The sequence below is a fragment of the Canis lupus genome, chromosome 9 (assembly GCF_003254725.2).
Source record: "Canis lupus dingo isolate Sandy chromosome 9, ASM325472v2, whole genome shotgun sequence".
NCBI classification, from domain to species: domain Eukaryota; kingdom Metazoa; phylum Chordata; class Mammalia; order Carnivora; family Canidae; genus Canis; species Canis lupus.
In genome coordinates this window covers 22,478,209-22,548,450 of record NC_064251.1, presented here as the reverse complement: position 1 = coordinate 22,548,450, position 70,242 = coordinate 22,478,209, and the positions used below count along the sequence as shown (strand labels likewise).

Sequence of the window (70,242 nt, the reverse complement as noted above, 5' to 3'; positions counted from 1 at the left end):
AGAGACATAGGCAGAGGGAGAAGCAGACTCCCTGCGAAGAGCCTGATGTGGGATCCAATCCCAGGACCCTAGGATCACCACCTGAGCCAAAGCCAGACACTCAACAATTGAGCCACCTAGGTGCTTCTCCCAAGAAAGTTTTTAATACCCAGCCACACTTTTTAAAAACATCTGCCTTGGAAGCAATATACAAACCAAAAGATATAAGTGTCTTTGGCATCCAGCACCATGATTCTCTACCTGCTATGTTTCCATACAGTGTGCAGTTTCTGCTTGAGACCCAAAAGCATCCCTCATGTTCCCTTCCAGCACTGCCTGAAACCACCTCTCCTGTGTGCACCCCAAGTGTGACTACTCTGTGATTCCTATGAACCCTGATTCCTTCTGCTAGGCTCACTCTTGTGTGCTTCTGTATATTTACTCAATTCATCCTCCTCAACATCCTGTAAAACACACTATTATTGTCACCCTACTAAAGATGAGAACATGGAGAAGTATGGTGTTTGTTATTTGCAAGGTTATACCACTCTTAAAGAGCAGAACCAAGATCCAACCACACACAGACTTGTTCCAGAGTTACTTTCATCAGCTGAATATCATAGCTACTGACCAATAGTCCAAACCAGTGGAGTTGGATGTGTCAAAGAATAACCATTTAAAAAAAAAAAAAGAATAACCATTTGCCTCTACATAGCATTTTGCAGATGGTTTTGCATTTGCTCTAAGGGTTTGCATTTTCTAAATTGCATCTGGGAGCCCCATAAGGAGGCATGAAGCTTGGAGAAGGGGAGGGACTTGCCCAAGGGCCAGAGCTGACAAGGAAGAGAGTCAAATTTGAGTACAGCATAGACTAGGAGCCATTACTGATTTCTTCTGGTCACAAAGGACAGGAGAAACCTGAGGCCAGGAGGGTCACATGAGCTCCCTCTGACCAAGTGATGCTGAGCTTAAGTAGAGTCCCAGCCATTCTGCATCTCAAAGACTCATTGCCTCTCTTACTGGGGCCAGGACATTTGCCCAGGACCTAGACAGCCTCTGTAGGGAAAGAAGACAATTAACAAGAAGAATGAGGCCCAGGTGAGCAGGGCTCACGCTGTCTATGAATCCAGGACTCCAGTGGAATGGCTTGTAGGCAACTGCTCTGTCCTGACAGCCCAGAACAACCTTGGGAGAGGGGACCATGGTATCCATTCGGTGCTTCAGACACACAATTTCACACAATGTAGATATCTTTGGTTAATTAATAAGCCAAAAAATTGTACATGTGTAAAGATCATGCTGTTCCCTCAATGCAGAAAGGAAGGGTCTTTTTGATGGAAACAAAATGGTCTTACTTCCAACTCTTTATTCACGCATGAGTCATTCCAAAGAATTTCCAACCCCAGCTTTATGTCAGATTGAAATGACATATCTCAATCTGTACAGAGCGCAGGGGGTTCAGGAGGTTCAGGGCTCACTAATTTGCTGGGTTTCACAATATTTCATCTTATCTTCCTATCAGAAGAAATGTTGAGCATATGTTTATTTATCTTTATGCTCTATTATATGCACTTATAATGTGTATATATGCCACCACTGTAAAATTTATGTGATATAAAATATACAGTGTAAGCTACTAATAAAAATTTTTAAAGGAATAAGTAATCTAGGATAAAACTTTTTCAATTATATTTGCTGTTCTTTTTACATAAGCATAAACACTTGCCCTCCCCAAAATATCATGATTGAATGAAATGAAAGGTAATACCAACATTAATAATACTTTAGTGAGAGGAATGTAATTTATAATACACTGATTTGATAGTCTGGACCTGAGTTGATTTAATTCTTTTTTTTCCAAGCTCTGTGATGAAGTATATTATGAAATTTGTAAGCACAAACATCATTACTTGATTTGGATGGTGAAGAAAACCTCTCCAATATACAAAGATAGAAGTCGAGGAAGATAGTTGTTGGCTGAGTGCGTTTTTTCCAGTTCTTGCTAGGTTACAGTATTTTCATGTTGTCAAGAGGTATGGCCTTACTTTCAAGATTCATTTGCCCCTGATGAGGTCCCATTTCTGTAGTTCTCTTGCCTATTCCCTCTGAAGAGCTAGACAGAAAATTTTTGTAGATACTGTCATGTGGATTTGCCATTTGTTTCACTACCAACTTCCCCACGCACAAGAAATCCACATCAACAGGTGGGTGATGTCTGACGGAGACTCCTTTTGAAGGAAGTCACATGATCCCTTCATCTGGTAAAAGAACACCACTTACATTTTATTGATACAAGACATCCAGTTTGGGGATGAATGAACAAAGAAGGACAAATGATATTTGTGCAAGAATAAGAGTTTATTAGGAAGTTAACAAGGGATCCTTACTGTATCTCTAAAGACCAAAAGAGTGACAAGGAAGATTTTTTTTCCCAATTATGTTCAGTTTTATAGCCTGCCTTTTGGCTCCATTACACTTTCATGTGATTATTTTGAAATCACATTTAAATAAGTATTTGTTCAAGCAGAACATGTTATGCAAGTGTGTAATTGTGATAATAGATATTGCCCAATCCTGCTGTAGATTTCTCTATGTGCTCAGAAGACAGAAGAAGCTGATAAGTAGACTTTGCATTCTAAAGGATCCAGCCAGGAAATTCAGTGAAAGGCAGAGTTGACACTTAGAAGCTGGTACTGGTAGAAATTCTTCCTTTGTCCAAAGTGTGGTCACCTTAGGAGATGCTTGTATTAAGTAGAGTTGAGATGTGACTTTGGAACCCTTCTCCTCCTCCTGGCACCAGGGCCACTACCGCACAAAGGTGTTGCAAGGTCCACACCAAGCACGTTGGGCACAAGGATTGGAGACACAAGGCCCTATGGGCTTGTCACATGCATTGGTTGTGGCACATGGGTTGCAGGGAAGCCTGCAGACAGAAGACCATTGGTGCAAGTTAGAGGAAAATGAACTGAACAGATAGGAAAATATTAAGTGTACTTTGTGTAAGAATATAACACTTCCCCAGACTACCTCCGACCAAAAGCTCGAAATTATTGATTTGTTTCCATTGAGATGACTTTTCATTCCCACAGCAACCTCATGCACCCCCAAGGGGAACAGTACTAGCTTCCCACTCACTTGCAGTCCTCACTCTCCAGCAGACCCCGGTATGTGTTGATCTCACACTCCAGCCGGGCCTTGACATCCAGCAGCACCTGGTACTCCTGGTTCTGCCGCTCCAGGTCACACCTGATCTCAGCAAGCTGGGACTCCACGTTGGTGATCATGCACTGCACCTGGTTCAGCTGAGAGCTGTAGCGTGCCTCAGTCTCTGTCAGCGTGTTCTCCAGGGAGTCCCTCTGTGTGGGGAAGACAAAGAATATCACAGAGTCACTCCCCAGAGGGCTTCTCCATGGGGTTTCAGAGAAGTCACAGGCTTCACGGGTTCAGGAAATCATGGGCGTTACCCTGAACAACACCCACCAGGTTGTGCTGGGCCTGGAGCTCGATCTCCAAGGCGTTGACCGTGCGTCTCAGCTCGATGATCTCTGCCTGGCAGGACTGCAGCTGCTCCGAGCTGGACACCACCTGCTTGTTCAGCTCCTCAGTCTGAAATAGCACAGGGGAGAAGACAGGGTCAGACCTTGCCTCAAGGGTCCCGAGGGGCCAAGGGTCCTGAGTGGCCACGTGCTGAGATGCCCACCTGGGTGGTGAACCATTCCTCCACGTCCCTGCGGTTGGTCTCCACCAGGGCCTCATACTGACTCCTGGTCTCGTTGAGCACACGGTTCAGGTCCACGGTTGGGGCTGCATCCACCTCCACGTTGAGGCGGTCTCCAATCTGGCAGCGCAAGATGTTGACTTCCTGAGGGAGGAAGGGGAAGATGCGAAGTATCACAGAGTGTTCGGATGCTCTCTTATAAAAGCACAGATCAGCTTGTAATCATTCTTAAGCTTTCAAAGCTCTGTTCCATCAGATCCTCTTATAACTGTGTTCTATAATCAGTGACCAACCTGTGTATTTCACTTTGCAAAGTGCTTTCACACCCATGAACTCTTTCCACCCCTGTGGAAAAGTACCCCTGGAGTACTCCTCCTCATTTAAGGCAGCGATTTGGCCTCCATGCTGAAATGTGATAGAACACTGTGAGCCCCAAGCACCTAGTTCAGTGTTTTTGCTCATATACCACAGAGGTTCTTAGGTTTGATTCTTAACCACAGCTAATAAAAAGGTTAGAGTCTGGCTAAAGAGGAAATAAAGTATGCTTACTTCGGAACCTACCATCTGGGATGAAATAGACCTAACTGGTGACTTGTCAATTCTATCAACCTAGATTTTGCTGAAGGAAATAAGTATCTGTTCACTTCCCTGCTATTCTCTTAACAGAGCCAGCATAACTTGATACTTGGACTTAGGTAACATCAGGCTTAAATTGAGAACCATCTCTACCACTTACTATATGGCTTCTAGAAGCTTCTAGAAACCTCAAGTTCTTCATCTGTAAAATGAGAACTACCTTTGGAGTTCCAAAGCACTTAGCATAGCGTTTGGCACACAGTAAGCTCTTAACTAATATTAACTATCACTATTTACATTTGGTATTTAAAGTTTGCACAAAATGTCCGTCTTCTTTGTCAACTGACAAAACAGTGACAGTGAACATTTTGCTCAACATTTCCTCTAGGCAACACTGGAGGAGAAGGAAGAGAGTTGATTTTGTTTCCAGCTGAGCCCTCTCTGCTGGGTGGCTGTCCTGGCCTCTCCAGTTGCTAAATGGCGTATTGGGATACAAGATCTCTACAGCCTGGTATGCTCTGACCTGGGAGTGGAAGAAGCTGTGGGCACTGCCTGGTTGCTGGCCTTTCCTCATTACAGGCCTTGCCAATTTCCTTTACTCTCATTCCTACCTCTGGCAGAAACATCCTAATCTCATATCACAGGCTTTAGATTGCTCATTCTCTACAAATCCCTTTTTGTTTAGAGGACAGATTCCTCAGTTAGTTGAGTCCCTCCCACAGCCCATGGCAGTTGGAAACAGGCCTTGGCGAGTTTGAGCCTGTTGTTCTTTGGGGAACTTCACCTGCTCATGGTTCTGCTTGAGACTCAGCAGCTCCTCCTTCAGGGACTCCACCTGGGCCTCCAGGTCGGACTTGCACAGGGTCAGCTCATCCAGGATCCTGCGCAGGCCATTGATGTCCGACTCCACCAGCTGCCGCAAGCCCACCTCTGTCTCGTACCTGCGATACAGGGGCATCAGGGACCCACCAGACAGGAATGGGCCTGGCCCTGACTCTGGTTTGGTTTGGTTTGTCACATAACTGGAAGTTGGAGCTTGCAGTCTCTACAGCCTTCTCTTACATTTAGATTTTTAACACTGAGCAGTAATTCCTAGAGGAAAATGCTCTGGTAATTATTTTTTGATAAATAAGGAACCAGTAGATTTAGAGAATAAAAGTCCATAAACTGTGAGATTTCCAAAATTAATAAACTTCTCACATTCACCTGACTGCATTATGTGCATAGCAGAGCACGGTGGTGGGGGTGGGAGTGGGGCATGACTTCTACACTAGTTTGGGGATCTCATCTTACAGAGAAGCAGCAGTAGAGGAGGAGGGGTCTGAATCTGGAGAAGAGATCTCTGAGCTCTACTGAGCAGTGACTCTGTGGATCCTGGGGGAAAAATCTAAGGAAAAGCTTTTTCAATGTTTTGTCAGTGTTGAGGACACACTAAAGGGAAAGAAAGAAGAGAGAGGACACCCCACTTGCCCACTCACTTGGTCCTGAAGTCATCTGAGGCCAACTTGGCATTGTCGATCTGCACCACCAGCCTGGCATTCTCTGACTTGTTACACAAGATCTAGAACCCAAAACGATCTGGAATGAGCTTGGTTACTTTTAACCAACAGCAATTCCTACTAATTTTCTTACCTGGAAGGAACAGAATGAGAAATCACAGTGGATCTTATATGAGATTATTAAATGCTATCTATGCAAAATGTACTCAATAAATATTTGAAAAATCAAATTTGGATAAAAAGAATACTGAAATGTGCAACCAAAAGTATCAGGAAATACATAATCTTTTTCTTTCCTAATAAGCAATACTAAAAGGCTGATAATAATAACATCTATTTTTAAAACCCTACCATAGCTCCGCACTGAGCATGGACCTTGCTTAAGATTCTCTCTCTCCCTCTCCCTCTGCCTCACCACCGCCCCCCAGCCCTGCTAGCCTACACATGCTCACTCTTTCTCCCTAAAAACAAAACAAAACAGAACTACCATAAATCTGGCCTGGTTCTAGGAGCTGAAGATACAAAAAAATGAGTAAATGCTCCCCTCAAGAAACTTCTAGTCCAGGGAGGAAGATAAATATGTAACTGGCTTTTGGAGGGGCTGGGTCAGGGAAGCAGCCATGCCTTCCTAGCCATCCTGGGTGGCTTGGTACCATTTCCTCCTATGTGGTTTCTACTCTTTCTGATTTTTGTCAACCATTTTTATGCCCTCACTAGACACTGAACACCAAGAGAAGTTCAGAGGTATCCAGGTCAGGTAAATTAGGAACCCAGAAGAAACGACAACAAGAAGTCAGAATAGTCAAAAGTCCAGATGGGAGACAGAGAAATTTGTCCAATTCTTACAAAAGATTCTGCTTCCTCAGCTTCTTTCTGGGGCTCAGTCCTTTTCTCTTACCTCAGGGTAATAAATCTGGAGCTTGGCAATGCATGGAAACATTTGGAGGCAGCTTTTAATTACAGCTTATTTATGCAAAGTGCTGCTACCTGCACATAGACTAGCAGTATGCAAATATTCAGGCGTAACAGTCCTGAGCCTCATACACAATGGGCACTCAAGAAAAATGGAAAAGCCAGGCTCTTTAACTGAGAATTTGTACTGTTTCTTAATCAGATCTCAGATTCTCTCCCTACAACTTCCTGCTGGAGGCAGTGGGGTGCCCACCCCCTCACCTTCTGCTGGAGCTCCTCGATGGTCCGGAAATAGGACTGGTAGCTGGGACACACGAAAGGCACCTGCTGCTGGCACCACTCCCGGATGCGGCTCTCCAGCTCCGCGTTCTCCCGCTCCAGCTGACGCACCTTCTCCAGGTAGCTGGCCAGGCGGTCGTTCAGGAACTGCATGGTCTCCTTCTCGCTGCCATTGAAGGAACCCTCACAGAACCAGCCACAGTTGCCCACGTTGGCGGGGATGTTGCAGGCCCCAGGCAGGGTGCAGGTATGGCAGCTGGGGGGCACGCAGGGCCGGGAGGAGCAGGTGGAGCGGCAGCTCAGGTTGGGCAGGCAGCAGTTGTAAGGCATGGTGCTGGAGGGAGCAAGGCACCTGGCTGAACACAGAGTTCAAGTTCTACAACCACAGAGCTGTGGGTCTCCTTCTCCTGAGGAGCATTTATACCCCCTCCACAGTGGGTGTGGACATGGAAGGCAACCCTTTTTTTCTTACTCATTTGGTGATTGTCAAAAGCCCTTCCCCTTGGTTTTGTTATGTTTCCTCAGAAGAGTCCCTCACCTCATAAAAGACTTTACTTGGGCTTCTCGCTAACTCAGGACTCCTCTTCCATGCTGTGCATCAATGAAGTAAGAGCTTCATGGAGTGACTTCAAAGAGCTGGACTCATGAACGCCCTGGCCTTCATTAGTGGGGTGTGGCAGGTCCAGGGACACTGTTGCTGCTTTGCCACCTGGCTTGATGGCCCTGACTCCTTGTCTTCTTGCTAAGATGAGAAAGCACAGCTCTTGCCCATGTATCTTTTGCCAGGTCAGATTTCCAAATGCCAAATTCATGGTTCTCAGAAAGAGGAATAGATCCCATCTGGAATACTTAAAACACCCTGGTTCCCAGTGGCCCTGTTTCTTCATGTGGCAGACATCATATCCATGAAAATGTAAATTAACCAAATAACAGATATTCACCAGGATAACAGTATGTACAGGGCATGGTACAAAATGGAAGGTAGGACCAGGGCTATGGTCAAAACCTTTGTTGAGCACTTGCACAGGCTTATCTTGGTACTTGACCTTTTTCACAAACATGATCTCATTAACACCTTACCATGATCCTTCAAGGTACATAATATTATTCCCATTTTACAGATGGGTAGATAGAGGCATAGAAAGTAAGAAGTAATACATTGTGAAGCCAGAATTCCAACACATATCTCTGTTCTTTCCATCATTCCATGCTACTTAAATACAAATGAACCATCTCCTTCCCTAACTTCTTAAGACAGATCATTTCTTCTTCCTCTGTGAGCTTTCATCTCACCTTGAGCATGGCAGTGCACAACTCCTGTGCTCATATATCTCTATATCTCAGTTCCCTGAAGGTAGGGATAGGGTCTAATTCTCTGAATCCTCAGCTCTAAGTGCATGGTATTTAGTAAACCCTCAATAGTGTGTGTCAAGTGGATGAAGGAATGAACATGAGATAATAATCTAAAGTGGGAAATGGTAAGTGGTAAGTGCAAAGTTGAGGTAATGGGGCAAGAGGGCACTGCCAGGATGGGAAGTTCACAGGTACAGATGTGTGCTGGGAGACAAGGCTTCTGAGACTCAAAGGAAGAACATGGGCCCTACAGGTGAAAGAATGGTGTGGACACACAGTGGACAGGAGAGCCCAAGGTCTGGTTGGTGAGACTAGTGCCTAGGAGGGGAGAGCTGTGAAGAGAGGTGGTAGAAAAAAAAGCGTATGGGAAATGAAGGCCATATGGTAGAAGTTCTCTATGACAAAGATTACCCTGGAGGAAGAAGTTTTAGGAAATGTTTAGCAAACATTTATCTGTTTTAGCAAAATGAAGGTAAGGCTGGAGGCAAAGGGACTAGCAAGGAGGTGATTGTAGTAGTCCAGGCCAGTAGTGAGGAGGGACCAAATTTAGGTGTCTGCAGAGGAACTGTAAGAGAAGAAATGGTATAAGAACCATTTTCAAAGAAGCAATTTGTTTTGAACCAGCAACCATTTAGAAACATGAGATGCGGAAGAGAGTCAAGAATGAAACCAAAATTTGGCAAGCAAAATATTTAGGAGAAAAACTTTATCATTCACAGAAACACAGACTATTTTGCTCATCAAGGATGAGCAGGCCACTTCCTTTAACTGACATTCAATTGAGCCCTTCCCATGTGCCAGGAACAGAGCCGTGTACTAGAGACGCAATGGTGAGCAAGAGAGGCAAACCTACAACCTAGTGAAGAATGTACACCAACCAGGTGCAGGATGCATCTGTGATGAGGCAAGTCCCAACTGCTATAGGAAAATGCACGAGAGGACCTAACCAAATTGAGTGGAGGTCTAGCAAGGCTTTCTGAGGGACATGCACATTGCATTCAGGCATGCTTCCCATTTTTCACACAAAAGCTTATATAGGAAATGATAATACTTTATGGCTCACTGGGGCAAAGTGACTAGGCTGCCTTGGCCACTCCAGGGACTCAGAGCATCAGTACTATGGACCTCTCCAACCCGTTCATCTCAGTAAGGTTGGAAAGCTCTGCAATAGAGAAACCAAGAGAAGCTCAGTAAATACTGTTTAAGCCAGAGAGTGACATATGAGGGTGGAGAAGAAGCAAACTCTTCCATCATTTCATTCTGCTTAGATATAAATGACCTATGTCCTCCCTTAACTTCTGACAGATCATTTTTTCCTCCTCTGTGAGCTTTCATCTCACCTTGTGCATGACATCGTCATTACTTACATGCTTATCTATCTATCTATCTATCTATCTATCTATCTATCCATCTATCCATCATCTATCTATATACTTGAGTTCCCTGAAGCCACACAAGGACTTTTATATGAAAGACTTTGTATACCTCCTTGAGGAGCTTCCCCTCGGAAGGTCAATGGGGAGCCATTGAAGGTTCTAAGAAGAAGAGTGATCTAGTTTCATTCTTGATCAGCTACATTTGAAGGAATAGCAGAATCTATACAGGGAAATGTTCATCAGGTCCTTGTAGTGGCAAGCCTTAGTAATCTTGACAGTAATGTTAAGGACAGGTATGATCCAAGTGCAGATGTGAGAGTTAGAAACATGAGAATGTACATGGAGAAGAGCAACAAGGACCTAAGGACCAAACTTTGGGGAATTTCTCCAACCAGAGAGTAGAGAAGGAAAAGGGTCAGAGAGAAGTGGAGAAACAGTGAGAGAAGAATGAAGAGAGACAGCTCATGGCATCAGAGGCCAAGAAGGAAGTTTCAGAGGGGAGGTGAAGGTCAAAAGTGTCAAGTGCGGCAAAGGGGCCCTGTAAGATCAGAACCATGGAGAGGTTCTTGGATACATTGACCAACAAGTTGCCAGGACCTTTCCAGGGTCATATAGATGTGCTTACTGTATACGGTACCTGTGTTCTTGAAGTAACCCTCACATTGAACTTTAAGCTATCAAGATTTTAAACACCCAGAGTTGAGATTCCATTGTTTAAAGAAGCCTTGCCATAATCAGTTTGTACACCTTATTATAAAGCTTGTGATCTTTGGTCTTACAAATACAGACTTTCTACAATAATTAGAGTGTGCTTTAAGTAGTTTAAAGATGTCTAGCTTGTTCTGATTTGATGATTCATAATAATTGGTGATTTAGGAACATCTACCCAACATACATACACAGTTGGAAATGCCCATGCACACTTGATGGGTTGAGCACTGGGTGTTATCCTATATGTTGGCAAATTGAATTTAAATAAAAACAAATGTACAAAAAGAAAAAATGCCCATGTATATAACTCAACTTCTACTTTGTTTCAAGGCATAAGATAAGACTTATTTGATATCCTAAAGAGATACTATGAAGAAATAATTCAGTTGTGTGCCTAGATGTGTTGTCTGGGGAGGGGATGGGCTCCTTATTGTTGTTCTAGCAGAGAACAGAGCAGAACTCAGAGAAGGATGCTCACAGCAAAAGTCCAAGACTCAGCTGTAGCTGCATATCCAAACCCAGACTGCCATGCATTTGACTTTTCCTTCTCCCCTTCCACTCCCTAATGTAGATACCAAATGTCAAAATTGTCAGAGACAGGGAAAATCTTAGAACAAGAGTGATATCAGGGATCTTTTCTAAAAAATATTTTATTCATTTATTCATGAGGGACACATAGAGAGAGAGGCAGAGACATAAGTGGAGGAAGAAACAGGTACCTCGCAGGGAGCCCAATGCAGGACTCCATCCCAGGACCCTGGGATCATGCCCTAAGCTGAAGGCAGATGCTCCACCATTGAGCCACCCAGGTGTCCCAATATCAGGGATCTTAATGATCATCTTATCCAAGCTTGTCATTCTATAAATGAAGAAACTGAGACTCAGAATGGAGAAATGGCTTACTTCAGATCATATTGTTAGAAGCCGAATCTGCTCATCTCCACTGTATCCCCAGTCCCCATCACCATAGTGCAGAAATATTGAATAATTTCACAACCGATATGATCTGTCCACTGCCCAGGGGCAAAAAATCAAAGACAATAAGAAAAGGGGGGGGAGAAAAAACCCACTTGTTACCCATAAATATATCATGTTGAAGGAAAATAAAGGGTGAATATGGAAATAATAGAATTCAGTGATACTAAGTTTCCTTATTACCATCCTACTTTCAATCATTGTTTCTTTTTTTTTTTCAATCATTATTTCTAAACTGATGGTATCATTTTGTTCCAATAGTTTGGAAGAACTTAAATATTTAAGTAAAATGTCCCATCAGTCGGAGTGACTTAGAACACAAACAATAATGATCCTACTCAAGAGCAATATATTTACCCAAAATAAAATACACAAATATAGTCATAACAAACCTAAATATTATATGATTTTAACATTGAGGACAAATGAAAGATAAAAAGAACCACATTATAATGACAAAACTGGATGCTTTCATTTTTTTATTTTTTAAAAAGGATTTTAATTAGGACTGCCTGTGTGGTTCAGTCTGTTAAGTATCTTGCCTTCAACTCAGGTCATGATCCCAGGTTCCTGGGATCGAGCTCCACATTGGGCCCCCTGCTTAGCAGAGAGCCTGCTTCCTCCTCTGCCCCTCACCCCTATTCATTCTCTCTCTCACTGTCTCAAATAAATAAATAAAATTATTTAAAATTTATTTATTTATTTATTTATTTATTTATTTATTTATTTTAGAGAGAGCATGGGGAGAAGCAGAAGGCGAGGGAATAAGGAGGGGTAAAGAATCCAAAGCAGACTCCATACTGAGTGTGGAGCCCTATGCAGGGCTTGATCTCACAACTTTGAGATCATGACCTGAGCTGAAACCAAGAGTTGAACACTCAAAAGATTGAGCCACCCAGTTACCCCAACATTGGATGTTTTTAAATGGTACAGTTTTGAATGCTTTTCCCCCTTCTCTGTACTTTTTTGTTCTCTCCAAATTTTTTGAAAATATATCTATTCCTTCTACACAAGCAAAAGAAATAAAATTTACATTAAAAAATCCAAAAGGAAATTCTTACAAGTCTTCTAAAAAAATGAGAAGTCATAAAGGACATAGTTAAGTCATAAAGGATCCAGGATCCTATTCAAATATAATCACTAAGTTACTTGAGCTTGTTGTTCTAGAAATAAAGGCTTTGTCATGATTGACATTTACACCCTTGTGATAACTGCTGACTTCGCCAATTCTGAAGAGGAGCTATTAGGGAGTGATGAAGGGACACCAAGCTTCCTATGGGATCAAACAACTTGTAGTTCATAAAGTGACTGAGGTTTGGATATGAGCTTCAGGCAAAGAAAATGTCAAGAGGAGAAATCCTTGGAAAAATGTTCTGCCAGTTGGCTGCCAGCCAAATCAAATAGTCCAATTCCAAGATCAAGTATGACCTCACACTGAGTATGTCCTAAGAATCGACTTCCCACACAAATAAAGTATGATAAAATTTCTCCTCTGAAAATTGTGTCTGAGTCAGATGAAGCCTAGAATCTTAGAATGTAGGAGCCACCAGGAGCTCAAGTGGTCATCTCACCCAACTATGTTGCAAATGGGAAAACATTGACCCTCAAGAGGAAGTGACTTGCTCTAGGTCACAAAGAGAGTTGGTGAAAAGAGTCTAGGTCAGAAAACAGTAAATGTAAGGGACAGGGGACAAGACCTTCAGTCCATGTAACAGAGCTGGAGCTCAGACTACTGGAAAAACCCATATCTACCAAAAGACTGTACCTTTAGTGGAAAGGTGACTAGAAAAAAGAAAAAAGTATGCTCGTCGTCACAGCAAAAAAATTTTTAGACTGAACTGTCTCTTGTTGGGCTCTAAATTTAAAACATTATGCTATGTAAAAGAAGCCAGTCAAAAAATACCACAGACTTTATGTTTACATTCATAGCAATACCCAAGACAGGCAAATCTATAGACACCATCATGGTTCCCTAGGTCTGAAGTGGGGGATACTAGGGAGCAACTACTGGATAATGGATACAAGATGTCTATTTGAGGTGATAAAATCTTCTAAAATTCTGGTAATGGTTATAAAACTCTATGAATGCCTTAAAAACCATTGAATTGTAAACTTCATATGGGTGAATTTTGTGGTATATGAATTATATTTAAGCTAAATGAATTATATTTCAATAAAGCTATTTTTTAAAAGGAATTCTGAAGTGGAAATAGGACAGAAGTAATATTGAAAAAATACAATGGCTGAGGATTTTCCACTGGTGTTGAAAGGCATGAATCAATTAAAGAAGCACATCAATCCTACTTTGGAAAACAAAACCAGACCCACCCCTAGACATAATATAGTAAAGCTACACAACACTTAAAAAGACAATCTTAGAAACAAAGAAAGGAAAAAAAATAAAAGGATCACCAAAATGGAACCACACTTAGACAGGAAGTATGCTTTTCAGTGCTGATAACAAAACCCAAAAGATGATGGTATAACATTTTCAAAACGCCAAAGGAAAATAGCCAGCCATTGGAATTCCACACCAAATTAAACCATTGTTCAGGAGGGGCCACTAAGGAGACACATTTTCACACAATGAATGAGAGAACTCATCACTTACAGGTTCCATAAGAACTACCAGAGAATGTATTTCAGAAAACAAAAAATTAAAACCAGAAAGCAGGAAGAAAGTACAAGAAGCACTGTGAGCAAACAAACCAGTAAACATGCATGAAAGTCTAAAAACAATAGTAATAATGACGAAATTTTGGAGTATAAAGACAAGGTAGAACTTAAAAAATTAAGAACATAAATCAAAACTCCTTTGCACCTTGTTTTATATGCAAGAAGAGAGATGAGTTAAAATCAGAGTGTTAAGTCTGCATATTTAAAAGTTAAGAATGAATAGTGAAAGGAGAAAGGAGAGAAAATGAGTGGGAAAAATCAGAGAGGGTGACAAAGCATGAGAGACTCCTAACTCTGGGAAACAAACAAGGGGTAGTGAAAAGGGAGTGGGGCAGGGATGGGGTGACAGGGTAACAGGCACTGAGGGGGGCACTGGGTGTTATACTATATGTTGGCAAATCTAATCCAATAAAAAAAATACAAAAATAAATAAATAAATAAATAAATAAATAAATAAATATCAACCAAGAAAACAAGATCAATCCAACAGATGTTAGAAAAGGAGAAAGCAATAAGCAAAGAAAAAATCATGATTAATAGAAAGCACAAAATAAGACTTTTTTAAAATTTTATTCATCTATTCATGAGAGAAACACAGAGAAGGGCAGAAATACAGAGGAAGAAGCAGGCTCCCTGTGGAGATCCCAATACAGAACTCAATCCCAGGACCCCAGGATCACAACCTGAGCCTAAGGCAGACGCTGAACCATTGAGCCACCCCAGCTCCCCAAAATAAGATTTTTTAAATAAATCCAAATGTGTCAGTAGTAAAACTAAATATAGATAGACTAAACCCTATTTTTCTTCATCAGACATTCATTGCCCTGACCAAGCCTATCTGAAAGGTTTTATCCACTAACCATCTCTGTCCTATTGCCCAGTGTCTTAGTCCATTCAGGCTGCTGTAGCAGAATACCATAGATTGGGTGGCTTATAAACAATAGAAATCTATTTGTCACAGTCTAGAGGCTGAGAAGTCCAAGATATTAAGGATCCTGCATATTGAGTATTTAGTAAGGGCCCACTTCCTGATTCATAGGCAGCAGTATTCTCACTATGTCTCCACAAAGCAGAAAGGGGGTTTATAATGGCTCTAACCCCATTCATGAAGGTTCCACCCTCAGAACCAATCAGCTCCCAAAGCCCATTTCCCAATACCATCATAATGGGGACTAGGATTTCAACATGAGAATTTGGAGAACACAGTATGGAGCACCCAGCTTTATTTTCTTCTTAGCAACCACCACTTGACACAGTCACATTTGTCTGACTCTTTTTACTGCCTGTCTCCCCACCTGAAGCTCCTTAAGAGTAGATCTTAGTTTCTTTCACTACCCTGGGCCAACACGTAAGACAGTTTTAGGACATTGTAGGCATTCCATGATTGTTGAATTGAATTTACAGAAAAGAAACCTGAATGACCAATAAAAAAAAAACATTTTTAAATGCTTAATTTCACTAGGAATAAGAAAACTACAAACTAAAACAACAAGATGCCATCATGCCCACATGTATTGACAGTATTTGCTAAGTCTGATGGTTCTTCTCAAATTTGAAAGTGAAAACAGGATGCTAGGTATACAACTTGATGCTTTTATATGCATATGCATACATTGTGGAAAGATCACCACAATCAAGCTAAGTTACTTATCCATAATCTGTACTTGGTTACCTTTGGGTGTGTGTGCGTGTACATGTGTGCTGAGATTTAAGATTTATCTTCTTAGAAAATTTCCAAAAATATCTCATTGAACTGTTATTACCATACTGTACATTATATCTCCAAAATGTACTCATCCTCTATAACTGAAACTTTACTCTTTGACCAACATCGTTCCATCTTCCTCACCTCTCTAGTCCCTGACAACTACCATTCTACTCTGCTTTTATGAGTTCAACTTTTTAATTTTTTTAATGAGAGACACAGAGAGATAGAGAGGCAGAGACACAAGCAGAGGGAGAAGCAGGCTCCATGCAGACAGCCCAATGTGGGACTCGATCCCAGTATTCCAGGATCACACCCTGGGCTGAAGGCAGGCACCAAACTGCTGAACCACCCAGGGATCCCCAAATTCAACTTTTTTAGATTTCACATATAAGAGATCATACAGAAACTAATGTAACACTGTGTGTCAACTATACTCAAAAATTTTTTTAATTAAAAAAATGTCTAAAACATAGAAAGACCACAAAATATTTGTCTGTCTGTGTCTGGCTTATTTCACTTAGTGTAACATCCTCCAAGTTCATCCACGTGGTCACAAATGACAGGTTTGCCTTCTTTTTGGTGAAATAATACCAATTTACATCAACATGGATGGAACTGAAGGGTATTATGTTGAGCAAAATAAGTCAGTCAGAGAAGGATGATTATCATATGGTTTCATATGTGGAATTTAAGAAACAAAACAGAGGATAATAGGGGAAGGGAGGGGAAAATAAAATAAGATGAAATCAGAGAGAAGGATAAACCATAGAGACACTTAACTATAGGAAACAAACTGAGGCTTGCTGGAGGGAGTTGTGGGGGGGAGTGGGGTAACTGGGTGATGGGCATTAAGATGGGCACACGATGTAATGAGCACTGGGTGTTTTTTTTTTAATTTTTCTTTATTGGAGTTCAATTTGCCAACATATAGCATAACACTCAGTGCTCATCCCATCAAAGCACTGGGTGTTGTATGCAACTGATAAATAACTGAACACCACGTCTAAAATTAATAATACACTATATGTTAACTAATTGAATTTAAAATAAGTTTTAAAAAGATTGCCTTCTTTTTTTGCCCTTCTATCATACATATATTCTCTTCCTTATTTAGTTATCCATATCAACAGACATTTGTCTCCATATCATGGCTACTGTGAATAATGCTGTATTGAACATGGGAATGCAGATATCTCTTTGAGGCAGTGGTTTCATTTACCCAGAACTTTGGAAATATACCCAGAACTTTTTTACAAAATTGTAAAACAAAACAAAACAACACCAACAAAAAAGATTTGTTGTGCCCACCCCCAGAGTTTTGGAATTAGTAGGTCTAGAGTACGACTAAAGAATTTGCATTTCCAACAGTTTCCCTGGTTCCCAGGACATACTTTGAGAATCACTGCTCTAGAGACTCATTCACACAGGTACATAAAGAGACATTGCTTGGGGCACTTGCGTGGCTCAGTGGTTGAGTGTCTGCCTTCAGCTCAGGATGATCCTGGGGTCCTGGGATCGAGTCCTGCATCAGGACTTCTTCTCCCCTGCCTATGTCTCTGCCTCTCTCTGTATATCTCATGAATAAATAAATAAAATCGTTTAAAAAAGAGAGACATCGACAAGTATGTTCTTGCAACACTGTTTATAATGATTAAAGGAAGAAACACCCTAATTGTTATCCCTCAGCAGTGGAGTAAGTAAATAGAAACAAGATCTGTTTTCATTATGAAATACTGCAAAGAAATTAAAATAAATTACAAGAATAATGTGGGAAATATCAGAAAGGGAGACAGAACGTAAAGACTGCTAACTCTGGGAAACGAACTAGGGGTGGTAGAAGGGGAAGAGGGCGGGGGGTGGGAGTGAATGGGTGACGGCACTGGGGGTTATTCTGTATGTTAGTAAATTGAACACCAATAAAAAATAAATTAAAAAAAAAGAATAATGCATATTAACATAGTTAAATCTCAGAAACATAAGGTTGAATGGAAAAAATTAATGGCAAGATTTATTACACATATTTTCTAGCTTAAAGTGCTACATTGAAACACACACTATACATGGGTACAAGCATGTATAATTTTTAGAAATGTCTTATTTTATTTTTTTAAAGATTTTATTTATTTATTCATGAAAGACAGAGAGAGGGGGAGAGACACAGGCAGAGGGAGAAGCAGGCTCCATGCAGGGAGCCCGACGCGGGACTCGATCCCGGGTCTCCAGGATCACACCCTGAGCTGAAGGGAGGTGCTAAACCGCTGAGCCACCCAGACATCCCTAGAAATGTTTTAACTGGCGAATGATACGCCAACAACTTCAGAATAGCAATTACCTCTGGGGGGACAGAGGGAGAGAAGATGGATAAATGTGGGGTTTTATGTCAACTCTTAACATTTTATTTCCAGAAACCAAACCAACCAAATAAATGAACAAAAAACCCCACAGCAATAGTGTAGACATAGCACAAGGTTAACATCTCTTAACTTGATTGTGGATTTATAAGTGTCTTATTATTTTTCATACTTTCATATGTTTGAAGTATTTCATAGTCATTTAAAATAAGAAATAACAGCAGTGCCTTGTTACACCAAGTCGTGAATCATAGATCATTGGCAGTAGGCTTCAGCCCATGTGTGTCATCCCTTATGTGAGGTGAGTAGTAACACTGAATCCCACGCAGACATCTCAGAAATCAGTTCGGCCTGGTTCTAGGACAAAGTGATTTCCCTGGCACTCCTTTCTCTTCTTCACCAAAGAAAGCACCATGGCAGAGACCAAGACTCAGGACAGCTGCCCCCAGACCCCAATTGTCCCACTGACACAACCTTGTCTAACAGAGAGGCAAAGTTTCATTTGATACTTTACACAATGAACAATAAGAAAAAGTATATTTACTGTGCTGACAAGTTGGAGCTCTCATTTGCAAGGCAAAGAACTGGGTGTTTGGGAGGCACCTGTCCCTGATAAAGGCAGCTGCTGGTTCCTGTGGGTAGACAGTGATCCCAGCACATAGGAAGAATGGATGGCATAGAGTGCATAAGGTACTCATATGACACATGCAGGTGGCTCCTGGGCAGGAAAGGCAAGAGGCCGAACTATACCAACTGGACCTGAGACATTCTGAGCGCAGCACGAAGTGTCACTCTGTCATCTTCTAGGGCTGTGCCTGAGGTCTGGATAAGGGAGCTCCAGCAGCACCACAAATATCAGCAATAGCAAAGCAGATGCTAAGAGAACCACAGTGCATTCAGACAAGGATTTATGACCAACATTGGAACAACCTTCGTCACAGCAGGGGGACATAGTGCCAGCTTCATCTCCAAGAGAGAAGACATAACTAGCAGTTTGGCCCAAGATAGGACAGTGGCCTTGCACGAGCCACAGAACACACAGCTGCGGGAGCCATCGAGCATGACCAGACATCATTAGGTACCAGCAGGGGCAAGGCACTAGCATAACTGTTGCTTTAATACTGGCAGACACAGAGACTTAATATCCTAGTTTCATTCTGAAGAACTTCTGAGGTAGGGAAGGGAGCTGGTTCCAAAATCCAAATTTAGTCCTTGTGGTTGGTTACAAAAAGTCAAACAAGAATAAAAACACTTTAAAAATCTGCTGTGTACTACCCAGATATAAGAGATGCCCTTTTTACTGTTAAAAGTTCCTCAATATTTCCCAAGGCAAGTTTTAGAGATGTCTGGGGGTACTAAGAGCATCATCTTCTCCCCTTGTGATAGTGTTGAAGGTTGTATAAGATCCTGGAGCTTGTTAAGGATGGGGTTCATTCCCTCACAGGCATACCTCATGTATAACTGACACTCAGAAAATGACCTCTGAGCTCCTTACTGTGTGAATAGGAAAGAAAATGAGTCAGGCTTCTGGGTGGTTCAGTTGGTTAAGCATCTGCCTTCGGTTCAAGTCATGATTCCACAGTCCTGGGATCGAGTCCCACATCAGGATCCCAGCTAAGCAGGGAGTCTGCTTCTCCCTTTCCCTCTGCCTTCCGCACTGTTCATGCTCTCTCTCGTGCACACACTCTTTCTCTCTCTCTCAAATAAATAAATAAGATCTTTAAAAAGAAAAGAGAAAGAAAGAAAGGAAAAGAAAGAAAGAAGAAAGAAAAGAAAAAGAAAGAAAAAGAAAGAAAGAAAGAAAGAAAGAAAGAAAGAAAGAAAGAAAGAAGAAAGAAAAGAAAGAAAGAAAGAAAGAAAGAAAGAAAGAAAGAAAGAAAGAAAGAAAGAAAGAAAGAAAGAAAATAAGTCCTATCCTACAGCTCCTGGTATTTAGTTGGTGTTCAGTAAATGTTAGCTCCTGTTCCTCTTCTATCTAGCAGGCACTTAGAAAGAAAAAGTGGAACTTTCTAGAAATGTTAATAGTGTGGTACCAGTCAGCTCCCATAATGAATATTCACCGTATTTGGATGAGGCCTCTTACCTTAGTGGTCCCACGGGTTCCTGGCTGGCCCAAGTAGATGGACGCCAGGCTCACTGCACCTAATGAATGTTAATTAATGGTGATGAAGCCCTCTGGGGAGAGGATTAATGACACAGTCCTCCTGTGCTTTCAAGTGGCTTTATAAGAAGCACATACAGAGTAAACACTTTGGAAAGAATGAATACAAATGAGAACCATCACTGCTTTGCAAGAGGAAAGTTTATTAGATTTACAAAGGGATTTAGGGACCTGTGAGGAAGGTCAAAGCAACAGAGAGAACCACAACACATCTCCTATGACACCTTCTCAGCCCAGACCCATCAGACCATCAGGTCACAGAATAACAGAGAGAGCAGCCTTGAATAAAGGGGATCTGGTGGGCTAGGCTCAGAGCCAGGCCACACCTGGGCATTTGCTCTCCTTCCAGACCATGATTTATGGAGATGCCTGGGGCAGCTTCTGGGGCTGATGCTTGTCAGAGAAGCAGGACTGGTCCATCAATGGCCTTTCTGTTTTCATGCAATCCTCTTGCTGGTCCCGGGATATCTAGCATCCAAAGGTGTTGCAGGGCCCACAGCGGGAGCGTGGGCCACAGGGGGTACAGGGATTGGTGACACAGGGTCCGATGGGCTTGTCACATGCGTTGGTCGTGGCACAGGGGTTGCAAGGCAACCTGGGACACAGAATTAATAGCTTGTCAGCATGAGAGGTACAATTTTTAAAAGGGAAGAGCTCAACCCAAGGAGACAGAAAAAGCAGAAACTGTTCTCTGACATCTTGGGAAGCCAAAGCCTTGTTTGGATTGCTCTTTTTATCAAACTCTGAGATAGTTGGCAGAAAAGAGCAAAAAAGACCGAAGGTTGAATTCCAGCCCTGATTCTATAAGCCTGGAGTCATGGGGAAGTCACTTCCCCACCTAAGCCTCAGCCTCTTTGCCTGTAAGATAGGATTGGTAATACCTACCACACAGAACGTGTTCATGAAAATACTGTCAGGTGACAAGTACTGTACTCCATGAGCTAACAAATTGTCTTCTTTATAGATGTTCATCTATAAGATAGTTATACTGTCCCCATTCTGCCTCTATCAGATGATTCCAACAAGGATCAATCCTAAAGCACATCCTAAAGCACTACTCAAATATATGTGATGGTTTTTACAGTTTTGTTTTCCCTCTTGCTATGACAGGCCAACCGCGAAGGTAGGTTTTATTTACCCATCAGCTCCAAAAGCTTATAATTTGGAGAAAACAATCAGGTCTCATGAGTATCTTTTGAGACAGAAAATACCTTCCAGCCAGGTAATGACAAAAAAAATATCTTCCATGGTACACCACTGCAACAGAAAACTCTGGTCTATGCAGACACATTGGCCTCTGAAACTTGACCTTCAAACTCTGTTTTGTCCTTGAGTAAAACTGCATGTGCCTTGCAAGAATGTGGCCTGCTCCCTACTCACTTGCAGTCCTCGCTCTCCAGCAGACCCCGGTACGTGTTGATCTCACACTCCAGCCGGGCCTTGACGTCCAACAGCACCTGGTATTCCTGGTTCTGCCTCTCCAGGTCACACCTGATCTCAGCAAGCTGGGACTCCACGTTGGTGATCATGCACTGCACCTGGTTCAGCTGAGAGCTGTAGCGCGCCTCAGTCTCTGTCAGTGTGTTCTCCAGGGAGTCCCTCTGTGTGGGGAAGACAAAGAATGTCACAGAGCCACTCCCCAGGGGGCTTCTCCATGGGGTTTCAGAGAAGTCACAGGCTTCACAGGTTCAGGAGAGCATGGGCATTACCCTGAACAACACCCACCAGGTTGTGCTGAGCCTGGAGCTCAATCTCCAAGGCGTTGACCGTGCGTCTCAGCTCGATGATCTCTGCCTGGCAGGACTGCAGCTGCTCCGAGCTGGACACCACCTGCTTGTTCAGCTCCTCAGTCTGAAATAGCACAGGGGAGAAGACAGGGTCAGACCCTGCCTCAAGGGCCCCGAGGGGCCAAGGGCCCTCAGTGGCCACGTGCTGAGATGCCCACCTGGGTGGTGAACCATTCCTCCACGTCCCTGCGGTTGGTCTCCACCAGGGCCTCATACTGACTCCTGGTCTCATTGAGCACACGGTTCAGGTCCACGGTTGGGGCTGCATCCACCTCCACGTTGAGGCGGTCTCCAATCTGGCAGCGCAGGGTATTGACTTCCTGAGGGAGGAAGGGGGAAGAATGAACCCACAGGGGAAAAAAACAGGCTATAAATAAATTCTTTTTGAATGAGTCCAGTTTGGTGGGGAGAAGATTGCAATGGAACTTAGGAAGTATGAGTTGAAGCCCAGTTGATATAGAACCCTGCTAAATTACCTCTGTGTGATTCACGGTTCCTTTCTAAGTGTCTCCTCCTTCTCATGATGAGGCTGCTTGAATAAGTAATTGCTAATGTCTCTTTCCATTCCAAGATTCTATCATTTCTTTCTGATTTTTCCCTTTGCTCAGTAATGAGTCTGGCATGGTACCTGGTTTATAATTATTGCTACTTAAATATAGAGAAACCAGGTATAACTCCTCCCATTTATTTCATGGTCGTGTACCTTTATATATTGTCTACTTGGGGTAGTTTCATTTGCTTCAAAACATCTAATCTTTGATATGGGTATCTGATGTCCTACTATTACATTCAACCATGAAGTCTGAGTCAACCACTATTTGAATTCCTTCATCTCTCATTTTTCTCATCCATCCCTCCATCCATCCATCCACTGAGTTCTAGTATCTAGGTGACATATAATATGAGGAAGTTTGCTGTCTCCTTCTAGTCTTAGTCCTTAATATGGCACCTACACAAGATAATAGATCTTGTCAAGCATTAGGAAATATTTTAAAGATCTTTGTATGGATTTTTGGCCATATATCTGGTCCCAAATGGAAATAAGTCAGTTGACCATATTCTCTTAAGTAAGAGAAGTAAGCTTATGACCCATTCCCCCAGAATCCCCCAAGTGTGTTTTGAACAAGCAGCAAAATGTTGTGTTAGTTCTAGGGTGCTTAGCAGAGACCAACCTTATGCTGCTCAAGGGAGGTATAGAACTTCCATATGAAATGATGTGGGCTAGAACTTCCTCACCTGCTCATGGTTCTGCTTGAGACTCAGCAACTCCTCCTTCAGGGACTCAACCTGGGCCTCCAGGTCGGACTTGCACAGAGTCAACTCATCCAAGATCCTGCGCAGGCCGTTAATGTCCGACTCTACCAGCTGCCGCAAGCCCAACTCTGTCTGGTACCTGCACACACAGAGAAAGATCAAAGGGAGTGAAAAAAGAAAACTTTTTCAGGGCTTTACTAGGCTGGCCTAGTCAAATGTATTACATTTTTTAAGTTTTTGAACTTTTTTTAAAAAATTCCCTTTTTGGAAGGGGAAAAAAAATACCACCACGCTGAGTAAGAAGATCTATTTCCTGAGATCCCTGAGATCCACAGAGAAGGTTTTGGTAGGGGGGGGTCTATGTACAGTTTTAATCTGATATTGACTGCATTTGTTCTAAGAATTTGCACAGACTGCTATGGACTAAGCCCTGGCTTGCCTTTTAAGTGAGATGGTGAACTTCATAAGCCTGTTGTATAGATTATCTCACCATCCTTTCCAGCCACCTTGAAAGCAACCTGGTCTTGTAATAAAAGCACTGAAGTAGAAATCAGTTAGCTTCAACATTGCAATTATGACCATGGATAAATTCCTTCATGTCTCTGAGCCTTCATTTATAAAATGGAAACCAAACTAACACTTCACAGGGCTGATCTGAAGATGAAGAAATAGCATAGTAATTACAAATGTGTTGTAAACTATAAAGTTCCACAAAAATGCAAAGAATTCTTATGATTGCACACAGAAAATGATTACAATCTTATGATTGCACAGAAAAAAGTGATATTCTGGGATCCCTGGGTGGCGCAGCGGTTTGGCGCCTACCTTTGGCCCAGGGCTCGATCCTGGAGACCCGGGATCGAATCCCACATCGGGCTCCCGGTGCATGGAGCCTGCTTCTCCCTCTGCCTGTGTCTCTGCCTCTCTCTCTCTCTCTCACTCTCTCTCTGTGACTATCATAAATAAAATTTAAAAAAAGAAAAAAGTCATATTCTGAAATCGATTTTGCCTCCTATTTTTGTGATTTAATAACTTTTTTTCCGATGGGCTTATAGTGACAAACCTATATTAAGAAACAGGTGTTGGGATGCCTGGGTGCCTCAGAGGTTGAGCATCTGCCTTTGGCTCAGGTTGTGATCCCGGAAACCTGGATTGAGTCCCACATTGAGCTCCCTACATGGAGCCTGCTTTTCCCTCTGTCTATGTCTCTGCCTCTCTCTCTCTCTCTCTCTCTCTCTCTCTCTCATCTCTATCTCTATCTCTCATGAATAAATAAATAAAATCTTTTAAAAAAAGAAACAGGTGTTAAATTCACTTTTAAACTTGGTCTACATGTTAAGTTGAAAAAAGAGAAAGAATGGTGATTTCTTTCACTCCTTAAAAAGAAGTTTAAAATGCAGCACTCATGCATACAGTGAGGAAACTGACTTTTAACCCAAATAACTTAATGCAAGAATCTTCCCAATGCCATCCCAGACAACTGCTGCTTGCACGTGCCCAGGACAGAGTTCATCATGTTGCAATCCAGCCTGTCCATTACTAAATTGCTCTGATCATTAGAAAAAATCTTACTTGGTCCTGAAGTCATCTGCAGCCAGTTTGGCATTATCGATCTGCACCACCAGCCTGGCGTTCTCAGACTTGCTGCACAGGATCTGCAGACAGGATTCATTATAAAATGAATTCTATTAAGAAGGAATGCCTTCTGTTTTATAACGAAAGGCCATTTTTTTCAAACACACACTCTTTCCAAATAGCTTTGAGTTTTCTCAGATGTTCAGTTTGGGGACAAAAGGAGAATTCATTAAAAGCACTGTTCATTTCAAAACTAAAACAATCAGGGAAATGTGTCCTTTGTCATGAATTCTTCTCCCCGTGGTCTGCCTCTGGCTTCCTGCAGAAATTGAGCATACTGGGTATTGGGCCTCCCTTAAAGTGACCTGTGTCCCCATTTGCTCAGAAATATGGGGGCTCCTGAGATGCTAAACCCAGAAAAATCCCAGCCAAACCTCGTCCATGCTTTTGCACAGAGCTTCTCCCTCTATCTGGAATGCCCTAGGATGTCCTCACACACCTAACAAGACCCTTCCATGATCCACATTCCCCCTCCAGCCCCTAGCTCCTCCTGCAGGGGGTCACTTCCTCCACACGCCCCCACAGTGCTTTGCACTTAGCCAGTTATGCTTCTCCCCTTCACTCTAGCCATGTGTTCCATGTCTGTCTCCCCTATTAGACTGTGAGCTCCTGAAGGAAAGAGACTGCCTTACTCTGCACTTGATCTCTCACTCAAGCACTGTGCCTTGTATTCAGTAAATGAGGGCAAATGAATGCATGCTCCTCAAATTGCATGTCCCTTTCTGGCATTCACTTTGCCAGCATTACTGAGCAGTGGACAGGTAATCTCCTTGGAGAATCAAAGGTTTGTGCCATTGAATATAAACCCCTCCTCATCCATCAAGCCCTGCTCAGATATTCCTCTTCTGGGAAGTCTTCCCTAATCTACACCATGTATCAAGTCCCACCTCTGTTTTGACTCTTTCTTTATCTTCACCTCTATGCTTGCATTTCTGGCCTTAAATTCTCACCTGCATACTTGCTCTAATGGATGGTACAGGGTCTATGTATATTAGTGAGGCTTATGGGGTCAATAGCTCTTTTGCTTTTCTATGGATACAGTCTCTTGCTCTTTAAATATTTGAGGATCTACTTAGGAAATTCCTAGCTCCAAGAAATAATTCAGGGGCATATTTTTTTAAGGCTTTAGGCCTAAAACCAAGACCAAGATATCATAATGGAACTAAAAAATTAGTTACTCTGTTTTTAGGTAAGAAGCAATGTAGGATTGCTATGACTGATCATAGTCTAATGTCTTATCCTGCCCCAGTCCATAGCCTTCCCTGTAGGGTTTTCCAAATAGATTCTCTAAGATGATTTGATGTGTCCTACCTAAGCCAATGAAGTCGGCGTCTTTATTATCACAGCTTTGAATAGTCTTAGATCCATTCAGAAGTCGGTATGTTTCATTTAAATAAATACTTAACTAAATCGGCAATGTGGTGCCCACCCCCTCACCTTCTGCTGGAGCTCCTCAATGGTCCGGAAGTAGGACTGGTAGCTGGGACACACGAAAGGCACCTGCTGCTGGCACCACTCCCGGATGCGGCTCTCCAGCTCCGCGTTCTCCCGCTCCAGCTGGCGCACCTTCTCCAGGTAGCTGGCCAGGCGGTCGTTCAGGAACTGCATGGTCTCCTTCTCGCTGCCATTGAAGGAGCCCTCGCAGAACCAGCCACAGTTGCCCACGTTGGCAGGGATGTTGCAGGCTCCAGGCAGGGTGCAGGTATGGCAGCTGGGGGGCACGCAGGGCCGGGAGGAGCAGGTGGAGCGGCAGCTCAGGTTGGGCAGGCAGCAGTTGTAAGGCATGGTGCTGGAGGGAGTGGAGCTCTGAAGGGCAGTTTCAAAGGCTGATTCCTCTCTCTGGTGTAAGCCCTGGTCCTTTTCAGGGCTTTATATTCTGTCAGCAGTGGGTGTGGTGACCACATGCAGCATTACCCCCTTTTACCGTATTTGCCAATTTTCCCATTTGTTATTTAGCCACCTCACGCGAGTCCTTTACCTCATAAAATGCTTTATTCTGGCTTCCTGCTAAGTCAGGACTCCTCACCAATTATGCTGGTTAGTTAAGTAAGACCTTCAAAGTGACCAACCCATTACCTTGCCAACAGCATCGATTGTTCACAGGGTGTTGAGTTAGAGTGACAGCTGTACCCTGCCCCCCAGAGAGGGGCATGTCTATGCCTCTTTCTCCTAAAGGAAGAAACATCTGTGTCTTACCCAACTCCTGTTCAGTGAGGATTCTGTGAGAAAAGCCATTTAAGAGAGCCCACCCAGAGACTAGACTGTTTGATAGAGAATCCTGGAAGCTGAGATCAGAGCAACCCACGAGGCCATCCTGTTCAACAGCCTTTTACCCTTCCATCCAAGCAAGATAGAGGCAATTCTCCTCTCTCCTTACAGGGCTGTTGGAAGCCTCCCTGCCCACACCAGGCTCCATTTCTACTCTTACTCAATGTTCATAGAAAATTTAGGAAACTAACAACTTGGGAGAACCCACCCTGCATGAAGACTGTACTGTATGCTTACACACAACATGAATGCTATCAGAATGGCTGATCATTGAGCACCCACTGTTCAAAGCACACAAACCCCCTATAGGGTTTGTAGATGAGAACACCAAGTCTCTGAGAGGCGGCCTGTGGTCCCAGAGCTCCTATGTGGTAATCCAGCATTCAAACCCAAATCTCTCTGATTCCAACAGCCATGCTCTCTCCATCACACCAACTGACTTCCAATCTCCTCACACTGAGATGTGATAGTGCATACATAGATTGAGTTCAATGAAGCTCAATCACTACTAGACAGTATCCCCTCCTAAATTAGAGTGGGCCACAAAACAAAAGCCTGTTCTCTATCCAAAGGTAATTTCTATTCTAATGGAAGGAAGTCTACTGAGTAAGTATAATACTTGCTAAAAGCTTGAAAAAAGGAAACCCCTGATTTGATATAGAAACATCTGAGCCCAGTTCTCCAAAGGATGTAATCCTGAAAAAACACCACATCACAACATGTTTAATAGCATCTTGTGATCATCAATACATCTTGGCAAACAAATGTTCTGCCCTTGTGCTATTCCAGATGAAGATACAAACTATGAGGATTTTATGTTTAATCTATCACTGCTCAAAACAGGACAGACACTCCTTAAAGCAGTTCCTTTTGGAAGCTACTTACTAATTCCTCCTGTATACCCACCACTCAGATCACCCCTTCTACAAAGTTGGCCTCACAGTCTGGGACACTTTTTTTTTTTTTTTTTGATTATCCACTTCCACATTGAAAGCAAATCTTCATCTTCTGAAGGTGTGTTTATTTTTGAAACCAGCCAGATATCATTTGGAACCAAGTCTAGTGAGTGGGATAAACAACCAAAGTAGCATCTTTAATGGGTCAGAAACACATTGTGACTATAAAATAATAATGTATATTTTCTTGGGTGATTCTGAAAGTCATTTCCAATGTGGAGCTTCAAATATGCTTCCATAAAATATAGCAGATTTGGAGCAAATGTGTGATCTCCCAGAATGTAATTCTTTGAAGGCACTGCCATCCTTAACCACATTCACAATCCACAACTCTCTGCCCCTTCTTCCTGAATTTCCACCTTTAGAGAGATATGGAATGGGTGTGCTTATTTAAAATTATTCCAAACTGAAGCCCTATTGGATCAGATCAAATAACATAAAGCAAATAGATAGATTCATTAGCTTTTCTGTTTCCACCCCCCCCTTCTTCTATGCCCCAAATTTCAAAAGAGAAAAATCTAGACAATGGTAGTTTTTAAAGAATAAGAAAGGAACGCTATGTTGTAGATTGGCAAAAATGCCCATGGGGATCCCTAAACCATTACAGCAGCTTCCACCTCAGAGCAAAATGATCCAGAGGTAAGTATCCTTGTATCTTCAAAAGTGGAGGTCAGAGTTTAGAAAACATTACTACTCCCACTTCTGGAGTAGAAATAATCATGATTGTTGCATAGCTGCATGGTCATTAGATTAAAATAACTGAGAGGATTTGGATTTATTGAGAAAAGAGCCAAGTTTCAAGTCATTTCCCAGGAATTACAGAAGGCAGTTGCTTTTTATTTATTCCACTTACTGTGGGCCGTGAATCCTTACCTTTACATAAGCAATGCCATTGTCTCTAGTCAATGACCCTTCAATAAAAATGATGAGCAAATCAAATCCTAACAAACAAAAAGATTTTATTATACCTGCCCATGTAATTGTGGCAGACGCCGTGGTAAGGCTTCTGGTCACCAGATGTGAGAAAATTGCAGTTGAGGTTTAAAGATACTATTTATTATGGAAGCCAAGGCTATTTCTGTGGGAGAGATCACATGCAAACTTATCAAGTGACACTTAACCACAGAGTGGAATCAGAGCAGACCTACCAAGACTATCCTCCCCATGGCAGGACTTTAAAGGTATTAGGAAGTCTCCCCATTCTTTTCGAAAACTGTCTTCTTTGATGGCCAGGTACTGGAACTTAAAGTTCTCACCATGAGAAATGTATTTTGCATTCTTTGGAAAATGCAAAGTAACATATTGGGCCACTTACGGATTTATTCTATTTTAATGTAGACGAATGGCAACGGGAGGCCAGGAGTGCTGTCACTGGGCACACACAGACCAAGATACAGATGATTGCCTGAAAGAGATGAAGAGTGTCCCACTGGAGAATTTAAAAAGCAAAAACACTGTTTTATGCCAACACTAGCCTATCCTGCTGGGCCAGCCCTAGTTAGAACTACTTATAAGAATAAGATATAAAGCTTCCATAGACTGTTCCCTAAAGGTGTCTGTTGCAAATTTGTCAATCACTCAGTCTTATCACATTGAGGGGATAAATTATGATAGTGATCCAGGAACTAAAACAACAAGATTGGCTTTGGGAATATGCTCAAACAACATTTCCAGTGAGGGACAAGCAGGGGAGTACATGAAGAATAAGCCAGGTCAGTAGTAATGTTGGCTGGGCAAAGAGAAGTACAGCACCCTAAAATAGAATTCAGAGCCCAGTACGCAAATCCTCTCCAGAGCTGTCATTGTTTCTCTTATATTCGGTCTTCAACTCCCAATAGGAAGCTTGGAAGTCTTTAGGAACCAAGCCAAACCAGAAAAATGCAAAGTGTATCAGTATGTTTTTAACTCTATCCAATCTAGAATAGAGGAGTCAAGAAGAACATGAAACAATCCAAGACAATGTAATTTAATAGTCCTAGTCTTCTGGGAAGACTGGATTTGGGAACCACTCAGAAGAAGGATGAAAACCTGTTTATGCGACTGCTTCACAGATCAAAGGGAAGAACAGATGCCAAAACATTTTAAAGAGTTACACAGAGGATAAAGCAAATTAAGCTTCATGTTTAGTATGAATATGTTGTGTTGAACTGTGCACTAAGTTTACTATCAAGTTGGTTATTTGAAACAGATGTGAAAGAGCCATTGAAATATGGTTTCTTCCCCCAGCATCTCACAGACTCTGCCCTCTCTGTGGTCACCAGGGATCTCCTTATTGCTATGCCCACTGACTTTTCTGAATCCTCAATTTTCCTGGCCCTTCAAGAGAGACAGTATCTTCACCTAATTAAAGCCTAGTGTAAACCATAGAATACTGTAAATGGAATAAATAAGGAACAGTAACACTAATGAGGATTCATGAGAAGGATGCCATTGACTAGCCCTTCATCAAAACCTCAACTTATTTTGACTTCTGTATTGCTTCAGCTGCTTCCCACTCCAACTGCTCGTAACAAGGTATCACCTCTCTCCTTGAGGACTGGGCCAAACCAAGAAGGCACCTCATGTCAGGGACTTTGGAGAGGCTAAGGCTCTGTCATTTCTCCCAGTGGTTCCCAAGGTTATCCCTAGTCTAACATCATCCCTCTTGACAGTCTTAACATCTCCTACAGCTCTAATGGATCATCTCTGCTTAGGTAACTCCCTGACATCTCTCTCAAATCCAGTCATTCTCTTCTAGCTCTCTCCACTGGAGCCCCACTGGTGTTTCACTTCTCAGGCTCAAAAACATCTTTCATGTTGACCTAAAAAGTAGGTATTCAATCAGTACTAGTTTCTTTCCTTCTCTCTCCATTGTTCCTCTATTTCTAATCAGTTTCCACATCCTGGGCTGAAATCTACCCCTCCCTGGGCCCTCCACTCTCCCCCCATCTCAGTCAGTCCTATTGTCTCTCATCAGCCTCCCAACTGTTCTTCCTTCTTTCCCATCCAACCCCACCAATTTCTAGGACCCATCACAACCCAGCCTATACATAGCTGCTCGACAAATCATATGCCAAACTTCCTTACAAGCAAATCTCACAGATAACCATGAAAAGCACCACCCAGATATGGTCCTCTATGACTACTTTGCAGTTTCATCTTCCACCATTTCTGTGGGAAATGCTTTGCTCCAGCTACAAACTTTTCTTTTTTTTTTTTTTTAATTTATTTATTTTTTTTTATTGGTGTTCAGTTTACTAACGTACAGAATAATACCCAGTGCCCGTCACCCATTCACTCCCACCCCCCGCCCTCCTCCCCTTCTACCACCCCTAGTTCGTTTCCCAGAGTTAGCAGTCTTTACGTTCTGTCTCCCTTTCTGATATTTCCCACACATTTCTTCTCCCTTCCCTTATTTTCCCTTTCACTATTATTCATATTCCCCAAATGAATGAGAACATATAATGTTTGTCCTTCTCCGACTGACTTACTTCACTCAGCATAATACCCTCCAGTTCCATCCACGTTGAAGCAAATGGTGGGTATTTGTCATTTCTAATCAGCTACAAACTTTTCTGTTAAGCTCTAGTTACACATCCTTCTTCCTCATTTCCTTGCCAGGCAAAGCTCATTTTTGGAGAAACTTTCCCTCTTGTCAGACCTGCACACATTCATCTGTCTAAACACAGCTCATCAAACTTTATTTCAGAATTATGCTAATATCATGTAGTAATCATTGATTGAAGTTGGAACAAGTTTTAATAACCTCATGAATACTTATTAGCATTACTGTTCCTTTATTCCACTTACTGTATTCTATGGTTTACACTAGGCTTTAATTGGATAAAGATACAATCTCTCTTGAAGGATAGGCAGACAATATGTATATGAATGGAATGTTTAGGTTTTCAAAGCCCTGAATGAGGGCTACCTCCTCATAAAGCCTTTTCTTACCACTCTTTCACACTTCAAACTATAGAAATGATCCCTGAAAGTATAGTCTTTCTCTCACACTTCAGAAATTCATCATTCTTCATTTACACCCTTCTTGAGCCACACTGCTGTTTGTCTGTATGAGGGTTGTTTCCTTGTCTTGTTCACTCTAGATTGTGAACATGCTGTTGGCCAGGCCTGGGGCTCACTTATCCATGTGCTCTCAGCATCTACACAGTATTGACACACACAGAAGATGGTTGATTGCAGTTGTGTAGGTTAAATAGTGTCAAATCAAATGAAAAATTGAGATGGTGGCTGATTAAATTGAGAGCTTTAATAATTTAGATATGAGTCAAGTAGGGAATAGGATTAATGTCTGTTGGAGGAGACAATGAACAGTGGCCTTTCTTGAAATTATAGAAAATAAAGTGATATAGAAGTTAGTTATAGAAGAACATTATAAATAGGAGCAAAGACCTAAAGGAAAGAGCGAACTTGAAAAGAGGAAGGTGGGGAGAGGTGCTTGCCTTCATTTAAAGGGTCTTTGGATTACAAAGTGTTGGGGATAACAAGCGGGTAACAAGAATGACAAAGATAAGTTGGAGTCCAATTAAATGTAATGTGGCAACCTAATACCAAGTCAAACTGTCTTATGTGCAACTGAAGACCCAGGACTTGAGCTAAAATGAGAACTTCAGGGGTGGTCAGCATAGAGGAGCTAGTCCTCCCTGAACAGGGATGGAGAAAAATAAACATGGCAGAGGATCTAGGCCTATCCCCCAGTTGGGACAGAAAGGGGAAGTCAGGTTAATTGGGAGCTGGGGAACCTGTAATAGGAGATAAAAAAGAGTTATAACCCATAATGGGGGGGGGGGGGCAAGATGGCAGAAGAGTAGGTTCCCCAAGTCACTTGTCCCCACAAACTTACCTAGATAACTTTCAAATCATCCTGAAAACCTACTAATTTGCCCTGAGATTTAAAGAGAGAACAGCTGGAACGCTACAGTGAGAAGAGTTTGGGCTTCTACCAAGGTAAGAAGATGGGAAAAAATTAAATAAAAAATAATCCAGTGGCGGGGGTGGGGGGCGCGAGAAGCCAGGCTAAGGCCGGGGTGAGAGCCTCCAGGACAGGAAAGCCCAGTCCCGGAGATGTAGGAAGATTTAAAAATCTTCCCAGATGGAAAGGCACTCGCAGGGAACTCGGGCAGGATCCCAGGAGGAGCAGTGGAGCCCCCAGGTTCCTGAGGTCATTAACAGAGGAGGTGCGCCCCGGGGAGAGCGAGCCACACACCACGGACCAAACACCGTAAAGGGCTGGAGGGTGCCCGGTGGGACCTCGGGAGCAGCTCTGGCCGCGGCTCAGGCAGAGGCACCGCACAGAGGGGGCTGCGCACCCTGGGAGCGCCATTCCAGCCGCACAGGCCCTCGAGACCAGGGCGCCGGAGGACATAGCCCAGGATCTGTTGCTCCCCTTGGGACAGGCGGAGGTGGGGAGGGCACAGGACAGAGAGGACCCTCTGCTGCTGGGCGGTCCAGCCCCGTGCAGATCAGTGCCCCCAGCCCCCGGAGCATCCAGGCCGGTGAAGACTGGGAGACTGTGGTAGTTACTGTGGGAGCTGACTCCAGGGCTGCAGAACTGGCCGCTGCCAGTTTTGTTGTTCCTCCCTGTGTCACCTTGTGCCCGGGATGGAGCGGGGCCGCCAGGGACCAGGGGCTGCCAGGGACCAGGGGCCTCACAGGATAAAGAGCTTCCACTGAGCCGAGCACCTGGCAGGGGGCGGGGCAGCTCCCCCAGGTGCACACACCTGAGAATCAGCACCCCAGGCCCTCCCGCAGAAGACCAGCTGGAAGGACAGAGGAAAAGCAAATTCTTGACCGAGCAGCTCTGGAAAGCTCCAGGGGAAGTAGAGGGACTTACTGTATATAGAATCAGAGGATACCCCTCCTTGTTTTTCCTTTTGTTTTTGTTTTTGTTTTGTTTTGCTTTTGCTTTTGTTTTTTGTTGTTTCCCCCCTTTTTCTTTCTCTTTTTTTCCTTCCTTCTTCCAGCACAACTTGTTTTTAGCCACTCTGCACTGAGCAAAATAACTAGAAATAAGAACTCATCACAAAAGAAAGAATCAGAAATAGTACTCTCTCCCATAGAGTTACAGAATTTGGATTACAATTCGATGTCATAAAGCCAATTCAGAAGCACAATTATAAAGCTACTGGTGGCTCTGGAAAAAAGCATAAAGGATTCAAGAGACTTCATGACTGCAGAATTTAGATCTAAGCAGGCTGAAATTAAAAACCAAATAAATGAGATGCAATCCAAACTGGAGGTCCTAATGATGAGAGTTAATGAGGTAGAAAAACTCATGACATAGAAGAAAAGTTGATGGCAAGGAAGGAAGCTGAGGAAAAAAGAGAAAAACAATTAAAAGATCGTGAGGAAAGGTTAAGGAAAATAAATGACAGCCTCAGAAGGAAAAATCTATGTTTAATTGGGGTTCCAGAGGATGCCAAAAGGGACAGAAGATCAGAAAGTGTATTTGAACAAATGATAGCTGACAGCTTTCCTAATTTGGGGAGGGAAACAGGCATTCAGATCCAGGAGATAGAGAGATCCCCCCTAAAATCAATAAAAACCATTCAACACCCTGACATTTAACAGTGAAACTTGCAAATTCCAAAGATAAAGAGAAGATCCTTAAAGCAGCAAGAGACAAGAGATCCCTAACTTATATGGGGAAAAATATTAGATTAACAGAAGACCTCTCTACAGAGACCTAGCAGCAAGAAAGGGCTGGCAGGATATATTCCGGGTCCTAAATGAGAAGAACATGCAGCCAGGAATACTCTATCCAACAAGGCTCTCATTCAGAATAGAAGGAGCGATAAAGATAGGCAGAAACTGATAGAATATGTGACCACCACACCAGCTCTGCAAGAAATATAAAGGGGAACTCTGTAAAAGAAAGAGGAAGTCCAAAGAAACAATCCACAAAAACAGGGACTGAATAGGTATTATGATGACATTAAATTAATATCTTTCAATAGTAACTCTGAATATAAATAGGCTTAATGATACCGTCAAAAGGTGCAGGGTTTCAGACTGGATAAAAAAGCAAGACCCATCTATTTTCTATCTACAAGACTCATTTTAGACCTAAGAACACCTACAGCCTTAAAATAAGAGGTTGGAGAACCATTTACCATTCACATGGTCCTCAAGGGCAGCCTGGGTGGCTCAGCATTTAATACTGCCTTAGGTCCAGAGCCTGATCCTGGAGACCCGGGATCGAGTCCCATGTCAGGCTCCATGCATGGAGCATGCTTCTCCCTCTGCCTGTGTCTCTGCCTCTCTCTCACTCTCTCTGTGTCTCTCATGAATGAATAAATAAAATCTTTTTTAAAATGGTCCTCGAGAGAAAGCAGGGGTAGCCATCCTCATATCAGATAAATTAAAGTTTATCCCAAAGACTGTTGTAAGAGATGAAGAAAGACATTATATCATACTTAAAGGATCTATCCAACAAGAGGACCTAACAATCGTGAATATTTATGCCCTTAATGTGGGAGCTGCCAAGTATATCAATCTATTAATAATCAAAGTTAAGACATACTTAGATAATAATACACTAATCCTGGGAGACTTCAACACGGCACTTTCTGCAAATGACAGATATTCTAAGCACAATATCTCCAAAGAAACAAGAGCTTTAAATGATACTCTGGACCAGATGTACTTCACAGATATTTACAGAACTTCATGTCCAAATGCAACTGAATACACATTCTTCTCAAGTGTTCATGGAACTTTCTCTAGAATAACCACATACTGGGTCACAAATCAGGTCTTAACAGATATCAAAAGACTGGGATTGTCCCCTGCATATTTTCAGACCATAATGCTTTGAAACTAGAACTAAATCACAAGAAGAAATTTAGAAGAAATTCAAACACGTGGAGTTTAAAGACCACCCTGCTAAAAGATGAAAGGGTCAACCAGGAAATTACAGAAGAATTAAAATGATTCATGGAAAGTAATGAGAATGAAGATACAACCATTCAAAATCCTTGAGATACAGCAAAAGCAGTCTTGAGAGGGAAATACATTGCAATACAAGCATCCCTCAAAAAACTGGAAAGAACTGAAATACAAAACTGAAATACAAAAGCTAACCTTGCACCTAAAGGAACTGGAAAAAGAACAGCAAATAAAATCTACACCCAGCAGAAGAAGAGAGTTAATAAAGATTCGAGCAGAACTCAATGAAATAGAGACCAGAAGAACTGTGGAACAGATCAACAAAACCAGGAGTTGGTTCTTTGAAAGAATTAATAAGATAGATAAACCATTAGGCAGCCTTATTAAAAACAAAAGAGAAAAGACTCAAATTAATAAGATCACGAATGAAAAAGGAGAGGCCACAACCGATACCAAGGAAATACAAACGATTTTAAAACATATTATGATCAACTATACGCCAATAAAATAGGCAATCTAGAAGAAATGGATGCATTTCTGGAAAACCACAAACGATCAAAACTGGAACAGGAAGAAATAGAAAATCTGAATCTGAACAGGCCAATAACCAGGGAGGAAATTGAAGCAGTCATCAAAAACGTCCCAAGACACAAAAGTCCAGAGCCAGATGGCTTCCCAAGCAATTCTATCAAATGTTTGAAGAATAAACAATACCTATTCTACTAAAGCTGTTCAGAAAGATAGAGATGGAATACTTCGAAACTCATTCTATGAGGCCAGCATCACCTTAATTCCAAAACCAGAAAAAAAAACCACCAAAAAGGAGAATTAGAGACCAATATCCCTGATGAACATGGATGCAAAAATTCTTAACAAGATACTAGCCAATAGGATCCAACAGTACATTAAGATTATTCACCATGACCAATTAGGATTTATCCCCAGGATGCAAGGCTGGTTCAACACCAGTAAGGCAATCAATGTGATAGATCATATCAACTAGAGAAAAAAACAAGAACCATATGATCCTCTCAATAGATGCAGAGAAAGCATTTGACAAAATACAGCATCCATTCCTGATCAAAACTCTTCAGAGTGTAGGGATAGAGGGAACATTCCTCAGCTTCTTAAAAGCCATGTATGAAAAGCCCACAGCAAATATCATTCTCAATGCGGAAACACTGGGATCCTTTCCCATAAGATCAGGAACAAGACAGGGATGTCCACTCTCACCATTGCTATTGAACATAGTACTAGAAGTCCTAGTCTCAGCAGTCAGGCAACAAAAAGAAATAAAAGGCATTCAAATTGGCAAAGAAGTTAAACTCTCCCTCTTTACAGAGGACATGATACTCTACATAGAAAACCCAAAAGACTCCACCTCAAGATTGCTAGAACTCATACAGCAATTTGGCAGTGTGGCAGGATACAAAATCAATGCCCAGATTTCAGTGGCATTTCTATACACTAACAATGAGACTGAAGAAAGAGAAATTAAGGAGTCAATTCCATTTACAATTGCACCCAAAAGCATAACGTAGCTAGGAATAAACCTAACCAAAGAGGTAAAGGGTCTCTACCCTAAAAACTACAGAACACTTCTGAAAAAAATTGAGGAAGACACAAAGAGATGGAAAAATATTCCATGCTCATGGATTGGAAGAATTAATATTGTGAAAATGTCAATGCTACCCAGGGCAGTTTACACATTTAATGCAATCCCTATCAAAATGCCATGGACTTTCTTCAGAGAGTTAAAACAAATTATCTTAAGATTTGTGTGGAATCAGAAAGACCCCAAATAGCCAGGGGAATATTAAAAAAGAAAACCATAGCTGGGGGCATCACAATGCCAGATTTCAGGTTGTACCCACAAAGCTGTGGTCCTCAAGACAGTGTGGTACTGACACAAAAACAGACACATAGATCAATGGAACAGACTAGAGAATCCAGAAGTGGACCCTCAACTTTATAGTCAACTAATATTCAACAAAACAAGAAAGACTATCCCCTGGAAGAAAGACAGTCTCTTCAATAAATGGTGCTGGGAAAATTGGACAGCCGCATGCTGAAGAATGAAACTAGACCATTCTCACACCACGCACAAAATAAACTCAAAATGGATGAAAGATCTTAATGTGAGACAAGATTCCATCAAAATCCTAGAGGAGAACACAGGCAACACCCCTTTTGAACTCGGCCACAGTAACTTCTTGCAAGATCCATCCATGAAGGCAAGAGAAACAAAAGCAAAAATGAACTAGTGGGACTTCATCAAGATAAGAAGCTTTTGCACAGCAAAGGATACAGTCAACAAAACTAAAAGACAACCTACAGAATGGGAGAAGATATTTGCAAATGACATATCAGATAAAGGGCTAGTATCCAAGATCTATAAAGAATTTATTAAACTCAACAGCAAAGAAACAAACAATCCAATCATGAAATGGGAAAAAGACATGAACAGAAATCTCACAGAGGAAGACATAGACATGGCCAACAAGCACATGAGAAAATGCTCTGCATCACTGGCCCTCAGGGAAGTACAAATGAAAACCACAATGAGATACCACCACACACTAGTGAGAATGGGGAAAATTAACAAAGCAGGAAACCACAAATGTTGGAGAGGATGTGGAGAAAGGGGAACCCTCTTGCACTGTTGGTGGGAATGTGAACTGGTGCAGCCATTCTGGAAAACTGTGTGGAGGTTCCTCAAAGAGTTAAAAATAGATCTGCCCTACGACCCAGCAATTGCACTGCTGGAGATTTACCCCAAAGATTCAGATGCAGTGAAACACCGGGACACCTGCACCCCAATGTTTATAGCAGCAATGTCCACAATAGCCAAACTATGGAAGGAGCCTCAGTGTCTATCGAAAGATGAATGGATAAAGAAGATGTGGTCTATGTATACAATGGAATATTACTCAGCAATTAGAAATGACAAATATCCACCATTTGCTTCAACGTGTATGCACCCGGAGGGTATTATGCTGAGTGAAATAAGTCAATCAGAGAAGGACAAACACATATGGTCTCATTCATTTGAATAATATAAAATAGTGAGGATGACAGATCATGAGAGACTCCTAACTCTGGGAAATGAACATGGGGTAGTGGAAAGGGAGGTGGGCGGGTGGTTGAGGTGACTGGGTGACAGGCACTGAGGGGGGTACTTGACGGGATGAGCACAACATATGTTATATGTTGGCAAATTGAACTCCAATTTAAAAATAATAATAAATAAATAAATAATAACCCAGAATGTGTGGATTTATGTAAATCATTGAAGGTACATTTTGAGGGAAAGCCAGGCTTCTATACTGGTCATTCAGATATAGAAGACAAGTTGAAAGGGGAGAGGGCAGCTGCTCTTTAGGAGTAGTTTCTACAGAAGTCAGTCTTTAGGCAGTTTGGGAGAAAGGGAAGCAGAGAATCAACCCCTGGTGATGAGGGTCAACATGAGAGGCAGCAGTGAGGTTTGAGGTGACACTTAGTATTGCCAAGGACATTGCAGCCAAGGCAAGATGGGCATGAGTGTTGGAGGCCAGGTTTCTGCATGGTCTCCCCTTGGTAGGAGCCTCCTAGGATGACAGGCTCCCTTCCCCATCAGTATTTTCCTGGAACATAATGGCTGGTGTCAATCATTTAACCCATTTCCTCCTAACAAAGGGGTATTTTTAGGAAACAGCCACGGTAGATACTTTACAGTGCATAAATATAAATGAGAAACAAATTTGCTATGCCAGAGAAATAAAGTTTATTGGGAAGTATATGAAGTAGCTTCCTTGTATTCCAGAGAATACCAAAGAAGCTAGAAAAGCAGAAAACACAATACATACAGGAAATGCCCTAAAAGTAGACCCTGGAGCTTGGATTACAGGGAGCTGAACATCTTTAGAAACAAAGACACTCACACTTCAACAGGAAGGGATTTTCCAGACATTAGAAGTTGATGATGTGTGTCTTTTCTTGTCGAATCTGGAAAGAATTTCCATGTCTAGAAATATATTTGGCATGTCTAGGTTTCTAATTGACAGCTGAGCTCCAGCAAAGGCAATACCCAAGGACCTTTCCTGTGCTTGATCTGAATGGCTTCATTGTCGTCTTCAAAGAGGATGCAAGTTCTTAATTTAAGAGCAACGTGTTTGAGAGTTGCCACAGGACCCACAGGAATTGCCGCAAGCATTGGTGGTGGCACATGGGTTGCAGGGGAGCCTGGGAGGACACAGAGATTTAGAATGGATTGAGGATGGTTGTGGAGAGAGCCCTATGAATTCCACCCATGAATTTTCAGTGGTTCGTGATAGTTGGAATCAAATTTTATTGTTATCAAATCCTTCTCCCCATCCCAGAATACCATGTGCTAAGGTGGAAAACTGTCCTTTTGAAAAATATGCTCCTTAGATTTCATGGAACCAACACAATCCACCTTACCCAGAAATTATTGTCATAACACTCTCTCCACCACCACTTCTCCATCGTTAGCTCCCTGAGGCAGGGATGTATGCCCTTCATCTTTGACCTTCAATATCTGCTTAACTGTCACCTCGTGGACTCTTCTATAATTGCATGTTGTTTTGTGAGTTGAAAATGTGGACCACCTGTATATGCCCACAATGTCTTGTAGTCCCACCACATGTTTTCCAGAGTTCTTTGTCTCCCACTCACTTGCAGTCCTCGCTCTCCAGCAGACCCCGGTATGTGTTGATCTCACACTCCAGCCGGGCCTTGACGTCCAACAGCACCTGGTACTCCTGGTTCTGCCGCTCCAGGTCACACCTGATCTCAGCAAGCTGGGACTCCACGTTGGTGATCATGTACTGCACCTGGGCCAGCTGGGAGCCGTAGCGGGCCTCAGTCTCTGTCAGCGTGTTCTCCAGGGAGTCCCTCTGTGTGGGGAAGACAAAGAATGTCACAGAGCCACTCCCCAGGGGGCTTCTCCATGGGGTTTCAGAGAAGTCACAGGCTTCATGGGTTCAGGAGAGCCTGGGCACTACCCTGAACAACACCCACCAGGTTGTGCTGGGCCTGGAGCTCAATCTCCAAGGCATTGACCGTGCGTCTCAGCTCGATGATCTCTGCCTGGCAGGACTGCAGCTGCTCCGAGCTGGACACCACCTGCTTGTTCAGCTCCTCAGTCTGAAACAGTACAGGGAAGAGGACAGGGTCAGACCCTGCCTCAAGGGCCCCAAGGGGCCAAAGGTCCTGAGTGGCCACGTGCTGAGATGCCCACCTGGGTGGTGAACCATTCCTCCACGTCCCTGCGGTTGGTCTCCACCAGGGCCTCATACTGACTCCTGGTCTCGTTGAGCACACGGTTCAGGTCCACTGTGGGGGCAGCATCCACCTCCACGTTGAGGCGGTCTCCAATCTGGCAGCGCAGGGTGTTGACTTCCTAATGGACGAAGAGAAATAAATGAGCCACAGAAATGAATTTGCTGTCTATCTTCCTATTGTAGGAAAGTGAGTACAACCCTGACAAAAATGCACTGAAGGGAATATCCTGATCATTCCCCAAGACTGACACAGATATGATGTAGGAATAAACCCAAAAAGGGATCACATCAATTTCTTTCCCCAAAACCTGAAAGAAGCTCACATTTCCAATAAGACTAAGTCCAAACCCCCTGGCAAGTGCAGGTCCTACCTCATTTTCCATCACATCCCTATAGGTAATACATACCCAGCCATATCAACTCATGGGCCAAACCCAGTATACCTGCTCTACCACTTCTGTGTCTTTGCTCAGCATTTTCCCCCAGATTGAAACACACAAATGTGAAATCTTCTTTCTTCCCATGACATGCCTCTGAGAAGAATTCCTTATCTCTTTCCAGGTAGACTGGATTATTCCCTGAATATACTGCTTGTGCATCTTATATAGTACTTCTTTTCCTCTGCCTGTATTATATCATTGTCTTTACGTGGCCATCTCCCCAGGCTAGACTGGGCGCTCATTGAAAAGAGGGTGCATGTCTTATTTCTTTTTTCCTCCACCTCTACCACCAAATTCAGAAATTAATAGTGACAAGAAGAGAGCAGGGCCCAATAAATGAGTGCCCTTCTTCAGCATCTCCAACACCAGCCCACTTGAGAATATGGACCCCACCTCATTCCATGCTATGGCTATACCATGATCATTCTCTGGCTGATTTTGAGTTCTTCAGAGAAGGATCCCAGCCCAAGAAGCTTGATGGTAATTGCCTCCCACTTGCCGATGCTAAAGGCTTGGCTCTAAAGATTACTTTTATTTTCCCCTTTTCCTCTCACCTCCTCGTGGTTCCTCTTGAGGCTCAGCAGCTCCTCCCTCAGGGACTCCACCTGGGCCTCCAGGTCGGACTTGCACAGGGTCAGCTCATCCAGGATCCGGCGCAGGCCATTGATGTCTGACTCCACAAGCTGCCTCAAGCTCAGCTCTGTTTGGTACCTACACACATTAGGTTGGGAGGATGAGGCAGGAAAGAATCCCATCCCCTTGTACTGTGTTTTGTGTGGATAGGTTGGTCTCCATCTCTTTGAGATAATACAGTTTTCTGCTTCTTTTCTTTCCTGTCTCTCTAAAGCTCCACACAGACTGGAGAGGCCCCTGACTCACCCTAACACCAGAAGTTGCCCATAGGGATTCATGAAATGGAGTCTCTCATTCTCCTCTCAATTTTGTTGGTTAATATACCACCATTCCCAAAGAACCAATCCATTCCCCAAGAATAGTTCATGTCAGTCTCTGAATTTGGGAGCTTAGGGGGGCCTTCTGGAAAGACCATATTGACTGAAGAGCATGCAGTATATGAATCTGGATTCTTATTTGAAAATGATTTTATATAAGGCCAGGCTTGAGAAGGAAAATGAAAAGGGTGAAATGGCTGCCTCCTCCCTTCCAGGAAGTATTAGTCACAGGGAACCATGTAAGAGCCATAGGGATCTTAGATGTCACCTAGCCTGAGAGTCTCAACATACTTGGTTCTGAAGTCATCAGAGGCCAACTTGGCATTGTCGATCTGCACCACCAGCCTGGTGTTCTCAGACTTGGCACACAGGATCTGAAAACAAGATTCTACTGTGAGGGCCACTTGAACTTGAGAACATCTTATTGTTCAAGGACAGTAGGCTGCTATTGCAGCCTCACATGGCACCCCCTCACCTTCTGCTGCAGCTCCTCGATGGTCCGGAAGTAGGACTGGTAGCTGGGACACACGAAAGGCACCTGCTGCTGGCACCACTCCCGGATGCGGCTCTCCAGCTCCGCGTTCTCCCGCTCCAGCTGACGCACCTTCTCCAGGTAGCTGGCCAGGCGGTCGTTCAGGAACTGCATGGTCTCCTTCTCGCTGCCATTGAAGGAGCCCTCGCAGAACCAGCCACAGTTGCCCACATTGGCGGGGATGTTGCAGGCCCCAGGCAGGGTGCAGGTGTGGCAGCTGGGGGGCACGCAGGGCCGGGAGGAGCAAGTGGAGCGGCAGCTCAGGTTGGGCAGGCAGCAGTTGTAAGGCATGGTGCAGGGAGAGGTGATGGAGAGCGGGTAAGCTAATATAGCTAGATGTGGTGAGGTTTGAGTCTCTCCATCCTCCGTAGTCCTTTTATACTCTTATTGGTGGGTGGGGGTTGGCATACAGCATAGTTTCCCTTCCCCATGCTTCAGCTAATTTTTTCCTCCAAAATATGCTAGTTAGTTGCTTCCAAAGAGTCCCCTCAACCCATAAAATTATTCCATTCAGGTTGTGTCACACCAGATTCCTCCTGAGTGCTAGTGGTTGGTAAAATCAGAGTTTCATCAGATGGCTTCAAAGAAGACAGGAGCATCACAACCCCAAATGGCTCTTCCCATTACTCAGAGGGGAGGAGAGCGAGGGACATGGGGTGGAGTTGTTTGGGACTCCACACCCATGAGGTTCTGCCACTAGATTCCCTGGAAAGAGTCTGGAGTGAACAGTCTCCCAGGTGGCCCTAGAGGTGTGACTCTGCCCACCTGAGAGGGCACACCAAGTCACAACCCATGAGAATGCACCTTCACTCTGTTGTCCCTAAGAAGTGGGCATCATCTCCGATGAGTGTGCACCTCTCTATCACCTCTGGGATCAGATAGATACTTTTGGACACTTCCAAACTCTTGGGAGTCTTCCTATTGCCCAACAAAGAATCTTAATGAAGTAGCCCTCCTCATTTCATCTCTATTCCTTGTCACTTTATCTGTCCTTTGTTCTACACAGAAACAAAATCATGAGCTTCAGACAGAAGTTCCAAAAAATTATTTGTGCAACACAATATACATCATTTATGAAGGATATGTCTAGATTTCAAAGGAAGTATGAAGGTAACAGAAAAGCACACTTTTGAAGCTAGCCTACCTGAGTTCACATTCTTACTGATGACATGAGCTCAGAGAAGTGAGTTCCCTTTTGACCCATTTTCCTCATCTTTTAAATTAAAAATATGCTGCCCACCTCATCATTTTATTGTAAAATTTAAGTAATATAGTGTGTGAATACGGTTGGGGGTGGGACGATGATTATTTCTATAAACTTCCTCCTTCCTATTCTTGGCCCAGATGGCTCAGATGTAGAATTTTCTGAAAATTCAGTTCTGTTGAGAAGACACTTGAGCACATTGCCCATACCTACCCAATGGTGATAAAAACCTCATTTACCTACTATGCAAATGCTAGGAGCACAGAATTATATTCATGAATTAATCAACAAAAATGCAAATTTTAACATTAAGTTGGTAGCCAGAATAGGAAATTGACAGAAGGCCCATTGTCCCTACGTTCTCTGATAAGTTACTGATCTTATGGATTTGGTTATCTTATTTGGGTTGGTTCTTGAGGACGACAGGTTCTCTACACTGGGTTGTATTGCCACCAAAGCCTTCTTTTTGTACAGGCATTGAAATGGGCTCTACTCACTTTCTGTGCATCTCCCAGCCTTGTGTTTCTGTGCTAACATCCATAATGATAATGGTGGTTTGGGTGATGCTTATGATTTTATTTACCACTTCATGAATAACTTATTCTGTGCCAAACAAGGCACTAAGTGCTATGGAACATTTCTCATTTGACTCTCCCAACAAGCCTGTAAAATTGGCCTATTAAAATTATTCCCACTTTACAGATAAATTAACAAATTGAGAAAGGCTCAGAGTTTTCCCATGACACAGCCAATAAGTGGCAGAGCTGGGATTTGAACAATTCATTGTCTAACCCTTAAGCCTGGATACCTAAACATAGTGAAAACATTCGGCACAGAAGTTGCTCTGATTTTGTGAGGGGAAGAAAAATCTTAGATTCCTTTCTTCCCATTGCCCCTCTCTTTATAGTTTTTGCTTCTGATTCTCACTGGAGCCCTGTCCCAGCCCCTCCCAACCCTATCAATGCCCCAAAGTCTTTCTGTCCAAAGGCCTCTCTCATTTAGCTACTCTCTATGGTACCCTCTTGAACCAAATTACACTATTTATTTTCTCCATAGGCAAATGGTTGCCCTCTTGCATAGCTGGTGGTTGATATGTCCAGATTGGAAATTGGATTGCCTTTTTAAAAAATATTTTATTTATCTATTTATTAAAGAGAGATAGAGAGCACAAGTAGGGGGAGGAGCAGAAAGAGAGGGAGAAGCAGAGTCCCCACTGAGTGGGGAGCCCAATGCGGGACTCTATCCCAGGACCCTGGGATCATGACCTAAGCCAAAGCCAGACACTTAACTGACTAAGCCACCCAGGCACCCTATATTGCCTTTTCTTAGCAACTAAAAAAAAAATCAAAATGTACAATGGCACAGCCTAAAGTTATTTAGAATCTGAGAGAAAGCCTACTTGCCTCACCCTGACGTTTTAGTCCTGTAAAATTCACCCCAGAAGTAAGATCTATTTCCTAAGAATCAAAGAACTCTAAAGCTAAAAAAAGACCTGAATTTATGGAGAAGAAAACTGAGGCCCAGATGGTAAGACAGGAAATAAATGAGCAGCAATATGTCACTTTCTCATCAGGTAGTCCACTAGAACCCTTCACATATAGTATTCCATCCTCACCCCAAACTCTGAATGTTTCAATGCCATTATTGTCACCATGTATCAGAAATAAAGAATCTGAGAATAAAGTGAACTTGTCCAAAATGACACAAATAAGTAGACTCAAGTCTTCTGGACCCATCCCACCTCATTGTGAAGTAGAGAGATGAGACACTGGCACAGACCAAGGTGTGACAAAACACAAGAACTGGAAGAAAACAGTAGGTAGCTCATGAATTCCAATGCCAACTCTGAGCATGGACAGGAAGACACACCTAGGCTTCCTGCATATTGCTTTGCTCCTCAGCAAAGTGGAGGTTAAAAAGTGACAAATCCCACAAGCTTGTGGTGAGGTGTGCCTCCTGGAAGTAATGAGATGGGCTTTTACAGAAAAAAATGCTGCACATTCCTGGACAGTCCTGCTCTTCCTGTTGATACCGACAGCAGCCTCAGGCCTCAAGGAACTCAAACAATGACTTTAACCCCAGATTTAAGATTGCAAAAAAGTTTCTTAGCTGTACCCATAGCATATACTAATTTTCAAGGAAACAGGGAAAGAATCAGCAAAAATATTCAGGACTTAAGCTTAAGGATAGGTTAAGTATCTGAGAATGATATTGCCAGTGGGCTAAGAGTTCAGACCAAGACAGCCAAGAGGCAATTAAATAGGTCACAAAAGAGCACTGGATGTACCAACTGAGAAGGGCCTAGGGCCCCATCAGAAGATGGGCCTGGAGTCAAAGAGTATCCAATAATACTGAGTAGAGCATATACTCCAGGTGTAGAGCTAAGTGGAGGATTTAAAGAAAGAAGCAGTGGTGTGAGAGACAACAGGACAGTATACAAATTCTACTGTTGGGCATGAAACAGTAACAAAAATGATTATGCTTTTCTACTTTTAAGAAGCTTATCTATATGTTAAGTCATCAACAATCAAAATAATAGTCCTGATAAAAAATATCTGGTTTGCAAAGTGTTTCCATAAACACAGTCTTCCCTGATCCTCTTGGTAAGTGTATAAAGCAGGTAGAGAAGAGAGTTACCTCCACTTTGGGGAAATTGAGGCTCAGAGAAGCTACATGTCTTGTCCAAGGACACAGAGGTGATGAGAGGATAAGTGAGAACTAGAACCCTAGCTTTGGCAAGTGGGTCACAACCTGGCTCATTAGAACCACCTGTAGAGATTCTAAAACTCCTAATGGCCAGGCTGCATCCCAGACCAGTTGAATCAGACTCTCAAAGGGCAAACTCCAGCTTCAGCTTTTTTTAAGTTCCCCAGGTGATTCCAAAGTACCACCAACGTGGAGAACAACTGCCTTCATGTATGATGATGATGACAGAGTATCTGGAAACAATTTAAGAGCCACATGGAAGTATTTAAGGGGATGTAGAATATATTTATTTACAAAATTGTGGTTCAGCTACAAGGATTGAGATTTCTATTTTGAGAAAAAATCATAACAAAATTTACAGATCCAAAAAGCTTTGCCCCCTGCCAGAATCTTCCCTTGTTCTAGTGATGGCCTCTCTGTTCAAAGCATGTTTGGGAGTTTTGTGTTTTGGCAATGTCTGTATCTTTTTAATATCCAGTTTGTTGATAGCAAACCTTTGTCTTTTAAGGATGGATTTGATTTTTTAGAAGCCATTCAACAAGAAATTTTGTGAATAAGATGCGCAATCAAGTTAGATAATTTAAATAAAACACCTCCATATGATTGTAACTCATAACTGATTTGAAAGCCAAAATTAAAGAGACTTGCCAAAATTAAGCTGGAATCTGTGTGTAAGGAACAACTCTGAAGAATGTAATTGACTTGGATATATTCATTCTGCCCTGATTTTTAAATCATTCTCCATACCTTATAGTGGTGTCATATGCACCTATAAATAGAACCTGGTTCAAGTCTCATAATTACTAATAACCAACTGTAATTTCAAGCAAGTTTTCAAGGTTCTGTTTCCTCATTTGTTAAAATGGGTTTAATTTGAGGCATTTTATTAACGTAAGTTCCTAGTATTTTGCCTAACTCATAGCTTATATTCAACAGATGTGAACTGTGTTCATTTCCTATTACTATCACCACAAATCACCACAAATCTAGTGGCTTAAACCAACATAAATTTATTATCTTAAAGTTCTATAGGTCAGAAGCCTAACATGGGTCTCAAATCAAAATTTTATTCTCATTGGGCTTAAAATTAAGGAAAAAGTTTACAATAAAATGAAAAAGAATAAAATACCTAGGAATAAATGCAACTAAGGAGGCAAAAGACTTATACACTGAAAACTGCAAAACATTACCAAAAGAAATTAAAGAAATACAAATAAATGGGAAGATTGCTCATGTTTGTGGGAGATTTAGTATGTTTAAGATGGTAACATTGCCCAAAGAAATTCCTATCAAAGAGATGCAATGTGATCCCTATCAAAATTCCAGGGATGTCTTTGGCAGAAATAGAAAAGCCCATCCTAAAATTTATATGAGATTTCAAGGCACCCCAAATAGCCAAAACAATCTTTAAAAAAGAACAAAGTTAGAAAACTCACACTTCCTGATTTCAAAACTTACTACAAAGCTGTAGTATTCAATGTGTCAGACATAGAGACCAATGGAATAGAATAGAGAGTTCAGAAATCAACCTTCACATATATGATCAAATTATTTCAAAAAGGATGCCATTCAGTGAAGGAAATAGAGTCTTTTCAATGAATTGTGCTGGGAAAACTGGATATTCACATGCAAAGAATGAACTTAGACCCTTACCTCACACCATATACAAAACATGAACCCAAAATGGATCATAGACCTAAATGTAAGAGCTAAAACTGCAAAACTTTTAGAAGAAACCATAGAAAAAAACTTCTTGACATTGGAAGTGGCAATGATTTCCTGGCCACAGCACCAAATGCACAGATAACAAAAGAAAAATAGGTAAAACAGAGGCCCAGAAAATGTAAAAAGTTTTGTGAGCCAAAGGACACTATCAAGACAGTGAAAAGGTGACCCACGGAATGGTAGAAAATACTTGCAAATTATATTTCTAATAAGGGATCAATATCCAGAATGTATAAAGAACTCCTATAATTCAACAATAAAACTAAACGACCCAACTGAATACAGAGCCAAAAGACTTGAATAGACATTTCTCCAAAGAAGATATACAAATTGTCAACAGGCACATGAAAAGATGCTTCAACATCACTAATCATCAGGTAAATACACATCAAAACCATAATGAGGTACCACTTCATGCCCCCTAGGATGGCTATTAGGAAAAACAAAAGCGAAAAACCCAAAATTTAAAAAGTGTTGGCGGGGATGTGGAGAAATTGGAACCCTTGTACACGGCTGGTAGGTATGTTAAATGGCACGGCCTCAAACAATTAAACATAGATCTAGTAACCATAAGATCTAGTAACTCCACTTCTAGATACATACACAAAAGAATTGAAAGCAGTTACTTGAATAGATAGATAGATAGATAGATAGATAGATAGATAGATAGATAGATAGATATAGAGATATAGACATAGATACAGATATTGATACCGGTTCACTAGTTCCAAGGGCCAAAATACCTATCCATCTGAATGGACAAACAAAATGTGATATATACAATGGAATATTATTTGCTCTTTAAAAGGAACACAATTTTGATACATAGATACTACAACATACATAAGGCTTGAAAACATTATACCAAGTGAAATAAGCCAGACACACACACACACACACACACACACACACACACACACACACACAAATACTGTATGACTCCATGTATGTGAAGTACCTAGGGTGGTCAAATTTATATAGACAAAGTGGAATAGAGTTACCAGGGGCTAAAGGCAGGGGAGTTACGGGATTTAATGGAGAGTTTCAGTTCAGATGGTGAGAAAGTTCTGGAGATGGATGGTGCTGATGGATGGACAATAATGTGAATGTACTTGATGCCCCTGAATTAAACATTTAAAAAAAGATAAAATGGTAAATTTTATGTTATATATACCGATATATTTTTCCACAATAAAAAGAATAAAATCAAGGTGTTGCCAGGGCTATGCTCCTTTCTGGAGACTCCAACAGAGAATCCATTTCCTTTTCTTCTCCAGCAGCTAGAAGCTACCTCCTTTCTTGGTTTGTGGCCCCCTTCCTCCATCTTCAGATCCTGCAATGAGGGATCCAGTCCTCACATCACATCACTCTGACCTGTGTCCCCAGTCAGATCTCCCTCTCACTGTCCTCTGCCTCCCCTTCCATTTTGAAGGACGCTGGTGATTACATTGGGGCCACTGGATAATCCAGTTTAATCTCCCCATTCTAAAGTCAACTGTTAGCAGCTTTTTTTTTATTTATTTTTTATTGGTGTTCAATTTACTAACATACAGAATAATCCCCAGTGCCCGTCACCCATTCACTCCCACCCCCCGCCCTCCTCCCCTTCTACCACCCCTAGTTCGTTTCCCAGAGTTAGCAGTCTTTACGTTCTGTCTCCCTTTCTGATATTTCCCACACATTTCTTCTCCCTTCCCTTATATTCCCTTTCACTGTTAGCAGCTTTAATTCCATCCGTGCCTCTAATTTCCCTTTGTGGTAGCCTAACATGGGTTCCAGAAAACAATATGGGCATCTTTGCAGAGAAGGGGAGACAGGTATTCCACTTTCCACAGCAGCCACAAGCATTACTTTTGCATTATTGTAATCTATGCAAGCAGGATATGGAATAAAGGAACAAGGAAAAATTAGGGAGGGCCTCTGACCTGAGATTAACCTTACATTTGGAGGAAATCACAGACACTGTAGTGGACCATATCAGACAAGGGATTCCAGGTCAGAGTCTGCTCACAAACCAAGCAGTAAGATGTGCAAATTTGAATCCACCCTGGAAATTGGGCTTTAAAAATAAGGGTCATGGGGTTAATTATGGTAGAAACAATAAATAGTTGCTTTATCAAATATATATGTAATTTTAAACCATCTGGTTATTTCATTGCACAAGATTATGTTTCACCAAAGCAGGGTCTGATATCTGCCTCAGAACGCCTGGTATGATGGAGAGGTTCATGGGAAAAGGTAGAAACCTGAGTGGTATCTGATCCTTTCATGTCAAAATGGTCCTCTGGGGTCAATGTTTAACATTTCCTTGGCTCTTTTCTGAAGTTAAAGATTCAAGTTCAAGCCTTTCTTGAATCCTGATGTCATTTTCAGTATTTGGTGATCTGTTTGCAGCACAAGCCTGAGTGTTCAGTGTCAGGGACATGCCTTCTAATACCACTATTTAGGGACTAGCTTTATCCCCTTAAGTAAGTTATAAATAACTTGCAGCCAAGACTATGTCTTTCTTGATGTGTCTCTCCCTTCCTCACTATCCAGGGTGTAAACAGAGTAGGGATTCAACAGGTACTGGTTGGAATGGACTGAGAGAGGTGGAAGTATCAGATGAAGAGTTGGGGGGTGAAAGGTGTCTTAAGCCACCAAGTTGAGAGGGGAAGGGAGCAGATGAAGCCCAGGGTGATAACGATCCACCAACACATGAGGAAGGAGGAAGTCCTAGGCATGGCAGGCAGGCCAGAGCATTCCTTTGCTGAGTGTTTCTGAGGCTGCTGGAACACCCGGGCCACCAGGACCCAGATAATACAGCACTGGACCTGAAACTCCTGCTAAGAAAATATGAATTTTCCAGAGCCTCTTTCTAGCCCGTAGGTCATGCCTCCTCACTTCAGATTTAGATGCAATCAGCTCTAGATGTCCAGGTCAAAGAGGGAGAGTGGGAAATATGCAGGAATGGTCAAGGGGAGATGGAGGCTGCAGCATTGCGGCTGCCCAGCCCTCCGTCCTGCCAGCTTGCCTCACCCATGCGTCCAGGGCACCAGGCCAGCCATCTGCCCGCCAGGCATAGAACGGCTCTTGTACCCAAGAGTCAGGCCATTATGTAGCCTGATTTTCAAGTGGCTTTTTTATAGAGTGCTCAGGTGATGGGTGCGGCAGAATGAATGAATACCAATGAGAAAGGCATCTGCTTTGCCAGGGAAATCAAGTTTATTAGCAGGTTACAAGGGAACGCCCTGGCACTTCCGAGAGTTCTCTGGGCAAGTGAAGAAGGAATAGATCCCACTGAAGGAACGGGTGGGCAAGGAACCGTCTGCAGTACGTTGGGTGAGTTTCATGGCTGCCTTACCAGGGCAGCTTCAGCTACACAATGTGTTTTCTGCCCCTTTTTGTCGAATGAACTAGTGCCGGGTCAAAGTTCTGGAACCTTGGGCCCTGCCTCCTTGCTCCTCTGGCAGCCCATGGGCCTTATCGGACGAAGGAGTTGCAAGGCCCACAGCGTGGGCGGGGGGCACAAGGCGTGCAGGGGGCACAGGAATTAGAGACACAGGACCCGGAAGATCCACATGCATTCGTTGTGGCACAAGGGTTGCAGGGCAGCCTGGAGAAAAAGAATGATGCAGAAAAGGTGAATTGAGGGAGGCTTGTAGAATATATAAGAGAGACCCCAAGAGTGGAATTACTGTGGGATTTGACCTCACCTGTAACAGAGAAAGCCACAGGCTCACCTACTGTAAAGCTCCCTATCAAACTGCTAATGATCTTCCTTCTACACAGCACCCTAAGTTCTAGACAGAAACTCTAGAACTCTGGTATTGACTCCTAACACTGTCCATTCCTAGCTAGTGATCTTGGGAAAGTCACTTAGCTTCTCCAAGTCCCAGTTTCTTCACCTACAGAATGGAGAGAATACTGATCCAACCTGCTTGGCAGTAACTATAAGGTCAGATAAGGTAATGTACGGAGATGCACCCTCTACGCAATACAGTCTTATAAAATGTAAAAAATATCATTGATCTTATATCTATAGGATCACAGTAGGATGCAAAGGATTGGTTGTACAATTTCCATTTGTGAATCAAACTGAATGTTTAATGATGGCCATATTGTGTTTTCTGAGTTCTATTTGATCATGTCTGGTGTGGAGGCATAATTTCCTTTGAAAGTATGGAGTCCAACTGAGAAGCACACTTCATCAGATACCTCCCGCTGGCTACTCACTTGCAGTCCTCGCTCTCCAGCAGACCCCGGTATGTGTTGATCTCACACTCCAGCCGGGCCCGCACATCCAGCAGCACCTGGTACTCCTGGTTCTGCCGCTCCAGATCACTCCTGATCTCAGCCAGCTGGGACTCCACGTTGGTGATCATGCACTGCAACTGGCCCAGCTGAGAGCTGTAGCGTGCCTCAGTCTCTGTCAGCGTGTTCTCCAGGGAGTCCCTCTGTGTGAGGAAAATAAAGAATGTCACTGAGCCCCTCCCCAGGGGGCTTCTCCATGGGCTTCACGAGGTCAGGAGAGCCTGGACAGTACCCAGAACAACACCCACCAGGTTGTGTTGGGCCTGGAGCTCGATCTCCAGGGCGTTGACCGTGCGTCTCAGCTCAATGATCTCCGCCTGGCAGGACTGCAGCTGCTCCGAGCTGGACACTACCTGCTTGTTTAGCTCCTCAGTCTGAAAGAGCATAGGGGAGAAGACAGGGTCAGACCTTGCCTCAAGGGCCCCGAGGGGCCAAGGGTCCTGAGCGGCCACGTGCTGAGATGCCCACCTGGGTGGTGAACCATTCCTCCACGTCCCTGCGATTGGTCTCCACCAGGGCCTCATACTGACTCCTGGTCTCGTTGAGCACACGGTTCAGGTCCACGGCAGGGGCTGCGTCCACTTCCACATTGAGGCGGTCTCCAATCTGGCAGCGCAGGGTGTTGACTTCCTGTGGATGCAGAAAAGGCAAGAGTAATTCTCCTTAACGAAGAATGGACTTTGCTTGCTGAAGCCCTGTTAGTCTATTTCCTTGAAAAAGAAACTTTGAGTGGAGCAGTCTGTGACAGCTCAAAGCAAAATGCTCTGTGCTCCATGTGGCACAGCTCCCTCCTCACACAACCATGCCATGGCACTTGGATTCAAGAAGAATTCCCAAGGGTTTGCTTGATGCCACCAAAAGATGGACCAATGCCCAACTTTCCCAATTTGCAGATTGGCTGCAGAAGAGCTCATAATACAAAGAATTGACTGTACGATTTCAGATTGTAAAGCAAACAATTTTTGCCATCAAAGGAGATCATGGCATGGCTCCTCCAGGACAGAGAAGGAGGAGCCTCAGATCGTTTTTCACCAAAACTTTGAAAGAGTAGAAACTCAGATTCACCAGGCTTGATTCAGTGGCCTTTGGGGAGAGAGATGACTTTGCATAGCGTGAATACAACAATGCTGAGGCTCATTCTAGAGCTCAGTAACCAATCACAAGCTGATAGAGGGGCTCTAGGAAACTCACACAATATACCAGTTTTGAGTGAAAGATACATGTTAACTGGAAACATGGATAAATTTCATCTCTGTTTTTTCATTCATCATGAAGTTTTGGTGTTTTTAAAGGAAAGTTGTAAAGTCAACCCCAACCTCATATTCCAGTTTCTGACATCCCAAATCATTCAAGTCACCCTCAGCCTGAGGCTGAGCCAGGTTTTATCATTCATCATTTCTGGTCTCACCTCCTCATGGTTCCTCTTGAGGCAGAGAAGCTCCTCCTTCAGGGACTCCACCTGGGCCTCCAGGTCGGACTTGCACAAGGTCAGCTCATCCAGGATCCGGCGCAGGCCGTTGATGTCTGACTCCACAAGCTGCCGCAAGCCCAGCTCTGTCTCATACCTGCACAAGGACAAGGTCAAAGCAGTGACCAGCAGACCTTCAAGACTCACAGGATTGATCTTTGATAGCCCCATGCACTTAGTCTTTCCACTTTCTGCAATGAGTAGACCCAGGAGACAGAGGGTTCTGGAGGCTCAGTCCAGACCAAATATTGCTCCAAAAATAAACAGATTTGCGTCCTCATCTATTTTTGTGATTCCTTGTTTGGTTCCCCTCAATCTCTACAGAATGCTTCATAACCAATGGATGGAACTGTTGTTCAGTAAAGTTATGGACACCCCTTTCCTTTAACTGGAAACTAAACAAAAGGAGTGGACACCAGTGGATTCTGAACTACTCACTTGGTTCTGAAATCATCAGCAGCCAGCTTGGCATTGTCAACCTGAACCACCAGCTTTGCATTCTCAGACTTGGTGCACAGGATCTGGTGAATGAGAGGGTGCTTAGTGAGAACTGAAAACAAATATGAAATCACCAACTTCTTTAAAATGGCCTAAAAACCCATTTTGAAGGTCAAGGGGGAAGCAAGAATCACGATGGCATAGAAGTAAGAAACACACTTCTCTACTACAGATTGAGAATCATAGCAAACTCCTCTTGCTCAGGGAAAACAACAAAGCCCCTTACCTTCTGCTGGAGCTCCTCAATGGTCCGGAAGTAGGACTGGTAGCTGGGGCACACAAAGGGCTCCTGCTGCTGGCACCGTTCCCGGATGCGGCTCTCCAGCTCCGCGTTCTCCCGCTCCAGCTGACGCACCTTCTCCAGGTAGCTGGCCAGGCGGTCGTTCAGGAACTGCATGGTCTCCTTCTCGCTGCCATTGAAGGAGCCCTCGCAGAACCAGCCACAGTTGCCCACATTGGCGGGGATGTTGCAGGCCCCAGGCAGGGTGCAGGTGTGGCAGCTGGGGGGCACGCAGGGCCGGGAGGAGCAGGTGGAGCGGCAGCTCAGGTTGGGCAGGCAGCAGTTGTAAGGCATGGTGCTGGAGGGAGCAAGGCACCTGGCTAAACACAGAGCCCAAGTTCTCCAAGGAACTTGTGGAATTCCTTTCTCTGGGGAGTATTTATATTTCCTCCACAGAGGGTGTGGACGAGGTATGTAATGTCTTTTTTCTTTCTCTGTCTTCTCTGGTTTTCAAATGCCCGTGCCTCAGTCTGTTATTTGCCTTCCTCAGAAGAGTCCCTTGTCCCATAAAATTCTTTACTTGGGCTTCTTGCTAAGTCAGGACTCCTCTTCAGGCAGTATACCCATAAAATCAGAGTTTTGTGGTAGATCTTAAAAGAGGCCACACAGTCTAGCCCAGGTATCTACCCTTGTTAATTGAGAGTTGGTCCATCCAATGACATTCTTCTGTGTTATGTGATCCTGTAAACCCATACTCAGACTCATTTCCTGGCCCACCTGGCGTTTCTAGGGAGGGACGGGGATTGAGTCAAAGAAGAAGTTTCAGTGAACTCCCTTTCCATCTGCTTTAAGGGAAGAATCCTTCAATGGTACAGCGTCCCAAGCATTGGAAGCCTTGAGGTGAATAAGGACTGAGTTGTACCATGGCTGAGAAGGATGGGCAGCTATTTGTGCCCATCTTTTCATGTGCCTGTTGACAATTTGTATATCATGTACGGGGATTGTAGAGGAGTTTTAAAGGAAGAGGCTCTGATAATTAAAGAACAGTTAAGGCTCTGGAGAAAGAGATCATTTGGAAAGAGGGCTGAGAGATTCATATAAATGTATTTGAAATGTCCAGGAAAACTATTTGGCGCAGATGTGGAAGGGAAAAAGGCTTTGCTAGTCAAACCTTACCACCAAAACATCTATAGCATTAGACCAGCATGAGCAGATAATCAGGGAAGTCTGGAGACTGCCCAAAGGAGCCTCCTCAAGGAGATCAATCTTAAAATTTCATGTGAATTGACTTTATATTCCATCATATGCCCATATAAGCTTTAATATAAAAACAAACAAACAAACAAAGCAGGAAACCTAGGTGGCTCTTTGGCTCAGGTTGTGATCCTGGGGTCCTGAGATCGAGTCCCATTTCAGACTTCTCTCAGGAAGCCTGCTTCTCCCTCTGCCTGTGTCTCTGCCTCTCTCTGTCTCTCATGAATGAATAAATAAAATCTTTAAAAAAAAACAGTTTTACGATTTCCAATTAAACTTTCAAAGATTTTGCCCAATCCTCTCAGCGAAATCAACACACCCAGAAGATGCACCACATCCTGTCCTGGGCTCCCATCCCCAGCCTTACTGAGTTACACACAATCTGGCTTAAGAACCAAATGTTAGAAGGTACCACAGACGGCTCTGTAGTGATATTATTTAAGTCCAAGGACTTGGGCACCAGGACAGAAAGTGCTGAGACACAGCAGAAGCATTTTGTAAAGCAAGCTTGGAGTCATTTGGGGTTGATTTGGAAGGTGAGGCAAGGCACCAGAAGGTCTGTGGAAGGGGGTGGCCAAAGCTCTGAGTATATAAAGGTTGCGTAATTATAGGCACCACTGGGATACCCCCTGCATCTTGGGTAGCAACATCTCAACTTCCACTGTGGCTTTGGCTGCCAGCCAGAGTGGCAGTTTTATTGACAACTTATTGGAGTCCTTCTCCCCAACAAGCTTTCATGATGGTATTCATGCAGCACTCCGCTTGGGTCTCAGATGAAAGGTCCTCCATCTACCCTCTCCAAGGCCATTATCTCGCTGCTTATTATGATGCCATTCAGACGGAAAGCCCCACCACACTACAAAGAAGCCTCAGACTTATAATAAAACCAAAATTTCTTTGTTTTCTTCCCAGGCAATTAAAGAGGCAGAAATAGGTGGGTCCTGAGGCATGCACCCCTGAGACTTTTCAGAGGAAGGACTCAAGGCCAGGCGTAGGGAGCTTCTCTCTCTCTTCAGCTGGGCTTGGGACAGATGGAAAACCTGTCAATCAGACTGATGAGCATTTGTCCATAAGGAACGGCACTGGCCTCCTGCTTCCTGCCTCTTGTCAGCCTGCTCCAGAGCACTGGCTTTCTAGGCTGGAGCTGCTTTTCAACCCTGCCTTCCTCCCTACCCAAAGACAGTGGCTCCTGAGCACAGACCAATGGCAGCAGATCTACAAGCTCTTTGGTTGAACCCACTATTGGCCAGCGCAGCTTCATGGGGGCTTTAGTCCAAGGAGAGTGTTCAGGTCTAAGAACAAGAAGATTCAAGAATTGGGTCAACAAAAAAGCAATACTAGAGTTTGCATACTGTGCCAAGGGACCAGAGAAATGGAAATCAGGAGCCGTGTGTTGAATAAGAGATATGAACAGATGTGAAGAGGCCAGGAAGGAATTCTTAGCAACGAGAGGTGACGTGCTGCTCAGACAAAGCTAGCCCATCTTCGAATGAGTGAACCTGGAGAACACAAAGCCAAGGGGACCCACATCCATGGACAAAAGACTGGCCCACGCTGCTGAGTGTCCTGCATGATATAAATCCAGATGCTTCTGGAAAGATCTACCGACATGGAACCACAACTTCTCAGGCCTCCAAAAGAAGTGGCATTCCCTGAGGTGCCCAGACCAGAGCATCACCTCCACAATCCAGGCTGAAATTTGTTTGTGGCTGAGAAATACAGTGTTATCTATACCAGGCAGCATAAGATGAGAAGGGAACAATGCCACCTGTTCCTGAATGAGTAAGGTGTGGACAGGAGAAAGGAAGAAAGAAGCAGAAGCAGTCAGAGCTGCACTGGCTTCAGGTCATGCCCAGCCAGCAGCCACATCAACCAGAGATTCCTTTTTCCCTAGCAATTGCCCCCAGTTGAAAAGGCAACAGAATTCAGGAGACGCACAGCAAATGGAGTGACCGGTGAGTGAACATAATGCTGCCATCTCTTGTAAATCTAGCCTCTGTCTTGTGGTGTTTTTAAAATACCAGTAGGCTTGAGTGAATTTGCTTCTTGAATTAGTGGGGAAAAGGAACTCTAGCCCTGTATGGTCCTCAAGATTTCACACAGGCTAGGAGCAGACTATTTGTACACTCTTGATTTCCTAATTGATATTTCAACTAATTTGTAGTAACTCAAAGAGAAACTGAGGTGTCAAGGAACTATCAAGCCCACTTTATTTATTTAGATCAATTTTATTCAAAACATGCTTATTGTGTAGCTTCTCCAAGCTGGGCACAGGAATACATTGAAACAGAAGAATCCTAGTTCTGGTAGAGGATTATATTTTTATGAGCAATTCAGTCCCCACAAATACCTGAGAAACAACAAGAAGTTAAGGAGTTGAGATATTTAAGAGGTGTGAGATGGACATATCTGGAAATATGTTTGTATCAAATGTAATTAGGAAATGACATATACCACGTTAAAGGCAGAAGTCATTTACTGAACATCTGTCAAACACCTGGCACAGCCAGGGCTGGGGACGGGGATGCAGGGATGGTAGGGAGATGACATGCCACGGTCCTCTGTTAGCTCTTGGTCCTACTGAGCAGACAGATGGATCCACAACAAACTCTAATGTAAGGTGATACAGTTGGGCCCTTCCTCTGAAAAATTTCTTCCTTCTTCCTCCACTTCTTCCCACACCTATTCCTATCAGTTCATTTCAAACCGGTTTCTGACTCTGCCCAGAGATGGGGGATGAGACCATTTCAGGTTATTTATCTGTATCCAGAAGGAGACTTGGTAGTGACCCCACTCTCTAGATGACTCAGGAATAGATTTCAAACATGTGGTCTCATCAGGACCCTAATCCCTTTAAGAATCCAGTCTTCCACCTGGCCTGGTAATTGGTTTTTTGATATTTGGTTCTTGTTGCTTTGGAGATCATAACTGAGTGATGTGGCTGCCCCAAGGCACCCCCAGTGGTTCCATGGCATTAGGGTGAGCTTCCAAACAAGTGCAAGAGGTTTTCAGGGATGCAGTATGGGTGGGAGAAGGAGGAGAGGCAATGGTAAATCAAGCAAGTGAAAAAGGATATGCCAAAAGGCCTGAGATTCATGTAGGGAAAGGAGGATGATCTGTGATCCTGCTGGTGAGCAGACACAAGTCTGCCACCCTCCGGATGAGAGAGGTCCACTGCAGGGCAGAGGCATCTCAATGGATGGCCTTGGGGCACATATTTAGTATGTCCGGCAACCCAACGGGGAGAAGGGAGAGGCAAGCAAGGGAGCCTTGGGCACAAAACCCAACATAAAGGGAAAGCCTCAGCTGAAGGAGGCCAGAAGCTCAGTCTGAAATGTGATTGGGGAGGACCTTGCAGGATAGGAGTAAAGACCAAGAAGATTCTCCCTGGGGAGATTCCTAAGCCCTGTAAAATCCATGTGAGCCAGCATCAGACAGTGGGTCTGAATGGACAGTTTTATGCAAATGTACCTCCAGCCTCTAGCAGTTGAGTGCAGGGACAGGGCAATGGACTTGAGAGAGAGATCACTGGGAGAGCTTGGGGGCTCATTTTCCTCCCCTTGCAAAATGAACTTCTCCCCTTGCAAAACGGGAGATTATCGAGGCTGCTCTGCCTATCCCAGGAGTTTGGGGATTTCAAATTGAAGAGCCTGTGTGAAGGCACATTGTAAGTGGTGAAGGGATGGATATGCAAGCAATTCCGACTGTTTCTCTTCTCCTCTTCCTCAGTAGACAAAGTGCTTTTAACAATGTCAGGGGGTGAGTTGACCTCCTTTTGTGATTTCTAGTCATTAAAATTGCCAAGGTTCTCAGGCTATTTTGAAAAAATGAGTGGGAAATATCAAAAAGGGAGACAGAACATGAAAGACTCCTAACTCTGGGAAACAAACTAGGGGTGGTGGAAAGGGAGGTGGGCGGGGGGTGGGGGTGACTGGATGATGGGCACCGAGGTGGGCACTTGACGGGATGAGCACTGGGTGTTATGCTATCTGTTGGCAAATTGAACACCAATAAAAAATAAATTTATGAATAATAAAAAAATAAATATGTATAACCTTGATTTCTTGCACTGCCCTTTGGGGCAGAAATTCTCAGCAGTGATTCCACTAGCATAAACACTCTATCGTTTCCTTCAAGAAAAAGGAATCAAAACAATGGGGTGATTATGGTTCTGTCATCCTGCTGACACATTGGAGACCTGGCCTCTGTGAAGCAGGGTGGTTAGGAGCATAGTTGCTAGAGGTAGACCACCTAGATCTGAATCCTGGTTTCACCACCTACTAGCTGTGCGACCCTGGGCATGTTACATAACCTCTCTGAGCCGTGGTTTCTCACTCCAAAATGGGGATTATATGAGTTTATATACATTAATTTATCTATAACTTAGATGAGTGCCTGATTCGTGGTAAAAGCTCGATGAATGTGAGCTTCAATGGTGGTGATGATGATAATGATGGTGATAATCATCACCAATGATGGTGATGATGGATTGTTTGGTCTCCAGGGAAGCTCTTCACACCTCCCCAAACATAGTGATCCTTCCACCCAGCATTTACTCTCAGGAACCCAAACCACTTCATACACCACTCACACACACACACACACACACACACACATACACACACACACACACACACAATGTCTCATCAAAGCTCCTCTTTTAATTATAAATGACAGAGCACTGGATGTGAACTTAAGAAACACAGGTCAATTACCCTGAGGCCCCACTGACTCATTTCATGTCACCAGAAGAATCCCTCAACCACTCAATGACTCACCTTCTCTCTTTCTCCTTAAAAGGGAAAAACAATGCTTACCTACTGTCATGGTGCAAGACTAAGTGGGTTTATTTTATTATTAGACTGCTTTGAACTTGTTGGATGAAAGGAGCTTTTTTAAGTACAAAGGAAGAGCCAAAGGTATTTGTGCCAGGTGCTAAATTAAGACTTAACAAGATTGTTCTTTCTTATTGGGACCTACCCTCAGAGATATGTCACCTGTATGCAAACACCTGTACAACTGGGGGAAAAGAGCAGAGGAACATTCCTCCAATGATGGGGAGCTCACTGCTTCTCACCTTTGGCCAGCTCTGACTCTGCTTTCTGGAGATACGCTGTTCTTGGCCATGGCTGCCTAAATATGGAGCTTCTGGTCCATGTGTCTACTGCCTATAAGGTCCAAGCCAAGCAGCTGCCAGGGGGCTTGCTAGTGAGGCCCATGAGGGAGCTTGGGTGGGTCCATTTGGCCTTTTCTAGACTGATAGTCTGACAGGCTCAGCAACCACCATGATTTAATGCATTCAGTACTTCACAGCATGCAGAGGAAAGGCACTTTCTCTTCACACATGGGATCTGTAAGAGACTTCGGTCATCTCCTTCCGCAGTGTATCTCATCTATAAGAGGCTCAATCCCCAAATAAAACCCCTAACCCAGTGACTCTCAAATTTGAGTATGCATAGAATCACCCAGAGGACCTGGTACTGCTGGTTGGAGAACCACACTTTAAGAACCACTACCCTAACCCTTCTCATGTTTAATTTTTTTCCCTTCAAAGCTTCCAAAGTACAGGCTTTGGACCTAATTCAAAGAGACTGGGATTCGAGTCTTGATTCAGCCATTAGCTGCTCCCTCTTTGCAGGGTTTGGTGGGACGCTGTGTCACAAGATCCATAAAGCCCCAGCACTATGCCTTGCTCACCATGCTTACTTTAAATAGAGTATTCTAGGAGGTGCCAGCAGAACTTCTGACCTGAGCTTTTCCTTTGCACAAGGACCAGAGGCTTCATCCTGATAAGGGGGATTTTATTTGGTGCCTGTATTTTAAAAGTTCTGTGAATCTGGCTCTAAATAGGCTTTAGATACCCAGTTACAGCTGGTTATCTCTGAACTGTGCTATTTTGCTGCAGGCCCATTCTTAACTGCAGTCCTCACTGGCTTTGCCATCTCCCAGAACCCCTCTAAGGTGAGAGATCCCCAACCCCTGCTTCTGTGGAGACAGCTGGCTCAAGGGGCCCTCAGCAACACTCTTGATGCGGGGTGGAGACACTGATCACAGGTCTTGGGCTCTTCATGCTGCCAAAGTGAAGTTTATTAGCAAAATAAAAACAAAGATATCTACCACAGCTCAGACTGTGAGGCAACAAAAGGAAGCAAAAGGAGCATCCAAGACACCTTAAGGAGAGGAAGCCCAAATCCAGGGGCCAGGGCTGAGCTGCCAGACTGGAAAGCCCAACAGCAGAGAAGCACTACCTGTCCAGCTGGCTGGGGGAGCAAGGCCTGGGGTGGCAGGCCTGCAGAGTGGAGCCAGCCGGGCTGCAGATGGTTCCCATTTCCTGATTCCTCAGGCTGAGGAGTGTGTCAGCATCGAGATGATGAACAGGTACCACAGGAGGCCCGAGGGGGCCCAGAACAGCAGGGAGAGCAGGGGGTACAGGCTGCAGGGGCTGGACAGAGGGTGCTGGCTGCTGGGGTTGCACATGGGTTGCAAGGGAGCCTGCGGAGAGAAAAAGGTGGTTGGAACACTGCATCAAAAGTGTATGAAATGCATATGAGAAAATGCTCTGCATCACTTGCCATCAGGGAAATACAAATCAAAACCACAATGAGATACCACCTCACACCGGTGAGAATGGGGCAAATTAACAAGGCAGGAAACAACAAATGTTGGAGGGGATGCGGAGAAAAGGGAACCCTCTTACACTGTTGGTGGGAATGTGAACTGGTGCAGCCACTCTGGAAAACTGTGTGGAGGTTCCTCAAAGAGTTAAAAATAGACCTGCCCTACAACCCAGCAATTGGACTATTGGGGATTTACCCCAAAGATACAGATGCAGTGAAATGCCGGGACACCTGCACCCCGATGTTTATAGCAGCAATGGCCACGATAGCCAAACTGTGGAAGGAGCCTCGGTGTCCAACGAAAGATGAATGGATAAAGAAGATGTGGTTTATGTATACAATGGAATATTACTCAGCTATTAGAAATGACAAATACCCACCATTTGCTTCAACGTGGATGGAACTGGAGGGTATTATGCTGAGTGAAGTAAGTCAGTCGGAGAAGGACAAACATTATATGTTCTCATTCATTTGGGGAATATAAATAATAGTGAAAGGGAATATAAGGGAAGGGAGAAGAAATGTGTGGGAAATACCAGAAAGGGAGACAGAACGTAAAGACTGCTAACTCTGGGAAACGAACTAGGGGTGGTAGAAGGGGAGGAGGGCGGGGGGTGGGAGTGAATGGGTGACGGGCACTGGGGGTTATTCTGTATGTTAGTAAATTGAACACCAATAAAAAATTTAAAAAAAAAGTGTATGAAAGACTAAAGTACACAGACACTTTCCAATTGGGAAAGCAAAGGAGAATGTAAACCTTGGAGGTCCTGCTAGGCCTAGAAAGGGGTAGCTACATGGCCAGAATTACAGCAGAGGTAGGATCAGAGCTCGGGGGACCTCTGTGCGAAAAAACAGCCCTTCCTGCCGTGGGCAAAGGAACAAGGGCAAGAAATGCAGAAAGGCTGGCTGGGCAACAGCAGGCCAGATGTCCACTGCCCTCCCAATTGACGCACAGGCCCCAGTCTTGTTCCTTATTGCTTCATGAGGTGTTCTATCCACCTTACCTGTTACACAGGACAAAATGAAAGAATGGCTGCAAATGCCCTTAGCAATTTTTTTTAACACTGAGTATGAAGAATCCCTATTATGAGAATACTTCTTCCAGAGAGAACTTAGTGAAACCTAAATGCGCTGAGCTCTCAGTATTTCAGCTCCCCATGACAGTGATTGGCATCTGGGAATGTGACGTAGTCAGCAGAATGGATGGCATGAGCTGAGAAGCTCCCACATGCCCTCCTCTACATCCAGGCAGCTCATCAAGCTTACTGGATAGCAAATTTGTCGCCTTGACATCCCTCCTTTCAAATCCTCCCCACAAAAGGTCTCTGCTTTTACACATGACATTGGCACAAACATCAGGGTACACACTTGCAGTCCTCGCTCTCCAGAAGTTTCCGGTATGTGTTGATCTCACACTCCAACCGAGCCTTAATGTCCAGCAGCACCTGGTACTCCTGGTTCTGCCGCTCCAGGTCACCCCGGATCTCAGACAGCTGCTCCTCCACGTTGCTGATCAGGATCTGCATCTGCGCCAGCTCCGTGCCAAAACGGGCATCGGCTTCACACAGAGAGTTCTGCAGACAGTCTTTCTGTAATACCAAAGACAGAACCAGATGGAAAATCGTGGACTGCAGCCCCAGTCTCTCCAGTAAGACTGTGACACCCCAAGGTGTTGCCAGGCCTGGAGAACAACCTAGCTCCTGTTAGCACTCCTCAGCTGGAAGAACTAATGACGTGCCATTGCTCATCATTGTAGACCTCAGGATAAATTTGCAGGACCTCGCTCATCTGAAGGAATGTTCATTCCCTCAGCAGCCACATCTATGAGAAAGTTCTTGCAAAGGCAAGGAACTCAAGGTTTGAACTGTGTCCTGGTCTGTACTTAAGGGAGGCAGGGACTGAACCAGGAACTGCTCTTGGGAATGGGAACCAGGCTGAGTCTTCCAGGTGTGCAAAGGAGCTCACCAGCGTGTGCTGGGCCTGAAGCTCCACCTCCAGGGCGTTCACCGTGCGTCTCAGCTCCAGGATCTCCGACTGGCAGCACCGCAACTCCTCAGAGCAGGACATGTCCTGCTGGCTGATGCTCTCAGACTGAAGCACAAGTGCACAGAGACATGATCAGCAGCCTGCCCGTGTGGAAGCCCGGGTCCCTCCCTGCTCCGAGGCAGCACCCTCACCTGATCTTGGAACCACTCTTCCACATCATTGCGGCTGGTCTGCACCATGGCCTCATAGTGGCACCTCATGTCCTCCAGCACCCTGCCCAGGTCCACGGTGGGCTCAACATCCAGCTTAATCTGGAGCTTATCTCCCAGCTGGCACTTAAGGATGTGGACTTCCTTTGGGGACAGGAGAAAGACATCCCATTCGTGGAACCCCCACTGCCCTCTACCCAAAGCCTCATCTCCCACTTCCCATTCTCCCCAGTGATTTCTCTGTGCTCCTCCGAGGATGGGGCACCACCTGCATTAGCGTAGCAACTTCCAGAGGTTGCAATGAAGAGCAAGTTCCCACTGAAAGCTGGAGCTTACCTCTATAGCTTGTGAGCCTTAACCATGAGGCAGGGCCTACAGAGCTTCCATCCTGAGCAGGAGGAAGAGCTTCATTTCTTCCCCCAAATGAGCCTGAACTTACCCCCAAGAAAATCTTACACAAAGGCCACGCACCTGCTCATGGTTCTTCTTAAGGCAGAGCAGCTCCTCCTTGAGGGACTCCAGCTGGGCCTCCAGGTCGCACTTGGCAAGTGTAAGGTCATCCAACATCCTGCGCAGGCCGCAAATGTCAGCTTCCCCCAGCTGGCAGAGTGAATGCTCTGTCTGGTACCTTTAGCAGGAAAGATACAGGACTCAGGGTTAGAGGGCAGAGGGGCCCCAGGATATTGGTAGCCACTCCACTGGCCACCTTTCTTCGGTCTAATTGTGAGTTGGCATTTTCTATGTGGCACACTCCCAGCCCAGAAAGCAATGGGGTGTTCCCCACTCATTTGACATTAAGCACCAATGACAAGCCTGACAAAGAAGCCAGTACTGAGGGTGCTGGGTAGACACATGTCCAGCACCTGCCCTCATGGGCTTATGGCCAAAGGGAAGGTGGCAGCAGAGTAACCTGGCAATTGCCACACCAGGTTGTCCCTACAGACCCTCATCTTCCCCCACCCCTACTGAGGCAGACTCTGGGTTCTCTCTCAGATTAGAAGCCAAAGGCCAGAATAGGAGGATGGAAATGGCTTTCTTTAGCTCCAGAGGAGTGAGGCTTCCGCCAAATTTTGAAGAAAGACTATAAAACAAATGCCTCTTCCTGCTCCCAGGATTGACCTTCTCAGGGGGCATAAACTTTTCACACATGGGTGCCTCCATCATAGACCATGAAGCATGACTTTTGTTGTGAGTTACTGGTGATCACAAATTGGGTGGGCTTCAGTATGGAAATATCCTCACAGAGGCAGCTGAATTTGGTAGGAAATGACCTCAGAGTAGGAAATATGAGGTCGGGTCCCAGTTCTTCCACTCAGTAGCCACATGACTTCAGGTAGGTTGCTTCAGGGCCTGGAGCTTTGTATCTTCACAAAGACAAAGACATCACTGCCCTGCCTACCTCCCCAGGTCCTTGGAACAATAGCAGCAAGTGTATGATACATTCTCAATCATGCTGTGAAGCATAAAAGCTACACAACTGAGGGGCAAAGGAATGTTCTTTCAAGATCTTGGGCATAATGCCCTCTGTTTTATCCTGCTGTAACTGTCAGTTTGGGAGCTTAGTAAATTATATCTCTGATGCCAACTGTATCACAAGAGAGAAGAAATCAGAGTAGGTACCTGGCTCCTCCCTCTGCCTGTTGTACCCCAACTCACTTGGTCCTGAAGTCATCTGCAGCCAGCTTGGCATTGTCTATTTGCACAACCAGCCTGTTGTTCTCAGATTTGATGCACAGAATCTGGGGGAAAGAAAATAGGCCTGGTAATTCACTATCTCCAGAGCCATCAATGGCCTCGAGTCAAAAGAAGTTCCATTGGCTGAGATTCAAATGACAACATCCCCTTGGACAACACAAACTCCCAAACACATAAGAGATGCTAGTGTGGTATAGGAGAGGGGGTGTGTATGAGGATGCTTGGCAAAGGCAAAAGGCATACAGCCAAAAGAACTGGGAAATGGAAAGGAATAGTGAACTGAACATATAACAGAGACTTAATTTTATTTTGCCAGCCATAATATTTAGCCTGATATGAACAAGATCTGAAATCTAGGCCACAGGACAATGGGCTGGTTATAAAAGGTTTAAATAAAGGCAGATGCCTTCTTAATAAGAAGTCCCTTATGCTGGTTGGTCAACTTCCCCAAAGGTCTTCTGTGAATCTAGCCAGGTTTCTGTGGCCCCTACTTGACATTTTTTGTCTTCCTATCTCCAAAACTAAAATATAGGCCCTTAGGAAGCATTGCATTGATTATTAAAGGGGCCACCAGATATGCAGAAGAGACCAATGCTACTGAATAGCCATATACTGGTTCAGGAAAGGCATTAGAACATGCTGCCTTCAATGGCCACGATAGCCAAACTGTGGAAGGAGCCTCGGTGTCCAACAAAAGATGAATGGATAAAGAAGATGTGGTTTATGTATACAATGGAATATTACTCAGCTATTAGAAATGACAAATACCCACCATTTGCTTCAACGTGGATGGAACTGGAGGGTATTATGCTGAGTGAAGTAAGTCAGTCGGAGAAGGACAAACATTATATGTTCTCATTCATTTGGGGAATATAAATAATAGTGAAAGGGAATATAAGGGAAGGGAGAAGAAATGTGTGGGAAATATCAGAAAGGGAGACAGAACGTAAAGACTGCTAACTCTGGGAAACGAACTAGGGGTGGTAGAAGGGGAGGAGGGCGGGGGGTGGGAGTGAATGGGTGACGGGCACTGGGTGTTATTCTGTATGTTAGTAAATTGAACACCAATAAAAAATAAATTAAAAAAAAAAAAAAAAAGAACATGCTGCCTTGTACTGCGCCAGAAATTAGGTTGCGCTGATTTTGCAACTACAATGTTATAATTCTAAATACTGAGACTAAGTAAACATAAATTCAGAATCCTGAATTCTACATCTCATCTTTGACATGGTCCCATTCACCTCCACTCAAGAAATTCTCTTCCCACAATAAAAAAAATTTTTTTCAACTGAGGCTGTGTTCACTCCCAATCCAGGCCCTTAAAATTTTGTGCAAATGTCAGTAATCTTTTTCTGTAAAGAGCAAGACAGTAAATATTTAAGGCTTTGAAGGCCATGAATCTGTTACAACTACTCAACTCTGCCATTAGAGCACAAAAGCAGTCATATGCAATACACTAACAAATGAGCATGGCCATGTACCAATAAAACTTTATTTATAAAATCAATCAGTAGGCCAGATGAGCCATAGTTTGCCAACCCCTCATCTGGAGCACTACAAACCTCACCTTCTGCTGGAGCTCCTCGATGGTCTGAAAGTAGGACTGGTAGTCTGGACACATGCTAGACTCGTGGCATTTGCTTGCCTCTCGGATAGTGGTCTCTAGCTCTTCATTGTCCCTCTCCAGCTGGCGCACCTTCTCCAGGTAGTTGGCCAGGCGATCATTCAGGAACTGCATGGTCACCTTCTCGTGGCCATTGGGAGCGCCTTCCCCATAGTTCTCACAGACTCCAATGTTTCCAGGAATGTTGCGGGTCCCTGGCAAGGGGCAAGCAGTGTGGCAGCTGTGGGGCATACAGAGGCTGGGTTGGCCCAGAGGGGTTGCCCCCACACGCAGTCGGTTGGCATGTGCCACGGTGGCTGACAAGCGCAGGGATGCAGCCTTGGCCTCTGAAACCTGTTTACTGAGGAGAGAACTGCAATGATGAGAAGTCATGGGGCTGAAAGCCAGATGTGTGCTTTGCCCACAGTTGGATTTGCTTGAAGTCGAAGCCTTCCTTCTCTTCCAGACCTTATATATGCCTGTAGTGGGTGTTGGTGCAAGAAAACAGGCATTTTCCTCATTAATATTTATGTTGATTCTTATACAATCACTCTATTAGTCAGTGATTTTTGTCTCATATAAAGAGTTAATGAGCTCATGAAAGAGGCCTTCACCCACACAGGATACTTCTCCTCGTTCTAGGGTCCTAGGACACAGAGAAAATGTGGCCCACATTCTGTGGTTTAAGTCTCTTTACCCTCTGCCAGTTTATATCTGTGAGATAATTGAGAACCAGAGACACGTAAAATTCCCTCAACATCTTTCCAACTCTAGTATTCTTTTCCTGCCTCCAAACATTCCCATCATGGCAGTCTAAAATAGTGATCAGTCAGGCACGGCACATTGAAAAAAGCAAAACAAATTATAATTAGTTTGTTTCAGCAGATGTGTATGGAGTCTCTACTGTGAGATATAGCTTAGCCTGCCTGGAGGGAGGGGGTTAGATTTCAGTAAGAGGAATAAGAAAATAAATGACCTTTATTACAAAGGCAATAAGAGAGGGTGCTTAAAAAAAAAAGAAAAAAAAAAGAAAGAAAAGCTACATAGATCTTAAGAAGAGAGCTCACTGAGTGACCAGAGAAAGACTTCATAGAGCAGGGAGCATTTAATATGTGTTTTGAATGATGGTTTCAAGAAGGGACTGGAGGAGACACCATCTCTCATAGAGACCAAAATTAACAGAATCAAATGTGTCTGGAAAATGGAAAATATTATAGCTGTGCTGGCCCTTATAATGAAGACACATGCCAGTGCTGGAAAGTTGCATTTAGTCCAGGTTGTGGGAAGCCTTAAATGCCAGGGCCATCCCATATATAATCTTCAGCTAAAGGCAAATCAAAGGTAGGAATCTGCCTCTGGAAGCTAACTCTCCTCAAATATAAGGAAAAATAAATATTCCAGGTTCCTTATGAAAAGGAGATAAAAGTCTTCTGTATAAACATTAGAGGATAACATCAGGCCAGAACGACAAAAAAGAAACTTAACTTCCAAATTGATTG

General features: G+C 43.6%; 5 protein-coding genes across 5 annotated transcripts; all 5 read right to left on the bottom strand.

Annotated features, from left to right (window-relative positions):
* Positions 1–2,318: 2,318 nt before the first annotated feature.
* On the bottom strand, positions 2,319–7,335 carry LOC112655471 (keratin, type I cuticular Ha3-I). Its single transcript, XM_025440585.2, has 7 exons — positions 6,946–7,335; positions 5,752–5,834; positions 5,058–5,214; positions 3,680–3,841; positions 3,460–3,585; positions 3,115–3,335; positions 2,319–2,902 (listed from the first exon to the last, which is right to left on the bottom strand). The coding sequence occupies exons 1-7, from the start codon at positions 7,291–7,293 to the stop codon at positions 2,785–2,787; spliced, it is 1,215 nt and encodes a 404-aa protein (XP_025296370.1). The 5' UTR covers positions 7,294–7,335; the 3' UTR covers positions 2,319–2,784.
* Positions 7,336–20,397: 13,062 nt separating this feature from the next.
* Positions 20,398–26,787, bottom strand: LOC112655437 (keratin, type I cuticular Ha3-II). The gene is made up of 7 exons (XM_025440552.3): positions 26,388–26,787; positions 24,888–24,970; positions 23,298–23,454; positions 22,220–22,381; positions 22,000–22,125; positions 21,655–21,875; positions 20,398–20,869 (listed from the first exon to the last, which is right to left on the bottom strand). Exons 1-7 carry the CDS (start codon positions 26,733–26,735, stop codon positions 20,743–20,745), a joined length of 1,224 nt encoding a protein of 407 aa, XP_025296337.1. The 5' UTR covers positions 26,736–26,787; the 3' UTR covers positions 20,398–20,742.
* A 13,013-nt stretch (positions 26,788–39,800) lies between these two features.
* Positions 39,801–43,598, bottom strand: KRT34 (keratin 34). Its single transcript, XM_025440563.2, has 7 exons — positions 43,209–43,598; positions 43,025–43,107; positions 42,338–42,494; positions 41,301–41,462; positions 41,081–41,206; positions 40,736–40,956; positions 39,801–40,282 (listed from the first exon to the last, which is right to left on the bottom strand). The coding sequence occupies exons 1-7, from the start codon at positions 43,554–43,556 to the stop codon at positions 40,198–40,200; spliced, it is 1,182 nt and encodes a 393-aa protein (XP_025296348.1). The 5' UTR covers positions 43,557–43,598; the 3' UTR covers positions 39,801–40,197.
* An 8,484-nt stretch (positions 43,599–52,082) lies between these two features.
* Positions 52,083–55,736, bottom strand: LOC112655436 (keratin, type I cuticular Ha1). The gene is made up of 7 exons (XM_025440551.2): positions 55,386–55,736; positions 55,100–55,182; positions 54,602–54,758; positions 53,662–53,823; positions 53,442–53,567; positions 53,116–53,336; positions 52,083–52,495 (listed from the first exon to the last, which is right to left on the bottom strand). The coding sequence occupies exons 1-7, from the start codon at positions 55,731–55,733 to the stop codon at positions 52,363–52,365; spliced, it is 1,230 nt and encodes a 409-aa protein (XP_025296336.1). The 5' UTR covers positions 55,734–55,736; the 3' UTR covers positions 52,083–52,362.
* Positions 55,737–62,989: 7,253 nt separating this feature from the next.
* On the bottom strand, positions 62,990–69,136 carry LOC112655490 (keratin, type I cuticular Ha7-like). Its single transcript, XM_025440628.2, has 7 exons — positions 68,708–69,136; positions 67,102–67,184; positions 65,917–66,073; positions 65,428–65,589; positions 65,216–65,341; positions 64,619–64,839; positions 62,990–63,125 (listed from the first exon to the last, which is right to left on the bottom strand). The coding sequence occupies exons 1-7, from the start codon at positions 69,134–69,136 to the stop codon at positions 62,990–62,992; spliced, it is 1,314 nt and encodes a 437-aa protein (XP_025296413.1).
* Positions 69,137–70,242: the final 1,106 nt, after the last annotated feature.

Excerpts from the sequence above, each read along its gene's own strand:
- LOC112655471 (XM_025440585.2), bottom strand. The coding sequence starts at position 7,293 with ATGCCTTACAACTGCTGCCTGCCCAACCTGAGCTGCCGCTCCACCTGC. Across the intron at positions 5,835-6,945 it reads TCGAGGAGCTCCAGCAGAAG|ATCTTGTGTAACAAGTCAGA; the intron begins GTGAGGGGGTGG and ends TTTGGGTTCTAG. Across the intron at positions 5,215-5,751 it reads TCAGATGACTTCAGGACCAA|GTACGAGACAGAGGTGGGCT; the intron begins GTGAGTGGGCAA and ends CCTGTATCGCAG.
- LOC112655437 (XM_025440552.3), bottom strand. The coding sequence starts at position 26,735 with ATGCCTTACAACTGCTGCCTGCCCAACCTGAGCTGCCGCTCCACCTGC. Across the intron at positions 23,455-24,887 it reads GCAGATGACTTCAGGACCAA|GTACCAGACAGAGTTGGGCT; the intron begins GTAAGATTTTTT and ends CTGTGTGTGCAG. Across the intron at positions 20,870-21,654 it reads CTGGAGAGCGAGGACTGCAA|GTTGCCTTGCAACCCCTGTG; the intron begins GTGAGTAGGGAG and ends TCTGTGTCCCAG.
- KRT34 (XM_025440563.2), bottom strand. The coding sequence starts at position 43,556 with ATGCCTTACAACTGCTGCCTGCCCAACCTGAGCTGCCGCTCCACTTGC. Across the intron at positions 41,207-41,300 it reads AGGAATGGTTCACCACCCAG|ACTGAGGAGCTGAACAAGCA; the intron begins GTGGGCATCTCA and ends GTACTGTTTCAG. Across the intron at positions 40,957-41,080 it reads TCCAGGCCCAGCACAACCTG|AGGGACTCCCTGGAGAACAC; the intron begins GTGGGTGTTGTT and ends TTCCCCACACAG.
- LOC112655436 (XM_025440551.2), bottom strand. The coding sequence starts at position 55,733 with ATGCCTTACAACTGCTGCCTGCCCAACCTGAGCTGCCGCTCCACCTGC. Across the intron at positions 53,824-54,601 it reads TCAAGAGGAACCATGAGGAG|GAAGTCAACACCCTGCGCTG; the intron begins GTGAGACCAGAA and ends CTGCATCCACAG. Across the intron at positions 53,568-53,661 it reads AGGAATGGTTCACCACCCAG|ACTGAGGAGCTAAACAAGCA; the intron begins GTGGGCATCTCA and ends ATGCTCTTTCAG.
- LOC112655490 (XM_025440628.2), bottom strand. The coding sequence starts at position 69,136 with ATGACTTCTCATCATTGCAGTTCTCTCCTCAGTAAACAGGTTTCAGAG. Across the intron at positions 66,074-67,101 it reads GCAGATGACTTCAGGACCAA|GTACCAGACAGAGCATTCAC; the intron begins GTGAGTTGGGGT and ends TTCCTGCTAAAG. Across the intron at positions 63,126-64,618 it reads CTGGAGAGCGAGGACTGCAA|GCTCCCTTGCAACCCATGTG; the intron begins GTGTGTACCCTG and ends TTCTCTCCGCAG.